This window comes from Cyprinodon tularosa, unplaced genomic scaffold, assembly GCF_016077235.1.
Source record: "Cyprinodon tularosa strain WSP-4 unplaced genomic scaffold, ASM1607723v1 ctg560, whole genome shotgun sequence".
In the NCBI taxonomy this organism is placed as follows: Eukaryota; Metazoa; Chordata; class Actinopteri; order Cyprinodontiformes; family Cyprinodontidae; genus Cyprinodon; species Cyprinodon tularosa.
The window spans coordinates 15631-78794 of record NW_024039297.1 but is presented as its reverse complement, the minus strand read 5'-3'; the positions used below and the strand labels follow the sequence as shown (position 1 = coordinate 78794).

General features: G+C 42.7%; 4 protein-coding genes across 4 annotated transcripts in view; 1 reads left to right on the top strand and 3 right to left on the bottom strand.

Annotated features, from left to right (window-relative positions):
- Positions 1-3789: 3789 nt before the first annotated feature.
- Positions 3790-12166, bottom strand: jmjd6 (jumonji domain containing 6, arginine demethylase and lysine hydroxylase). Its single transcript, XM_038305687.1, has 6 exons — positions 11777-12166; positions 9398-9786; positions 9032-9318; positions 5832-5967; positions 4359-4497; positions 3790-4275 (listed from the first exon to the last, which is right to left on the bottom strand). Exons 1-6 carry the CDS (start codon positions 11903-11905, stop codon positions 4144-4146), a joined length of 1212 nt encoding a protein of 403 aa, XP_038161615.1. The 5' UTR covers positions 11906-12166; the 3' UTR covers positions 3790-4143.
- Positions 12167-12581: 415 nt separating this feature from the next.
- Positions 12582-17367, top strand: mettl23 (methyltransferase like 23). Its single transcript, XM_038305621.1, has 5 exons — positions 12582-12851; positions 13282-13386; positions 15359-15596; positions 15675-15759; positions 16918-17367. The coding sequence occupies exons 1-5, from the start codon at positions 12750-12752 to the stop codon at positions 17132-17134; spliced, it is 747 nt and encodes a 248-aa protein (XP_038161549.1). The 5' UTR covers positions 12582-12749; the 3' UTR covers positions 17135-17367.
- Positions 17368-20945: 3578 nt separating this feature from the next.
- Positions 20946-48254, bottom strand: LOC119796887 (GTPase IMAP family member 8-like). Its single transcript, XM_038305658.1, has 4 exons — positions 48098-48254; positions 43438-44004; positions 23722-24321; positions 20946-23374 (listed from the first exon to the last, which is right to left on the bottom strand). Exons 1-4 carry the CDS (start codon positions 48117-48119, stop codon positions 22551-22553), a joined length of 2013 nt encoding a protein of 670 aa, XP_038161586.1. The 5' UTR covers positions 48120-48254; the 3' UTR covers positions 20946-22550.
- A 12444-nt stretch (positions 48255-60698) lies between these two features.
- The window catches only part of LOC119796866 (GTPase IMAP family member 4-like), a 2946-nt gene continuing 480 nt past the window's right edge, over positions 60699-63164 (bottom strand). Inside the window, exon 2 of the mRNA XM_038305620.1 lies at positions 60699-61706. Within this exon, the coding sequence (XP_038161548.1) occupies positions 60982-61706 (725 nt within the window). The 3' untranslated portion in view covers positions 60699-60981. The remainder of the gene's footprint in view (positions 61707-63164) is intronic.

The following is a 63164-nucleotide window of genomic DNA, read 5'->3' as shown; positions in this document are numbered from 1 at the left end:
TGATCAGGCTGGTAGCGGATGGGAAGAAGGGGAGGTTCTGGTCCTGATGGAGCTCAGCCTCCTGCCAGAGGGAAGAGGATGAAATAGTTTGTGGCTGGGGTCTGAGGGATCAGCCACAACCCTCCCTACAGGCCTCAGAGTCCTGGAGGCGTGCACATCCTGGAGAGATGGAAGCTTGCAGCCAATCACCTTCTCTGCAGACCGGATCAGTTTAATCCCATCAAAATGAAGTGACTGGCTAATCAGCTTTTCAAAGACTATAACTTCTGTTTTGTCTGCATTCAGAAGCAGAAAGTTAAGAGTCATCCAGGTTTTTATGTCTTCAGACATGCCTGTAATCTATGTAATGGGTTAGCTTCATCTGGATTATAGACAGATATAGCTGGGTATCATCAGCATAACAGTGGAAATTAATCCCATGCTGTCTAATAACTCTACCGATTGGGAGCATGTATAAAGTAAAGAGAATTGGTCCTAGCACTGATCCCTGTGGTACTCCACAGGTAACCTTTGAGCATGTTGAAGATCTATCATTAACATGAACAAACTGAATTCTATCAGATATATAAGATTTAAACCAATCTAGAGCTGTTCCTTTAATTCCAACAAAATATTCAAGTCTTTCTAAAAGAATATTATGATCAACTGGATCAAATGCAGCACTGAGATCCAACAGATACAAGTCCATTATCTGAGGCCATGAGAATATCATTAGTGACTTTCACCAGAGCTGTTTCAGTGCTATGATGAGCTCTAAAGCCAGACTGAAACTCTGAATGGTTTGTTGGAATTAAAGGTAAAAGCTGTTTAGGAACCTCTGACCTAAATAAACCCTCCTGTTAACAATCAGTAATTATTAAAGTTTGATTTCAGAAACCGGTTTAACACAAGAGTTCATCTCTAAAGCAGGGGTCACCAACTTTTTTAAGGCTGAGGGCTACTTTATGGGTACTGAGTCATAGGTCGGGCTACCAATACTGACCTATGAACTAGAGGAGTCGGCGTTCACCTGAACTTCATAGATAATAAACATATTTCTGTTGTTTTTTTTCATTTTTTATTTGCTTTTAGATATTCTCACCACATCTCAGTGGAGCTGATTCCTGTCTACAAGCCTCTGGCCTGCAGAACTAAGCCGACCATCAGAAGAGTTCAGGTCTGGACTGAGGAGGCCTCCTCTGCACTTCAGGACTGCTTTGAGCATACAGACTGGAGTGTGTTCAGGGACGGTGCAGATTTGGAGGAATACACATCGTCCGTTCTGTGCTACGTTCAGTTCTGCACCGACACTGTCCTCCCTGTTAAGACCATAAAAGTGTTTCCAAACCAGAAACCATGGCTGGACAGCACAGTACGGGCCCTGCTGAAAGCCCGGGATGCTGCCTACAGGTCTGGAGACAGGTTGGCTTATAACAGCGCCCGGTCGGAACTGAAAAAAGGTATTAAGCAGGCCAAGCTCCAGTATAAACAGAAGATTGAGGAATATTTCATCAACAATAACCCCCGAAGCATGTGGAGAGGCATTAAAACCATGACTGACTACAAACACAGCACTCAGCTGACCAGCTGCGACCCCACCCTGCCTGACACCTTAAATAGTTTCTTTGCCCGCTTTGACACGGCGGGCAGCAGAGAAGCTGTACATCTACCCCAACTGGAAGAGCAGCACCAGCCCCTCGTCTTACAGAAGTATCAGGTGACGTCCACCTTGAGGAGGATCAACACTCACAAAGCTCCAGGACCGGACAAGGTGTCAGGCCAGACGCTGAAAACCTGCGCCGACCAGCTGGCAGGAGTGTTTCTGGACATTTTCAATCTGTCCCTGCAGCTCGCCATGGTTCCTGAGTGCCTCAAGTCTTCCACCATCATCCCTGTACCGAAGAAGAGGTCCATCACCAGCCTGAACGATTACCGGCCCGTCGCTCTGACCCCGGTGATCATGAAGTGCTTTGAGAGGATTCTTCTGAGGTACATCAGAGACTTCATCCCCACAAACCTGGACAGCCTTCAGTTCGCCTACAGAGCGAACCGGTCAACAGAGGATGCTGTCTCCATCACTCTGCACACAGCCCTGACCCATCTGCAGCATCCCAACACCTACGTCAGGATGCTATTTGTAGACTTCAGCTCAGCATTTAACACCGTCATTCCAGACAAGCTGGTGCTGAAGCTACTTGAGGTGGGGCTGCCCGCTTCACTGTGCCAATGGATCAGAGATTTCCTCACCAACAGGCATCAGGTGGTGAGAATAAGTGGCTTAACATCGTCCCCACTGGTCCTCAACACAGGCACGCCGCAGGGCTGTGTGCTCAGTCCAGCTCTCTTCACCCTGTTTACACACGACTGCGTGGCCATCCACCCCACCAACACAGTCGTGAAGTACGCGGACAACACAACAGTAGTGGGTCTCATTTCAGACAACAACGAGACCCACTACAGAGAGGAGATTCTGCAGCTCACTCAGTGGTGTTCAGCCAACAACTTGGTGCTGAACACAGGGAAGACCAAGGAGGTCATTGTGGACTACAGAAGGTCCAGGAAGTCGGCTCACACTCCCCTTCTCATAGATGGAGAAGTGGTGGAACGTGTGGACAACATCAAGTTCCTGGGCCTCCACATCACGTCTGACTTCTCCTGGAATACAAACACCTCCCACCTGGTGAAGAAAACACAACAAAGGCTTTTCTTCCTCAGGAAACTGAGACGGGCTGGACTTTCCTCACGGCTGCTCGTGAACTTTTACAGGGCGATGATCGAGAGCATCCTCTGCCTCAACATGACTGTGTGGTATGGTAGCTGCACAGCACTGGAGAGGAAACAGCTGACACGGGTGGTGAGAACAGCACAAGGCATTGTGGGATGTCCCCTCCCAGACCTGGACTCCATTCACACAGACCGGGTCAAGAAGAGAGCTGGATCCATAGCGATGGATTCCAGCCACCCGGGTCACAGATTGTTTGTGCCGCTGCCATCAGGCAAGCGGTACAGGAATATACGGACTACAACAAACAGACTGAGAAACAGTTTCTTCCCCACAGCCGTCAGAGCCATTACTCCCTGCCGTCTCCCCCTCCCACACATATCATAACCTCCCCCCCCCCCCCCCCACACACACACAGCCATGTTGTTTTGCACCTTGCACTGTCACATTTTCTGTGTTTTGCCATGATTGGACCTGCTGCTGCTTCTTTGGCATGGCTGAGTGCCTTTAGTTGATTTAGTTGTGTATGTTGTTATTATTGTTGTGTGTTTGCTTGTCTGTACTGTATATATTTGACCTTTTGCACGGGAGCTGCAATGGAAATTTCGTTGAATTCTGTTCAGTGACAATAAAATGCTATCTTATCTTATCTTATCTTATAAATCCTCAAATGTTTTAATTTGATATAAAATGCTTCATAAATGCTTCAAAATAAGAGCTTCAGTAAAAAATAACATTTCAGATTTAGTCGACTGGTGAATTGTTCTCTTTTCAAAAGATGCTGAGGGCCTCCCATGTTGTCCCTGAGGGCCCCTTGGTGCCCATGGGGGCACCACGTTGGTGACCCCTGCTCTAAAGCTTATAAATCAAAATCCTTCCTGTCAAAATAAGATGAGTGACAGCGACCGGGATCAATGTGATGATGGGCAGCCGACCATCATCATCATCATCATTAGAACAGGAAGGCCAGAATGTTCATTTAATGACGATTTGACCAAACATTAGATTCAAATGTTTATTCATTTAATTCATCGAGACTTTAAAAGGTGAACAGAACATGAACAGAACCTGTGCAGACACAAACACCAGAACATCTTAAGGCTTTTATTTTGGCGGTTTGTCCAGGAAATAGACCCGACAGTCAGAAAACAGACTCTTTCCAGAAGAAACTGAGCGTCCTGAAAACGTTCCTCCCAGAACCAGAACCAGGGTTCTGGTCATTGTCTGGTTTCTGGCCTCGCCATCCAGATACCACCGCGGTACCAGCAGAACCTCGGAGCAAAGCGGGTCGCCCCCCCACCCCGTCCTCTCAGAGGAACAAACATGATAACAGTTAGAAGCACAGTGGTTGTGGGTCTATAGGCAGCCAGTGGGCCCCTAGGACCCCCCTTATCTCCCCCCCGCCCGTTATCTCCTCAGCCAGCAGGACCCTCCCCCGCAGGTCACCGTGACGAGCAGCGCTCCTTGCTGGCGCAGTCGTCCTGGCTGCTGGTGTCTCCGTTGGCCGTCATGCCGCAGGTCCGCCTCTTCTTCCTGCGGTGGGACGAGGCTTCGCCTTCGGAGCCCGACTCCCCCTGCAGGACAGAAAGGTCACAGACGCTCAGAACCGGAAACTCATTCAGCCAGAGTCCAAAACACGCTGCGGTTCTGGTCTCACATCAGAATCCGAGTCGGATGAGCTGGACGAAGACGAGGATGAGGAGTCACTGGAGCTGTCGGACGCGATGCCCGTCGACTCCTGAAGGTCCACCTTGTCTGCCAGCGCCGCCAGGTCCGGACGCTCCTGCTTTAGAACCCTGCAAAGGTCCAAACGGGTTTCAGGTCTACAACAGAAGAAACTCGAGCAGAATTGCGGTTTTATCGACTGATTGGAAGGAAGATGATCAGAACTGAGATGAAGGAAAACCCAAACGGAGCTCAGAGGATCCGGTTCAAACCGAACCCAAACCAGGAGAAGGATCAGACTTTGGGTTTTAGTTGAAACGTGAGCAGGAAGAGGCTCTACGCTCGTTCAGTTTTAAGAAGGACGTATTCGCCGTTTTACCGACAGGCTGTTTGTTTACACTCGTGCTTCCTACGTCACAGTCAGTGGCTCTCATTGGTCAGAGCGTTGGCCAATAGGAACAGACGTGGTTTGAAAAACAACGGGTTGATCTCATCTACAATCTTCCGATGTCTCATTCATCGAGGCCAGACTAGATTACACATTTAATCTCAGGTTTAATCTGGTTTATCAGGCTAGAAAGTGTCCTCACAATGATGTGAAAACAGCATCACACACCTCTGGCTCCAACAATATTCTACATTTGTCATTTTGATTAGTCTTTATTATTGTATTAGATAAAACGAGAAACAAAAATTAAGCTTTTTAAAATAAACTAAATCTAAGAAAGATTTTAAAAAATAAAATCTGAAATACATAAAAATCTCAATGAAATACTTCAAACTAAAAATATTAATGGAACTAATTTCTGTTTCAATAGAACTCGAGTACGGACTCGTGTTCTCTCCAAGTCTGTTCCTGACATGAACCCAGGAAAGTCTGGAGCACGGGAGCACGCAGCATAGATCTGGGTCAATTAGAACAGAAGTGTACTGATGACATCACCATATTTAAAGCTAGTTTTTATGTTAGCCCTGGCCGCTGTGGATGGGCTAATGTTAGCCCCGGCTGCGGTTAGCCTCGGAGCTACGCTGGTTGAGGCAGTCCTCTGAACACTGTAACTTTTTTTAACTTACTTACTAAATCAGTAAATGTTCCATATAGTGAAGCTTAAAGTCTAATATTCTCGCCTAAAATGATCTTAAAACCAAGTTTTATTGAACAACAGCAGCAGAAAAGAGAACATTTAACTTAATCCTCTGAGCTCTGTGAGCGCTAACCTGGAAGCTGCCGCAGTGCATGCTGGGACAGCTGTCAGTCTGGAGAACGGACAGGTCTGCTCTGATGCATGCTGGGTAAAGAGGGAGGGGCCAGAACAACATCCGGGGACTTTGTCCGTTCTCAGTCTGCTATTCTAGTGAATAGGAACAGTGCTAGGGCTGAGGCTGATGACGTTTCATGAGGACGCACAAGTACAGAGAAACGGCGATTGATTCAGTCCGACATGTTTGCTGCTGCGCCTCTTACCGGTACCACTTCCTGGACAGTTTGGGTCGCCCTCGGACGGTTTTGTGCCAAACGATGGGGAAGTTAGTGGTGCTGGCAAAGTTCTGAGTGACGGCGATCGTCGTGTCCAAGTTGAGGACGACGTGCCACCATCCACCTACAAACAAAACCAAAACACTGAATCAACCCCACAGCGTAGAGATGAAGCTCCTAGATGGGAACCTTCTGGTTCTTCCATGGAGAGAAATGAACATCTGGAGAGAATCCAGTCAGAAACCAGAAGATCTGATCTGGTTAATAGAAATCACGCCAATCAGTCTTTATATTCGGTCCAATAATCTTCTATCAGTTTATTGCTTGTTTTTGTTTTGATCTTTTTAATATAAGAACAAGAGAAAAAGGCCAAATCCATCCGTATAAAAATGTGATCTTTATGTGAGCAGATAATGACATAAAGTCCCTGGTGAGCAAAGCTCCGTCTGATTCTGTCCTGGACAACAAAGCAGGAGGTAAATTTAATCTTTGAGGACTTAATTTCTCTGAAGCCGACGGTGACAGATGACCGCTGATATATGATTGGCCGAATTTAGGTGTTCAGGTTGACGTAGAACTAACTGGCCTGCAGAAGATAACGAAAGAAAAACAGATTTTAGGACAGGATTTTTTAAAAACCGTCTGATAAAGATAACATTTATAAACATGTTTAAGCCAGAATGATTTAACATTTAATTATGATTTCCCTACGACTCTAAAGGCTAATGCAGAGACAGTATATGGCATCATTCATGCACAATGTGCTAATAGGAAAGTACTACAACATTAATATTAACATGTAGGAGTAATTCAGTCTGGATGTGAAATCTTTAAACTACAGGTGCTGGTCATAAAATTAGAATATCATGAAAAAGTAGATTGATTTCAGTAATTCCATTTAAAAAGTGAAACTTGTATATTATATTCATACATTACATTACATACAAACTCATATATTTCAGATGTTTATTTTGTTTAATTTTGATGATTACAAATGACAACAAATGAAAATCTCAAATTCATCATATCAGAAAATTAGAATATTACTGAAGACCAATAAAAACAAAGGATTTATAGAAATGTTGGCCAACTGAAAAGTATGAACATGAAAAGTATGAGCATGTACAGCACTCAGTATTTAGTTGGGCCTCCTTTGGCCTGTATTACTGCAGCAATGCGGCGTGGCATGGAGTCGATCAGTCTGTGGCACTGCTCAGGTGTTATGATAGCCCAGGTTGCTCTAATAGTGGCTTTTAGCTCTTCTGAATTGTTGGGTCTGGTGTATTGCATCTTCTTCTTCACAATACCCCATAGATTTTCTATGGGGTTAAGGTCAGGAGAGTTTGCTGGCCAATTAAGAACAGGGATACCATGGTCCTTCAACCAGGTACTGGCAGCTTTGGCACTGTGTGCAGGTGCCAAGTCCTGTTGGAAAATGAAATCTGCATCTCCAAAAAGTTGGTCAGCTGCAGGAAGCATGAAGTGCTCTAAAACTTCCTGGTATGTGGCTGCGTTGACCCTGGACCTCAGAAAACACAATGGACCAACACCAGCAGATGACATGGCACCCCAAACCATCACTGACTGTGGAAACTTTACACTGGACTTCAAGCAACGTGGATGAAGTGCCTCTCTTCTTTTCCTCCAGACTCTGGGACCTTGATTTCCAAACGAAATGCAAAATTTACTTTCATCAGAGAACATGACTTTGGACCACTCACCAGCAGTCCAGTCCTGTTTCTCTTTAGCCCAGGCAAGACGCTTCTGACGCTGTCTGTGGTTCAAGAGTGGCTTGACACAAGGAATGCGACAGCAGAAACCCATGTCTTTCATACGTCTGTGTGTGGTGGTTCTTGAAGCACTCACTCCAGCTGCAGTCCACTCTTTGTGAATCTCCCCCACATTTTTGAATGGGTTTTGTTTCACAATCCTCTCCAGGGTGCGGTTATCTCTCTTGCTTGTACACTTTTTTCGACCACATCTTTTCCTTCCCTTCGCCTCTCTATTAATGTGCTTGGACACTGAGCTCTGTGAACAGCCAGCCTCTTTAGCGATGACCTTTTGTGTCTTGCCCTCCTTGTGCAAGGTGTCGATGGTCGTCTTTTGGACAACTGTCAAGTCAGCAGTCTTCCCCATGATTGTGTAGCCTATAGAACTAGACTGAAAGACCATTTAAAGGCTTTTGCAGGTGGTTTGAGTTAATTAACTGATTAGAGTGTGGCACCAGGGGCCATCAATTTTGAACCTTTTCACAATATTCTAATTTTCTGATATGATGAATTTGAGATTTTCATTTGTTGTCATTTGTAATCATCAAAATTAAACAAAATAAACATCTGAAATATATGAGTTTGTATGTAATGTATGAATATAATATACAAGTTTCACTTTTTAAATGGAATTACTGAAATCAATCTACTTTTTCATGATATTCTAATTTTATGACCAGCACCTGTATATGTAATTACGATGATGTAATCAATCCATCTTTATTACAGGCAGATCATCAATTTATCACTTTTGGCTCATCTGTATTATTCTGCTCCATCAACACATTAATTTTATTGTGATGGATTTATATAAATGTTATATTAAATGATTTATTGACTTCATAATGACTCTGCATTGTGATGGATCTATTTTTTTTATTTTAAGTTAAAGTTAATCTACTGATGCTGTGAAGCAGCCAGTCTGTGTCAAACTGATGCATTTATCTTTATTTTAAAGTCTTGAGTCTCCCTGAAAATGAGAACATCCTGGTTGTTCGATGCTGCAGCGCACCGATTGTTTACACTGCTACCAGTCAAACTAGGGAGTACCAATATGGCGGCCAGTGGCTTCCTTCCACCCTGTGCCACCAGCAGGCGATCAGCAATCAGTGAATAAATCGAGCGCAGTGGGATCCACCGGCGGCATTTGTTGGAAATGTTGATATTTTTGGAACAAAAAGCTGCGACTCATCATGGCAGAAAGGATTGAGCTGCTTAAAATAAAAAAGATTTAAATTTGAAACCAGAAGTTGGAGTTTATCTGAGCAGGTAAACTAAAGATATGGTAATAAATATTGTGTATCGCGATTATAGCCCAAATATATTGCGATGTTTGGTTTGGTCTTTCTACTGCCGGGTTTTACAGCTACTGAGGTTCTGGACCATGACAGCGGCACCGGACCTGGTTCTGGTACTGACCCGGAACGAACACGGTCTCCCCGGGCCTCTGCAGGATCTCCAGCGGTCTGAACTCCTGAGGCCAGGTGGGCTGCTGGGTCTGGGGGTAGATCACGCTGAACCAGGTGATAGCCTCATCCTGCTGGTTCCCCCCGTCCTCGCGGCTCACTTTGATCAGCTCCCGCGGCGTGTTGGTGGGGAACAGGCACCACCTCTTGTGGCCCTGAACCAGAGCGTTCCAGGCGCTGGTACCGAGCGGGTCGATGTGGATGCCGGTGCCGGAGCGGCCCGGACCCATCACGAACCACCTGCAGAGGGAAGAGCGAGGGGGTGAGTTTAAACCGCGGGCGGCTGGGCGGCGACCGGACGCTCAGAGGAGGTCAGAACCTGTAAGGAGGCCTCCGTTTCTCCCCTGCAAACTGGAACAGGTCGTCCCTGAAGAACAGCGGCACCTCGTAGTCCTCCAGCAGCTTCCGCCTCTTGGCGTGCTCGCCGTAGCTGCTGTCGAATATGTAGAGCGGGCTGTCGTCTTTGGTGGACTCCAGGTATTCCACGTAGTACTTCATCTTCATCTTCACGGAGTAGCCGTCGTTGTCCTCCCCACATTTGAACTTCTGGTTTCGGTATTTGCGTTTGAGGCGCTCCAGAGTCCATTTCTCGCGAGCGGGCCAGCTCTCCTGACAGTTCAGGAGGACGACGGGTTTGTAGGGCCGCTCGAAGCGTGAGATGAACTCCTCTGGGGAAAGACGGAGGGCATCCACCCGCTCCACGTTGTCCTGGAACAGGAAGGCAACAAAAATCTTTTCTAAATTTGACCTATTTTAGGATTTAGTTAATTTAATTATTACATGTAGTATAAAATAATAAGCTTTGAAATAAATTTTATAATAATTTTTTTTATATTGGGAACCCTGATATAAGTTCAGTAGAGATGCTCATCAATTCAGTTTAAATGAATTAATGTAGAATCAGCTGAACTGTGTTTTATTTTGTTTTCTAGAATAGTGAATCCCAACCAGGGGTATTAGCACCCCTAGTGGTCCACCAATGCATTGCAGGGGCTATGTGAAAACATTTAATATTTTATTTCACAGTTTAATAAATGCAATAAAATAGGGCAATTTAGCCTGTAAAGTAGAAAAAAATGGACCAATTATTCAAATCATATCTTGGTGTATTCTTGAGTATCGAAAATAATCGAATCACTGAGTCCGGAAATTGATACTGAATCAAATCGTCATGATGGTGTGATTTACACCATTTGTAACTTGTTTTGATCTTTTATATACTTCTATACTTATTCACTCTCAAGGCAACGTATTTATGTTTTTTTTTTAACTCTAATTGAAAAGAATAAAATGTCTCAGCATTAAATGTTAAAGTTAAGGAGATTCAATATTTTTTTAATTTTTATTTTATAATCAGTTGAAATTTCTAGTTTTGAAAACTAACATGTTTGGGCAAGCAGGCACTGATGGTCTGATAAAATAGCCAAACAAGTCAAAAAAGGTTGGGAAGGACTGATCGAGACGATCTAAAATGAACTCTGGATGTTTAAGGCAAATATAACCAATAGGCTGATGACTTTTTTATTCCATTGATATATTGAAAAGCGGGGAAAAAAATCCCTCTTACTGTCAATGGGACTAAATTCATTAAGGACGTTTTCACTAACAGCACCAAATGCACTGACAACCTGAAACACTTAAACTGTTTCTATGATTGTTTAAAATGATATGAAATGAGAAGCACTGGTTCAGCAGCATATTGGTGAAGATTTATCTGCAGTTCTGAATAAAAACCCAAAAGGTCTCAAATGTTTGACAACCTGCTGAAAAACAGATGAATCAACTTTTCCAGCAGCAGCGATTTCTTCAAACCTGCGATCAAAGTTCTACTAGATTTGCAGGAGTCCTGCTGAAAAAAGGACGACCTCCCACTGAGACGCGTCCTGTCCGATGACATCAGCATTGCTGACTGACCTCCCTCTGCGTTTCTGACCCTATTTAATTTATGTTCAGTTTTCACTATCCTTCCGGTGACTTTAGAAACTGGCAGAAAAAGCTGATCATTAAAAATGTTTATAGCATTTTGTATGTGAGTTTTTTTAAATTAAATCACTTTAAAAGTAAGATTTAATGTAATCTTTAATAAAAGTTCATAAAATTACAACACAGGGATATGAGGTTGTAAAAAAGGTCATCAGCTTAATAACCAATCTGCTATATGCTAACAGCTAATGTTTTGTTTTTAGATAAACCTTCATCTGAAGACATGAACTAACAGATTATTACTGAAAATCCAATCAGTGATTCTATAGCTACAATTTATACTTTAACCCCTTAATTAGTAATTAAGTCATAATCCATTACAAGGAACTAATCCCTATTTAGCCCTGTGAAATATATACGTTTATCACCTTAAATATGAATACTGCCAACTTGTAGACATTTTCAAATGAAGTATTTAACTCAAGTGGAAATCAACGAAATATTAAATTATGAGAAAATTCGTGAAATGTCCACATATAAACAGGTCAAAGCGTGTTAGTCAGAGCTGCAGGTCAATAATGCTGCCATTGAAGCATCATCAGGTATCACTGCTCTACTGAACAGATGCCTTAAAGATCAAAGCTTTGCTGTAAATGATCCACTCCTCCAGCAGAGGGCGCTCTGACAGCAGCTCCTACATTGTCTACGTGACTAAATGCACAGGAAGCTACAGTGGCTAGCTGCTGTTAGCTGAAACGTGGAATATCAACGTTACCTTCACGGTTCCGTGTGACACGTCAAAGTTCTCGTAATAACCGTGTTTTATCCAGTCTAGGGAGTCTTTAAGCTCTGGCCTGGCACTCCGCTTCGCTTCTTTAATTCTCTTCTTACTTTTATGGTTCATTTTCTTCCGGTTAGCTGTTTCTGATTAGCCTCTAGTGGGGCTAACTGGCTGCTATATTCACTCTCCCAGTCACAGCGTCGCTTTAATAACACAAAACAACAACATAAGCGGAAGCTGCTCCTGAACGTCTCTAATATAAAACTATAAATTTGAGCTTTAAAGCCACATAACCGCCTTTAAAGTTTTATGTAAGCTAACAGCGGGACACACAATGCTTGTGAAACAGATTACGCAACTAACTCCCGCCCCTAACTGAGGCAGAAGGTTTCTGATTGGCCGTCAGAGCACCAATAATACAGGGCGCTGATTGGTTAACCTCGCAACCACAGTATTCCCGCCCATGGATATTATTGGCTGCTAGTTTAAGTGTGTGATGCGGAAATCGGAATGTTCAAATACTCCTGAAAGCCATCTTTCTATATATATATATATATATATATATATATATATATATATATATATATATATATATATATATATATATATATATATATATATATATATATATATATATATATATATATATATATACATATATGTTACAGGTGGTAACATCTCAAAGCCATTTTATCATGAGTTCATGATGAGAAAAAAAAACTATTAATTCATGATTCGTCTTTTTTCAAGAGGACTTGTTAGAGTTAGGGGTTCATTCACCGCTTGCCAGCCCCTCCTAGCCCCTCTCAGCCGCACCAATTACCGGCTAACTAATAAGGAGCGGACCCACTAGAGCAACGCGGAAGAAGATCCAAACGCTTCCTGTCACAAAGATCCTCGGAAATGTAATGAAGTTCAGATCAGCTGTGTTTAATCTGACCGGTGCCACTAGAGGAGCTCTGAGATAATGGAGCAACGCGGAGCCGCGAGAGGGGGCGGAGCCTGCAGAGCCTTCACCTTTAAAGACCCGAAGAGTCCACAGGAGAGCCTGAGGGTCTGCATCCCTGAGGTCTGACATCCATCCATCCATCCATCCATCCATCCATCCATCCATCCATCCATCCATCCATCCATCCATCCATCCATCCATCCATCCATCCATCCATCTATTATTTTTTTTTTAAATCTGATCTTTATTGTTAAAATATTTGTGTTTAAATGAATGTTTTGGGGAAATAACTTGTGGCAGAATTATTGGTTCGCCTAAATTTCCTGTAAACTGACTGAAAATGAAACGTTTTTCATTCAGCTTTTAACTTTAAAACCTGATGTGAAATAGAGGCCATATAAATGAGAGTTTTTACTGTATAGATATAGGGTATAGAAGCTACCACAAGATGTCCAGCTGTGTGAATGCTACTGCAGACTGAAGGAGGAGCTGATCCTCCTCAGAAGGAGGCGTCACTCTGTCAGCAGTTCTGACTGTGATCCTCCGGCAGGTTCTGGACCCTCAGTACGGGATGTACGTGTGGCCGTGTGCGGTGGTCCTGGCCCAGTACCTGTGGTTCCACAGAGACCAGCTGAGAGGCAGGGCGGTGTTGGAGGTGAGTATTGCTTTCAAACACATGGCTGAACTTTTCCAACGATCTCATTTTAAGTTGAAAGTTTTGTTAGAATTTCTAGTTTTAGATAAAAACGGAATCTAGAAACAGATTTTTATTGGTTTTCAATTGTTCTAAAAAAAACAACTTTATGGACCATCAGTTTTTTAGACCTTCAGCCTCTGGAACTGAACTGTGCTCACATTCAGTGGTTCAGGACTTCCTGAGTTCCTCAGAGTTTCATGCGGGGCCCCAACATGAGGCTCCTGGTTTGAATCCCTTCTTCTTGTTCCTCTTTTGGCTTTTTCCCTCCGTCTCCATCTAACCCTCTGTACTGACATTGCAGATTCATCAACACTAAACCAAGCTTTACCCTCTCTGGAGCCTCCTTTGGGGCCATGTTGGCCCCTCAGAAGCTGAGTTGGATCCTTTGGGGCCAAGTTGGCCCCTTTGGTGCTGAGTTGGCCCCTTTGGAGCTGAGTTGGCCCCTTTGGTGCAGAGTTGGGTGCCTTGGGGTCCAATTTGGCCCCCTCAGAGCTGAGTTGGATCCTTTGGGGCCAAGTTGGCCCCTTTGGATCTGAGTTGGGTCCTTTGGGGCCAAGGTGGCCCCTTCAGAGCTGAGTTGGATCCTTTGGGGCCAAGTTGGCCCCTTTGGATCTGAGTTGGATCCTTTGGGGCCAAGTTGGCCCCTTTGGAGCTGAGTTGGATCCTTTGGGGCCAAGTTGGCCCCTTTGGATCTGAGTTGGGTGCTTTGGGGCCGCCTTCCAAACAGAATTCAGTTTATTTCTCTTACGTTCACACTGCAGCCTGAAGTGACCCAATTCCGATTTTTTTGCCCATATGTGACCTGTATCAGATCTTTTTATGACAGTCTGAACGACACAGATCGGATTTTTTCAAATGCGACCCAGGCCACTTGGATATGTGGTCCTGAATCCGATACGTAGCTGATCTTTTCAAATGCGACCTGTGTCTGTACGGCCAGGTCGCATTCATCCGACCTACACGTCATTGATACTTGACAAATTTTACTAAACGTTACTAATCTGCGTCCTACTAAGCGGAGGCGGGAAAAACTAACAACCATGGCGAAAGATAACACAGAGAGCAGTCAATGGAGAGAAAGTGAGGTTGCTGATTTAATTCATATTTGGAAAGATAGCTCGATTCAGACCAAACTCGAAGGGTCTTACCGGAACCGGGGGATATTTGAAAACATTTCCCGAGAAATGGCCGATCCTGTTGGAGAAGAACTTAAAGAACGCAATATACGCTGCGGTATTACGAGTCATGTTTACTTCCGCAAACACTGAGGACGCTTGCTACATGTAACGTCATCGCGTCCTCGAGTGCGCATGCGGGACACTCCGGTTGAACGCTTTCAGTTCACACAGTAGATCACATACAAGTCGCATATACTTGGAAGTATGAACGGACACGCAAAAAAAATCCGATTTCACAAAAAAAATCGGAATTGAGCATTAAGGCCTGCAGTGTGAATGTAGCCTTAGTTGTGCCTTAAATCTAATAATTCTGAAAAATTGAAGACTTTTAATTTTTACAGATCATTAAAACATTAAATTAAATCTGCTTCCATGACTTGAGCCTAAAACGCTCCATTGAAGGCTACGTATGCCTTTTAATGTATTGATTTTAATGACTGTCTTTTTACTCTGTTTTTAATGTTATGGTCTTTTAAACTTGTTTTGTAGCACTTTGAGATTTGAAATCAAATGTAAAGTGCATTATAAATAAAATTCATTATTATTATTATTATTAAATGAACATTGATGTTTTTAATTTGCTGCAGTCACATAAACTAAGCTTTTGGTTTTTCTCCATTTTGGTTTTTAAGAACTTTTTCCCAAAATCCTTTAATATTTTTGCTCTATTATCTGAACCTCAGACTGGAAGTTAAAGGTAACATTCAGTGAAACCAGTTGCAGCTCATCCAGCTGCTCTGCTCTGTGTCCAGCTGGGAGCCGGTGTGAGTCTTCCTGGGGTGGTGGCTGCCCGCTGTGGGGCCAAGGTCATCCTTTCGGATGGCTCCAACAAGGCGGCGTGTCTGGAGAACTGCGGTCAGAGCTGTGAGGCTAACGGCCTGCAGGACGTCCCCGTGTTAGGCCTCAGCTGGGGGGAGGTGACCCCAGAACTCCTGCTGCTTCCTAAACAAGACCTGGTCCTCGGCTCGGACGTCTTCTACGACCCCGAGGGTCGGTTTGTGTTTCAGAGCTAAAGCTTCGCCTCCTCGTCTCCTGGTGATTGGCTGAGCAGCTGCTTTCTGATTACAGATTTTGAAGATGTTCTTCTGACGTTTGTTTGTCTGTTGAAGAAAAACCCAGAGGCTCAGTTCTGGACGACGTACCAAGTGAGAAGGTACAGTTTTCAGGCAAGCAGCGGCGACGGCGGCTGGTGAAAAATAACCTTGGTGGAGCTGATATATGTCTGTATTTATACTCCAATGAAAAGCCAGACAATAACCTTCATTTAACAGTCAGGATTTAATCCTTTCAAAATTCTCACACACAGACACATATATAACTTACACAAAAAGACAGTAGGAGGATAGATGGTCACTCTTTAAAACCTAAAACTGAGTCAGTATTGATCAAACTACTGTAAACCAGAGAAAGTTCAATCGTTGGTGAAAAGCAGAAGAATTAAATAATGATTCTTATTAGCCTCTTCATGGTTCCCTCTAACGTAACACGGTGTCCGTCATCCAGCTGTGCCGCTATGCTAATCTTTCCTAGCAACGCTAGCTCGATGCAGTTCTCCATGTGGACTGTTGATGCGTCCAGAGGTGCTTCGATTCGGTTTGTCCTGACTGCGTCCACATCCAGGGCCGTACGCAGCGCCCAAAAATACTGAACTCAGGAGTCAGAGCTTGTAGGCGGGTTCGGTGGCGTGATCCCCATAGATGGTTTTAATTCCCTTATTTACATCTGGCCATTTTCTGAGTCTTAGGCTCCTGTCACGCCTTGATTATTCATCCAGCGTCCGCCTGACGTCCCAGAATCTCCTAAACGCTGGCAGACGCTGAACTTTCTAGGGTTCGGGTCGCGGGGGTAGCAGCTTCAGTAGGGAGGCCCGGACGTCTGTCTCCCTACTGACTCAGCTCCTCCGGGGGGAATCCCAAGGCGCTCCCAGGCCAGCAGAGAAACATAGTCCCTCCATCATGTCCTGGGCCTCCTCCCACTAGGGAAACGTCCAGGAGGCATCCTGATCAGATGCCTGAGCCACCTCAACTGGCTCCTCTGGACGTGGAGGAGAAAAAAAAGAAAGAGTTTAGATTTATAAGTCTGTATTTTCTTCCAAAAACACAATGCAAACACATTGTGCGGTGAGAAAAAAACAACCTTAAAATCTAAATCCACACTTTTTTTACCCGTGTGCTTCTCAGGTCTTCCGTACACTTCTTGTCCAACAGTCCAAAGCATATTTCTGCATCAGTGTGGAAAGCTGTTGGTTTTTATCCTGTTTCTGTTAAAAAACAAAGAAGATTTTATAACGGTCCTCCTTGTCCTTCTGCAGCTCAGACTGGTCCATCGAGCCTCTGCTCCACAGGTGGAAACTGGACTGTGTCTCTGTCCAACTCGCTGACTTTGATGCTGACCAGTCGGATCTGGCTGGTTCCAGTCTGCCGGGCAGCCACAGCATCCAGATGATGATCCTCATCAGGAGGAAGGAGGAGGAAAACCTGCTGCAGGAAAACCACAGAGACTCTAGTATCGCTTCACACTTCCCATAAAAAAGGTTCAGATCTGATCAGTCTTGTATATTTGTATATTGCAGAGAGTAAACGTAATTTCATTTCCCTTGTATGTCTTTTACATATGAAGAAAATGACAATAAAAGCTGACTTGACTTGACTATTTACTAAGAAAATGTTTGGAAGCTGCTTGTTTCATTTGGTTGAAAAATGTCTGCATATTTTGGATAAAAATAAATCTACTTTTTACTGCAAACCTGTTAGCTGCTGTTTTTATTCTTCTCAGCTTTGTTGTCACAAGTTTAAAACCTTTTTAGGTCCAGAAAGAGAAAACATGAAGAAACCCTCATCCTCTGACAGCTGTGTTTCCTCCTGTGAACAGCAGAGGGCAGTATTTCACATACTACACTACCAGCAGCCTGACTTAAACTGCAGTGTGAAGAGATGACTCCTAAATCCATGAAATAAAAACTTCCTCCTTCAGATTTACCATATTTTCATTAAACCTCTTTGAAAAGATCAAAAGTATTCTCAGCCTGTGAACTTTCTACTTTTTAGGGCAAAATAAAAGCAAATCTGATACCGTTAAATAAATTTGCCAGAAGAACAGAAGCAGAGTCCACCTATCACCTTTCTGCTGCTACTTTTAGACACAGCAGGCAAACCTGTGGCAAGCCGGGCGATGGGAAAGAAGGAAAAGACGATGAGAAAAAGAGAGCAGAGAAAGTGTGGACTGCTGGAAGAACTGCGGTGAACTGGTGAAAGAAAAGTGAAATGGCGTGCTCAAAGATGACCCTGCACATTTAGAGGATGTTTGGCTCAACCTGCTGCTGTGAAGCAGGATTCTCCACCATGAACAGAATCAACAATAAATCTGGATCCAGGCTCAAAATGAGCTGCTTGAGAAGGGCTTAGTCTCCATTCAAACCAGGTTTAAAGCCTTGCAGGGCTTTAAACCTACAAAACAATATGATCTAGTAATAATGATAAAAATGGAGGCTTTAAAATTATCTATTCTAAATGAATCCACAGCTCAAATATATCTGGAGTTTAAATTGACTTAAATTTTTTGTTATTGTTTCTTAAAAAGAAAAAAAAAGAAAAAAAAATAATATATATATATATATATACATACATAATATTTTGTTCTGTTGAAGAAAAGGGTGGAAAGAAGGGAAGAAGAGACAAACAGCAAAACTAAACTAATAAGGATCCATATAGATGCTGTTTATTTTTCCATCTGGAACAGTCCATGTGGAATTTGGGTTGGTAATTGAGAGCAGAATAAATAAACAACCTAAATAAAATACTAAATTATGACTAAACCAGTAAAGTGAATAAATAGGGGAATAAAATGGCGTTCTTGGTTGGGGCCATCTCGGCTCGTTGCAGAGGCAGAAGTCGGAGCGACTGCTGGATGAAGTTTGAACACCTCAGCCTGACTGTCTGATGAGCGTTTGGGAAAACCAGCTTTGTTGATGTTTGTTGATGGTTCAGCTTCTTGCACCCCTGATTTGGTGTTTCTTCGCCTCATGAAACTCTTGTTTCTGGTTCTTTGATTCTGCTTCGCCTTGGAAACATCGTTCTTAAAATCAGATGGAAAGCCTATTTTCTTCTTCCACACATCATGTCTGGTGGAAGCAACAGAGAAGGCTGTGCTGCAGCGTCTCCCCTTGTTTACAGCGCTGCAGGTCCTCCCTCCCTCCTCTGCTGAGGAGAAGTTTGTTTGGATTTCTGCAGGTGCAGAAGTGATAAAGGTACCGAACACTAAGGAAGTAAATTTACTGGGTAAGTTTGAAATTATGGAATAATTCAATGATTTGTGACAAAGTTCAAATTTTAATCTAAAGTTCTTTAAGCTACATGAACTTATTTTGATCTACTATTGTTTGTGAAAGGGTAAGATAACATCTGATCTTTCCTTCCCTCAGCTCCTTTAATTCAGCATGATGGTAACTTTGACTCCCAGTTTTCCTCCACATGAGCTCATGACGAGTCGACCCGTTCCTGGACCACAGAACGGGCCTGACCTCTGACCTCTGGCCAGACTGGGACTGACAGGTGACACATTAAAATGACCTACAAGACCTTTTTTCCATTAGAGACGGCTTTACAGAGGGACCAAGGTGCCTGGAGACCCTGATGGAGGACCTTCTCAGCCATCCTTCCATCCTTCAGCAGGAGGAGGTGTGGCTCAAAGTCATCAAAGGAAGTGATCAGAGCTCATCTGGAAGGAACCAGGAAAAGCTTCAACAACTCAGAATAAAGGGGCGGAAAAATCCCCTCTGATTGGTTAATTAACACATCAGTCGTCCACCTGATGCGTTGAGGACCAGCTGTTCTTCAGACCTCGTTCAAAATGTCGCCTGTAGGGACCAACATCAACAGAGAGATGAAGACGCCCACCTGAAGATGTCTGACATCAGCTTTGGCTTTTTGATTATTTAATCATACAACATGAATGAGAAGGGGCGGCGCAGTGGGTAGCACTCCTGCCCTGCAGCAAGAAGGTTCTGGGTTTGATTCCCAGCCCGAGTCTTTCTGCATGGAGTTAGCATGGTCTCCCTGAGCATGCATGGGTTCTCTCCGGGTACCCCGGCTTCTTCCCACAGTCCAAATGACTGTTAGGTTAATTGGCTTCTCTACGGTCCTCTTAGGTGTGAGTGTGTTAATGACTGGTTGTTTGTCCTGTTATATACACTCACCGGCCACTTTATTAGGTACACCTGTCCAACTGCTCATTAACACTTAATTTCTAAGCAGCCAATCACATGGTGGCAACTCAGTGCATTTAGGCATGTAGACATGGTCAAGACAATCTCCTGCAGTTCAAAGCGAGCATCAGTATGGGGAAGAAAGGTGATTTGAGTGACTTTAAACGTGGCATGATTGTTGGTGCCAGAAGGGCTGGTCTGAGTATTTCAGAAACTGCTGATCTTTATTATCTTTTTTTATTATATATTAATTTATCCTATTTACTCACTATAAAAGTTTTCACTCAGTCTGTTTCTCTCTCAAGGCCACACCATTCTCTGCAGGGTGATGTTTGTAGAGCAGACATAGCTTCTTCCCATAACAAACAAGATTCTTTCTCAAGGTTTATTTATAACATGTTACTGTTTAACCAAGGTTTCTGTAATTTGTTTTGACTCTGAATACTTTTCCATTGTTGTAAGGAGGGAGGAACAAACGCTGCTCTAGCAGAACAGAGCAGAATGCTGCAATAAGGGCTGCATGATGAACTGTTCTCTCTTTGCAAGGATATTAATAGATGTGCCGACTAAGTGAAATCCATCGATCTCCGTTTATTTAGCTAGGATGAATGGTTGAATAATTTTTTCCCACGACACATGCCATGTTCTGTTTTATTTGCAATTAGGATTTTGCCATATTAGTTCAGTTTATTTACATTTTGTCATTTGTTTTAGAATTTATTACTCTTGCTTATGTCTCAGTGCTTCGAATTGATTTATGTCTTTACCTTCTCTAGTTCTTTCTTCTCTATTGTTGGATTCTTTCTTAGTTTTATGCATAAATTATGTTTTCCAAGTTTTATCATTCCTCCGTCTACCAGAGCCTTTCTTCTAATTAATCAATTCTTTTCCCCTGTATTTCCTCCTTTATTCTACCGTTTGCACCTGTTGCTGCTCTTTTCTGAAGCTCTCAGTAGCCAGAATTCCTCAGGTCCTTGGTTCTGCTTCATTTTTCCACACCAGCTTTCTTGTTCAAAACTTACAGCATTTTGTTTATTCAGAGGCTAACATACATCTAACCTCCACCATAAAACAACAAAACATTAGAATAATTTTTAATTAATGGTGAATTTTAATGAATAAAACACAAACTGATGTGAAGCTGAAATCATTTATTGTGGTTCAGATGGAACAGAACGATTTACAAAGCAGTCAGAAGCAGGTAAAGAAGCAACCAGAACAAACTGAACATTCCAGAGCAGAGTCCTGCACCGGCTCGCGCACCCGTCGGTATCATCAGGTAATCGTATAATACCTACATCTACAGGTAGAAAAAGACCTCATATTATTTGACGGGTGCAGGCAAGGTTATAAATGAACAAAATATGGACAGATAACATACAGAGAGTTACAGCTTGAATGAAATGTATCATTTGTTATTTATAAACTGTACATCTTAAAAAATTTACTGATTCAGAATATCCAGATAACAATATTTTTTAACCATTAAGGCAAACCTTCTTTATTCAGCCAATACAGCTGTTAATCTGTGAGCGCAGCGCTCTCTGGAGGTGAGCGTGACGCAATTATCTTTTCTGTCTCTGTTATTATAAACAGCTGTGTTTACACTTTGTGATCATGGGTCGGGTTGCACTTCATTATTTACAGTTGTGTTGTTCCCAGCCGGGTTTAAATAGGGATAATCGTGGGTAGGTCGGGTCTCGGTTCTGAACTGTTGGATACAGTTTTTAAAAATCAGACCTGTGCAGGACTCGGTCACAGGGCAAAGTGGTTGGTCCAGTGTTCTGTGGGCCACTGATCCAAACAAACCCAAGAGAAGCATCCAAACAGAGAAAGGTCAGGGGTGCTCAGAGTCCCAAAGGAAACCCAACTTTAGGTCAGGATAATCAAACAGAACCCCTGCTCTCCATTTATCATTAAGTATTTGATTCATTTCCTTTTCTTCAACCAGATGAAAACCCAGTTGGGATGAAGTTCTCATTTTCCAGGGGGATATGTGCAGAACGTCTGCAGAAAACATCAGAAGATTCTATCCTCGTTAAAAATAAATGTTGGAAAAAATTTTTGGTTTAAATATTTCCAACAGAATAACCGCCCAAGCAGAGATCTAAATGTCTTTGTTCGGCTGGAAACAGCTTCTCATTGACTGTATTGGTTGTAAATGTCCAAGTGTTGGCTGTGCTGGGGAGGGTGAGAAGAGGGATCAGCGATGCCTGGTAGGTCAGGGGTTAGTCCCTTAGGTCCAGAGTCTTAGATGAGACGGGTTTTAGGTCTGGATTGGCAAATAGAGCACCTGCTCCAATCTCTCAAACTTGCTTTTGAACCTTCCACCACAAAGATCCCGCCCCCTTGATAATCGACCAATCACATTCTCTTTATTCACTCGTGTAAAATCGCGCACCACTCGGGAGAATTTGGAAATGCAACGGTTGGAACAGCCGCTTCCCTACGACTTTAATTCTCGTTACAAAAATATAGAAGAAAGAAAACTTTCATCTACTGTTTAATCTGCACGCTAAATCTGATTAAATGGTTTTAAAATCAAAGCAAAGGTTAAAGGTTAAAAAAACTTACAGAATAAATGTAAAATGTAAAAATAAAAAAGGACAAATTAACTGGACGATGATGCTGTTAGTGATGTCATGATAATGGTCATGGATCTTCCCGTACCGTTAACTTGGCTTTAGGTCCGAATATTTGGAGTTTCTCTGAAGCTCTGAGCTCATTAAAGCAGCAGATAATTAAATACGATTTTGTATTGCCAACAGCCGGTTTTTTGCAGCAGGACCGACCATCCCCATTATGGCTCCAGATCCACCTCCAAGCACACATCCTGTTTGAAGGAAGTCCTTCCCAAAGAAAATGAGCCCGAGCAAAGCTCCGATCCATAATCCTACCAGTAAACCAATTTTCGCCCTCATTGAAAGCTTCTCAGTTTTCTCCTCTTTCTTTTGAACGGTCTTCAACATCTTGTAGGTGTAACACTCTCCTTCACTTATCGTGATGATCTTGTTAATTTCATCCATGATTTGTTTGACTGCAGATTCATTGTTGGAAGTTTTAACGACATCCACACACCTCCTTTCACATTTCACTGCAAAGTCATAGAGGAACTTCATAAGGTCAAATACCTCCCTCTTAATTATATCTATTTGGGGCTCGTCGCAAGGTTGTGTCAGTTTGAACACAATAATCATGTTCTCTTGTATGTTCTCTCCAAATGTGGATTCTATCTTTTCCAACATTTCTTTATTTTCTTCCGTAAAGTTTACGTCTAGCACCAACAGGAACACGTGGCGAGCGTTTTTGGAGATGCACCTCCTGATCTCTTTCATTTCATCCCCATTACAGTTTGGATCACACAGACCCGGTGGGTCAAATAGAATCATGTCACGGCGTTCATATCTCACAGCGTAACTCTCAGTTTGGGGCTTCGAGCAGCAAATGTTGACCTTGGTTTCATTTGGTTTGTCAGTGATCCTCGGGTGGTTCCGGATCATGTCAATGACTTCTTTCTTCCCTGCATCAATGCTCCCAATCACCACAATCCTCAGCTCCTGTTTCTCTGTTGGAAAATATTAGGATTCATAATCAGTATGCAGTAATACAGCAGAGTCTAAATCACCTGCAAAAGCTCGACATGAGGCCTAAACTGAGCAGACATTATAATAAAGGCTGCTAAAGATCAGACCTTGTTCTTATCTAGAATGCTGCTTCCTATTCTAACATCTCTAACTGCCCTGCTTCCCTTCAGAGGGCTTTAATCGTACATAAAGACCATAACCAGGCAATTTCAGCCTGGAGTCTCTGGGACTGAAGCCCACCCAGGCCCTCTGTGACTGACTCAGACCAAACCTCCAGGCCTTTATCCTGTCAGTAAACATATTTCAATCAGCAGTAGATGATTCTCACCTTTTTCTGCTAACGAACGAGCCTTCATCATTTCATCGTAGGTGTAACAGCATTTACGACCATCAATGATTTCTTCAACTTTATCCATGATGTCAGCTGCGGATTCAGGGTTTTGGCCTTGGACATTAACACACCTGTTTTTCAGTTCCTCCTCAGCGTTAATGGCATCTATTATTGACCCCCCCCCATCCTCTGCAGCATATCCATTGATCACAAGAACCATGTTCTCTGTTACTGTCTGACCAAAGGTGAATTTTATGTCCTCTAGCATTTCTTTAATTTTCTTTTTGGATGGTTCGTTCTCGATCACCAACAGGAACAGATGACCGGCGGTTTTGGAGATGCACCTCTTGATCTCTTTCATTTTATCCCCGTAGCATTTTGAAGCATACAGACCAGGTGGGTTAAAAATAACCATGTCACGTCCTTTATAGCTCACAGGGTAACCCTTAGATTTTAGGCAGCAACTCCTGGTTGCTGATGGGGATCTGGTCTGATGTGGATTGTTACTCTGCTGAAGATATTTCCAGATCATGTCAATCACTTCTTTCTTCTTTGCATTATTGCTCCCAATCACCACGATCCTCAGCTCCTGTTTCTCTGTTGGAAAATGTTGAGATTCATAATCAGTATTCAATATTATAGCAGAGTCTAAAGCACCACTTTCTCTCTCCCTGAGCTAAGAGAGTATAGCATAATTTATACCCTATATATATATATATATATATATATATATATATATATATATATATATATATATATATATATATATATATATATACCGTAAATCCTCTAATATTGGCCTGTATTCCATTAGCAGCCAGGTCTCTAATAATGGCCAGTCTCGCTGTCGGCAGAGGTAAATAATGGCCGGACTCAGGCCAGGGCTACAATTAGAACCAACAATGTTCCCGAGGAGTCCTCAACAACTTGTGATAGTAACATACAAGGACAAATGTTGACTAACGAATCCAAGCCATTAGCATGGGAAGTCCCTTCCTTCGCGCAGACAGTGCTGCAGACAGGAGGCCGGCTTGTTTTGTTTTTATGACCAAATTTGCGGAAAACAACTCGTGAAGTTTGACCTGCTAGAAGAGCGAGGTGAGAACGCTGGGACCCTGTTTCCACCTGGATCTCCACTCTTTTTCGGCATCATGTCCTTCCGTTGTCGGACTACTCGCCCCTATTTCCTTACCCGCCTCTGCCGTATCTTGACCCACAACGTGTAGCGCAGACCACGCTTTAATATTGAGCATAAATCTAAAATGTCTGCGTCTAGCTCACTGCAACACACTGCTGCAGGAGGATAACAGCCACACAATCGTTCTGATCTGAAACACACATGTGATCACCGGTAGGTCTGGTGGTAACCAGGCAGCGTTAAAATGACAGAATTTCGTTGGCCTTCGTTGTTCTGAATTTCCTGTGAAATGTATGATACTGCGAGCCTACTTCCGCTCAGCCTGCCTCAGATAAAATTTCGCTGTGATGGCAGAACAGTTTCCTTTTTTTTTTTTATTTTGCTTCGCAAGTCATTTTGGCCAAGATTCCATTCTGCAGAAAAATAGCAGCTACTGGAAGATGTCTTAATAATGTTCTGTATACCAATGGCAACTGTACTTTTTCAATAAATGAACCTAGTATTTCATAGGTTCAAAGAGAAACAAAATTTGTTTTTTATTAATTCCACTGGTAGTCTGTTTTGATCAAATAGAATTAGAGGCCTGCCTCTAATTCTGGCCTTCTTCCAATAATGGCCTGGACCAAGATATGCACGAGTGAAATAAAGGCCCATCCTATATTAGAGGATGTTATCTGATCGATACGAAATACATTGAGATCTTTAGAAGTCACCATCACAAATGTATTTAATTGCATTAAAGGAATAGTACACCCAAAACATGATTAGCCTTCATTTTCTACTCACCCCCATGCTGAACAACACCCTGGAGTACTTTTTTGATATCTCAAATGCATCTGGAGATCTGGGAGGCTTCTTGCTGTCTGCTGACATTCAAATAATGGAGGTCTATGGCGCCCGAGACAGAAAGGTCCATAAAAGTCCATAAAAACGTGTCAATATTCCTCCATACTGCTCGTCCAATGTATTCCAAGTGTCCTGAGTGGGTAGCGTCCATAATTTACTCGAAACGAAGTCATTTAGAATGTTTTTAGAGCCTAAACAGTAGTGTATAGGATTTCCTAATAGCGCCCCCATGCGCGCTCACGACGCTACGGAAGCCGGCAGACCAAACCAGCGCATTCAGCTCGGCAAAGAACTCATGCTCTTCCTCAACACTGAAGTCCTCAGACATTTTTCTTTCGTTGTTTCTTTCTTTGCACAGGTAAACAGCACATTTCTTCTTCTACGCTTGCATTATCGGCAGAGCAGACGCTGAATGCGCACTTCCTTCCGGTTTGGTCTGCCGGCTTCCGTAGAATCGTGAGCGCGCATGGGGGCGCTATTAGGAAATCCTATACACTACTGTTTAGGCTCTAAAACGTTCTAAATGACTTCGTTTCGAGTAAATTCTGGATGCTACCCACTCAGGACACTTGGAATACATTGGACGAGCAGTATGGAGGAATATTGACACGTTTTTGTGGACTTTTGTGGACCTTTCTGTCTCGGGCGCCATAGACCTCCATTATTTGAATGTCAGCAGACAGCAAGAAGCCTCCCAGATCTCCAGATGCATTTGAGATATCAAAAAAGTACTCCAGAGTTTTGTTCAGCATGGGGGTGAGTAGAAAATGAAGGCTAATCATGTTTTGGGTGTACTATTCCTTTAAGAAAGCATATACAGGGGTTGGACAATGAAACTGAAACAGCTCTCATTTTAGTGTGGGAGTTTTCATGGCTAAATTGGCTCAGCCTGGTGACCAATCTTCATTAATTGCACATTGAACCAATAAGAGCAGAGAGTGAAGGTCCAATTAGCAGGGTAAGAGCACAGTTTTGCTCAAAATATTGCAATGCACACAACATTATGGGTGACACACCAGAGTTCAAAAGAGGACAAATTATTGGATCACGTCTTGCTGGCGCATCTGTGACCAACACAGCAAGTCTTTGTGATGTATGAAGAGCCACGGTATCCAGGGTAATGTCAGCATACCACCAAGAAGGACGAACCACATCCAACAGGATTAACTGTGGACGCAAGAGGAAGCTGTCTGAAAGGGATGTTCGGGTGCTAACCTGGATTGTATCCAAAAAAAAAATGGCTGCCCAAATCACAGCAGAATTAAATGTGCACCTCAACTCTCCTGTTTCCACCAAAACTGTCCGTCTGTCATGATTTTATTAAAGTCTGACCCCAAGATGCAGAAGACCAAACAGTGAGACCAGGGAAAAGTTTAAACAGGTTTATTTGAGAATGGTGAATCCTGTGCTGCTCTGAGCACTGCTCAACAGGGACTGAAAGGTGAGGGGAAGACACTGCGGTTAGTTCAGGCTCAGTGGGAAATTTGAATTTTTTGTTTTGCATAGGAGGAAAAAGTTGCAGACTTACTTCTCCTGCAAAGGGTGTCCTGCATGGAATCCAGACTGTGAGGATAGAAGGATTTCCTGAAAGCGCGCACCTGCGCGATCACGACGCTACGGAAGCCGGCAGACCAAACCAGATGAAAGTGCGCATTCAGCGTCTGCTCTGCCAATAATGCAAGCGTAGAAGAAGAAATGTGCCGTTTACCTGTGCAAAGAAAGAAACAACGAAAGAAAAATGTCTGAGGACTTCAGTGTTGAGGAAGAGCATGAGTTCTTTGCCGAGCTGAATGCGCTGGTTTGGTCTGCCGGCTTCCGTAGCGTTGGGATCGCGCATGTGCGCGCTTTCAGGAAATCCTATACACTACTGTTTATGCTCTAAAAACATTCTAAATGACTTCGTTTCGAGTAAATTCTGGATGCTACCCACTCAGGACACTTGGAATACATTGGACGAGCAGTATGGAGGAATATTGACATGTTTTTTGTGGACTTTTATGGACCTTTCTGCCTCGGGCGCCACAGACCTCCATTATTTGAATGTCAGCAGACAGCAAGAAGCCTCCCAGATCTCCAGATGCATTTGAGATATCAAAAAAGTACTCCAGAGTGTTGTTCAGCATGGGGGTGAGTAGAAAATGAAGGCTAATCATGTTTTGGGTGTACTATTCCTTTAAGAGTGTGTGTTTTGGTCACAGTACTACTATGCTGAAGTACATTTCCAGTGAGAACATCAGATTTAAAAAGTATCTAAGCTCTGAGTCAAATCCAGCTGACCATGCATCCAGAGGGATGAATGCACATGCATTCCTAAAAGGTCACAAGTGCATTACTGGACTGGATTTTCTGGTAAAGAACAAAGAACACTGGTCAGTTTCACCAGATATGAAAGAAATAATAAAAGACGATGCGGAAATTAAAAATAAAGTAGAGTTGTGCGAAAATGCTCTTACCAAGTTCACCCGTTATTACTCAGACTGGCACAGATTAAAAAGCAGTGTCATGGATGTTAAAGTTTTTTTTCATTCCTAACCACTGTGATTATCAAAGTCTGTCAAAGTCAAGGTTTCAGTGATGAGTTTAAAAGTCTTCAGAAGGGTGACAAGCTGAAAAGATCAAGTCAAATCATAAGCTTGACCCTTTTCTTCAAGATGGGATTTTAAGAGTTGGAGGAGGGTTGCATCAATCTGCTTTGCCTGCAGATGTTAGGCATCCTGTTCTTCTTCCTAAAAATCACCATATTTTGATGTTGATTCTCAGACACATTCATCAAGAAACAGGACACAGTGGAAGAAGTTACATAATGTCAGAATTGAGGGAAAGGTTTCGGATTCCACAAGCAGATTCAGCTGTCATAAAAATACTGTCATTATGTGTGACGTGCAAAAGAATCTCAGCAAAAACTGGAGAACAAAGAATGGCTAATTTACCACCTGGTTGATTGATGTCTCATAAGCCCCCATTTACAAATGTGGGAATCGATTATTTTGGACCCTTCGATGTAAAATGTGGAAGTACAGTCAAGCAATATGGTGTGTTGTTCACGTCTCACCATTAGAACAATACACATAGAAGTCGCCCAGTCACTTGAGACTGATTCATGCATTTAGGAGATTTGTTGCATGCAGAGGCCAGGTGTTTGTCATGAGGTCAGATAATGGAGCAAATTTACACTGCATGAAAAGTGGGATTTTCGTCAATATGCGGCACTGTAGATTGTCGTGGAAGTTCAGGTTAACGGCAGTTTACGGTAATTTGTAGGCATCGCCGAAAACTCCCATAAATTGTCAGAAATTGACGTGGACTTTCATAGGCAGTGTTCCCCCCATGCCTCCCCCCCATGGAATAGGGGGTTTTCAGTGACGTCACTGGCCAGCTTCTGGTCCGCCATCTTGGGTGGCATATTATCGTATATTAAATATATCATGTCGCGAATGGATAAGTACGCCAGCACGCTAGAGCCACCAGATCATAGAACATATCTGAGGAAATGTTCCGTGATCGACCATATGGACCCCTATGCCCTCCACGGTGCCTTGTTTAGCACTAATCCAGATGATTGGCCAAATGTAGAGCATGGTGACATAGTTCATTACCCGGTGTTCAGTGAAAACCCTCTGCACACTCTTGAGGAAATGAGAGCGTACAAGGGTCTAGAGGCTCACAACCAGTTCACATCTGGTTGGGTACGAGATGTCGAAGTGATGTACATGAAGGAAATCGCCATCATACGTGGACGGGTGAGTTTAATAAGATGGTAAAAATGTAAACAATCCGACGCAGGGCTCGCTATGCTAGGTGGCTAACGGCCGGCGGTGCGCGAACAGTTCCAAAGCTACAAGTCCTTGGAGTCTCATGTGCAGTTTACGAATGGATGGGTTCAGGAGCTGCAGCTCATAAAGCCAGCAAACAGTGCTAACCGTTAGTGCTAACAACCACTCAGGCATGTAATGTACTTTTAACTAGCTGCTATGTGTTTCAAAGGTTTGGTTAGTAACGTTAACTGCCAAACCTCCCTAAACCCTCCGGGTTTTTCAAATATTTGAGCCTTTTCCCACTGGTTGAAATCAAGTTAAGGTGAAATTAATCAAATTAAAACACGGCTGAGAGAGGGAGTCCAGTACGCGGTAGTCATAGGCAGTAGTCTGAGTAGCGGCGGCGGAGACGGTCAACATTGCGGCCACGGAAAGTAATACGTCATGACGCCCAAGCCCTATTATTAATATATTCTTACATGTTTTAAATGCTTGACAGTTAATTACCTGTGACAAAGTGAGCACTGCAGACTCTGGCGTATTCCAGCTTAACACCGTCCAAATCGGACCTGGATATCCGTGTCAGCCATAGGTGACGGCGTTGTTCAGATAGCTGTTTTGTTTTTTCACATTGATTCACGATTACGTCTGGTATGCGATAGAAAGAGCGTTGATCTCCACCTCCACGGGCCGTGCAACCAACAATTACACACGATTTCACCATTTTTCACTGTCAATACTGCCTAAGGCTGCCACCCAATATGGCGGACGCGCTGAGTAGTCACGTGAGCGTGACGTCACCTGAAAACCCCCTATTCTAGGGGAGGCTTTAACATGTAAATGAACATGCTGTGAGCTATACAAATGCAAATCAGGGTTGCAGGGGGAGTTTTACCCCAAGTGACATTTTTCTAAAAGGTAAGAAAATCTCTGATACAAAGAGATCAGGCTCAGTATAGACTCTTACATTTTAGCTTGAATTGATTTATTTAATTAAAGTATAACAGATCACCACGAAACAGATCTTTAGCTGACAGAGCAATACATTTAGAGCAGTAATTATAAAAAAAAAAAATTGCATTTAAGATAAACATAAAATGTTGTCTGTCAATATGCTCAATTCACAATTACTTAAGTGGAAAAGTTTCAAGAAATGAGTCTGAGATGATTCACTTTATAACATGGCGCATTATCCTGTTGGAAGTAGCCATCAGAAGATTGGTACACTGTGGTCATAAGGACATAAGGTCATCAACAATGCTGAGGTAGGCTGCCTCATTTATTTGATGCTAAATTGGTTATAAGTGGCCCAAAGTGTGGCAATAAATATCCCCCAAATAGATGGTACAAATAGATCAGGCTCAGTATGACCTAATTATAGACTCTTACATTTTAACTTGAATTAAAGTACGCTAGATTACTGTGTATGCCATTAGCAATGGCAAATGTTATGTAAAAAAATACACAAAATAATTTATTTCAAAAATTAGTTTTAATCAGAATCAGTTGGTAAAATGTGAATCAGAATCAGCAAGGTAAAATGTGCATTCCTTGCACAGTGCTCCTTGGGATTTTTAAAGCTTGGGAAATCTTTTTGTTTCCAAATCCAGCTTTAAACTTCTCCACAACAGTGTCTCGGACCTGTCTGATGTGTTCCTTGTTCTTCATGATGCTCTCTGCACTTTAAACAGACCTCTGAGGCGATCACAGAGCAGGTGCATTTATCGGGAGACTTGATTACACACAGGTGGATTCTATTTAGTATCATTTAGGTCGACATTGGATCATTTAGAGATCCTCACTGAACTTCTGGGGAGAGTTTGCTGCACTGAAAGTAAAAGGGGCCGATTCATTTTGCACACCCCACTCTTCAGTTTTTTATTTGTTAAAAAAGTTAAAAATATCCAATATATTTAATTACACTTCATGATTGGGTAAAACTAGTTGTTGATTCTTCACTAAAAAATGTTTATGTTCGATGCCTGAAATGTGGCAAGAGTTTGAGATTTTCAAGAGAGCAGATTATTTTTGCAGGGCAAACTGTAACTGGGCTGATATCTAAGGAGAGCTCTTACAGGGTTTCACTTGCCAATAACGTACATTTATAACATAAGTTTTAGTGGTTGTAGAAGTAATAGAAAACACAGATCTGGGAACTGGAATTCTAGCAGCACTCCTACATTATTCTCTACATTTTCTCTCCGTTGTCCTTTCTTTCACAGTAAATGGTATCGGCATCTCAGATATGTTAGATTTGTTTACCAAGCTTTCCTGTCTGACCCTTCAAAACAATCTACCATCAACAGCATTGTGTTGTAGAAGCTTTTATGCAAGAGCCTTTTTTTGGGAGTTTTTACAGCACATTTTGGAGTTTTTACGGCACCAGTGTCTCGTTTTTTTGGAAGTAGGCTGGCAGGAAAGGGGGTATAAGAGAGGGAGAGACATGCGGCCAAGGATTCGAACCCGGGTCATCCATGTCGAGGACTAAGGAATCTTTCTGTACATGGGTTTTGTGCGCTAAACACTGGGCAACCAAAGCACGCCCTTATGCAACAAACTTTTAAACAATTTTCCCAATATTTCTGGAGAACAGCAAAGTTGCTCTTTTGTAGTTTTTATTATTTTCACCTATAAACAAAGAAAAAGTCAGCAGCCTTTTGAAATGTTCTGTAGTATGGTATAAATCAAGATTCTCCAGAACATATCTCCAAAGCCTGCTATTTTCTGTAACACAAGTTGTGCTACCCACAGTAATTGTTGATAAAAAGTCTAAATACTGTTTTAGAGTTTTCATATTTCTTTATGCTATTACTAGTTTTAAATCTGTGGTAAACCATTGTTTTACAGCAACTCCTCTCTCACATATATAATATTGCATCTTCTAATATGTTTCCTTAAAGACTGTTTAGGACAGGAAGCTACAAAAAGTTAAATGACCATAAACTCAATGTAAACCCTGTTGGGAGCTGGAGAAATTCCACCTTTCTCCAGCAGAGTCCGCCGTGGATCCTCTGAGGGAGCCTCCTGCACAGCTGCAGCTCATCAAGATCATCAGAGGATCCACTACTTAAGCTGTCTTCAGACCTTGCCTCAACGCCGCAGTGTTGTTCCAGTTGGTCAGCGCTTAAGCCTAGATCCTCAGAGTAACTCGATGACTTTTGAATCCAGCTTGGATTCTAACCCTTGTCTCTGTTTTCCAGGAAACTCGTGCCTCCTCTGTGAAAGCTCAGGAAGAGCTAACCTGCCGAGCCGACCCTCAGAGCCAAACCTGAAGAATCACAGAGAACCTCCAAGCAGCTCTGGACTAGAGCTGGGAAACCCTAAACCAAGGTCTGTTCATACTAGACGTGAGACGCTGAAGCAGCAAACGGACTCTGCTGATGAACTCTTCTCCAGAACCAACAGAGACTCTCCCAAAGCAAACCTCAAGAACCCTCAAGGTACAATCAGTAAACTTCAGGAAATCAAACCTCTGTTGGCAACGCTAACTGAACTGTCTCTCACGCAGACTCCGGTGAACCAGTATCCAGGCCGCGAACCTGAACCAGTATATTCTGTGTGCTTGTGCATCAATAAACTGTTAAACTTTCATCCCTGTGTCCGTCAGTGGTGTTCTGCATTCTTGGGTCGCTTTTAGTGAACCCATCATGACAGAACACTGCGGCCAAACTCAAGGCCCAGCAGATCACCTCACCCGTCGACTGGAGGAGCAGGATGCCCAAATACAAGGACAAACCAAACGCTCCGTGAGTTATACCGCCTGGTTGACACTCATAACCACATGCTACAGAGCTGTGCTAATTATCTGAACAGCGCTAATGCTGCACAACAACCATTTCCGGGTCCAGTTCCTCCTCCGAGGTCACCAGCAGTGACGTCATCAGAATTCCGTCCTAGTCTTCCAGAAAGATTTTCTGGTAACATGAAAGATTGCAAAGGATTTTTATTTCAATGTCGATTGATTTTTCAGAACTCCCCCGGCAGCTTTTCCACGGATTACAAGAAAATAACTTTTATTCTCTCACAGTTAACAGGAAGAGCCTTGGAATGGGCTCAGGCTAGATTTGCCGCTGACGATAGCTTAAACTGCTACTACTCTGATTTCATCTCTGAATTTACCCAGGTATTCAACCAAGAAACTGACCAAACTATTGATTCCAGAGCTCTTTTCAACCTAAAACAGGGGATCGCTTCGGTGGCTGAATTTTCCATTAACTTCCGGCTTAAAGCGGCAGCTTCCGGATGGTACCAAAGCGCTCTAAAGAGAGCCTTTTTCATGGCATTAAATGAGCACATAAAGGATGAGCTCGCAACCCTCGACGAACCAGCTACCCTCGAAGATCTAATTCGCCTCTCCATTAGATTGGATAATAGAATTCGTGCCAGAAACAGCTCAAAGAAGCAGGGTACACTTTCTTCTGCCTCACATAACGTGACTGTTTGTTCTTCCTCTACAGAGCAGCTGCCCATTCAGAGGCCTAAGTCCCAGTCTCTACCGTTGCCTATTCAGGCCTCTCATTCGAGCGAACGGGATGTCGAACCCATGCAGGTGGGACACACTAGGCTCACTCCAGAGGAGAGGCAAAGGCGTTTTCTAAGCAAACTATGTATCTACTGTGGTGAGAGTGGACACTTCATCGCTTCTTGCCCGGCTAAATCAAAAGCCTGGGCCCGCCAGAAGATCTGAGGAGTCTGGCGGGCCAGATAAACACTAAGAAATCTCCTCGACTGTTACTTCCTGCCACGTTGTTCTGTGCTAATCAAAGTCTCTCTTTTTCTGCATTCATCGACTCAGGCTGTGAACGTAACCTAATCGATTCTAACCTCGTCCAGCAACTCCAAATTGAGACCATTCCTCTGACTCAGCCTCTCAGTGTATCCGCTATTGACGGAAAAAGACTCCATCGAGTTACCCATCGAACTCAGCCCCTCGAGCTACTTCTGTCAGGTAACCACCGAGAGACTATAACATTTTTTGTTTTTCCCTCTGCATGTTCCCCGCTGGTGCTCGGTTTCGAATGGTTGGAGAAGCATAATCCTCACATTAACTGGACTGAACGTCACCTGGAATCATGGTCCATCTCATGCCATGAAACATGCCTTCGTTCTGCCGCCCCCTTGGTGGGGTCTCCTAGAGGTGGGGGGGAGATGGACTCTCCTGACCTTTCTTCAGTTCCTTCTGAGTACCATGACCTAGCCCCTGTCTTCAGTAAGGTCAGTGCGACGTCCCTACCTCCACACAGACCATACGATTGCGCCATTGACCTTTTACCTGGTGCTCCTCTACCTAGCAGCAGATTGTATAATATTTCCAAGCCCGAAAGAGAAACCATGGAAAAATACATCAACGAATCATTAGCTGCTGGAATAATCCGCCCATCATCCTCTCCATTGGGCGCCGGGTTCTTCTTCGTGGGGAAGAAAGATGGTTCCCTGAGACCTTGTATTGACTATCGAGGTTTGAACCAGATTACTATTAAGAACAAATACCCACTGCCTCTCCTTGCCTCTGCTTTTGAACCCGTACAGGGAGCTACTCTGTTTTCTAAACTGGATTTAAGAAACGCTTATCATCTCCTTAGGATCCGTGAAGGCGACGAATGGAAAACTGCCTTCAAAACACCCTTGGGCCAATTCGAATATCTAGTAATGCCCTTTGGTCTAACTAACGCTCCAGCCTGCTTCCAGGCCCTCGTAAATGATGTTCTCAGAGACTTTCTCAATGTATTTGTTTTCGTGTACATTGACGACATACTCATTTACTCCAAGAACCTCGATGAACACAAGAAACATGTCCGCCTTGTTTTACAGAGACTGCTGGAGAACAAGCTGTTCGTGAAAGCCGAGAAGTGCGAATTTCATCAACCTTCAGTCACCTTTTTGGGGTTTGTGCTCGAGGGCGGCCAGGTAAAACTATCTGAGGACAAGATTAAGGCAGTTTTGGACTGGCCAGTTCCAGAGAACCGCAAACAGCTACAAAGGTTTTTAGGTTTTGCTAACTTCTATCGTCGGTTTATCAGAAACTACAGCCAGACCGCCCTTCCATTAACTTCTCTGACCTCTGTCAAAGGCATTTTTCAGTGGACTCCTGAGGCTCAAGCAGCGTTTGATAAATTAAAGTCTTTATTTTCCAGAGCACCTGTTCTTATTCAACCTGACCCAGCCAAGCAGTTTATTCTTGAGGTGGATGCTTCAGATTCTGGTGTTGGAGCAGTCCTATCCCAGAGACTGGATTCAGATCAAAGGATACACCCTTGTGCTTTCTTCTCCCGTAGACTTTCTTCTGCTGAGCAAAATTATGATGTGGGTGACCGAGAGCTTCTGGCCATTAAACTGGCGTTGGAGGAATGGAGACATTTGCTGGAAGGAGCTGAGCATCCGGTTCTTGTATGGACTGACCACAAGAACCTGGCTTACATCCAGTCAACCAAGCAAGCTAATCCCCGCCAATCCAGGTGGTCAATTTTCTTCTCTCGGTTAAATCTCATCATCTCCTACAGACCCGGATCCAAGAATGTCAAACCCGATTCTCTCTCTCGTCTCTACTCCGTCGATCATCCCGAGACACCTGAACCTGTTCTTCCGGCCTCCTGCACAGTGGGAGTGGTCAACAGGGAGATAACTGACCTCATCAACTCAGCCCTGGCCTCTGAACCCGATCCAGGTAACGGTCCCACTAACCGAACCTATGTTCCATCTTCCGTCAGGTCCCGTCTCATCCAATGGATGCACGCCTCCAAATTCTCTGCTCATCCAGGAGTCAGTAGAACTGTAGCTCTCATCTCAAGACGCTTCTGGTGGCCCACTCTCCACAGGGACGTTAAGGAGTATGTGTTGGCTTGCCCCACATGTGCCCGTAACAAAGCCTCACACCAACCTCCTTCTGGCCTGCTTCAGCCGCTTCCTGTTCCCTCGCGTCCTTGGTCCCATATCGCCATTGATTTTGTCACCGGTCTCCCCGTCTCTCGAGGTATGTCCACCATATTCACCATTGTTAACCGTTTCTCGAAGTCCTGCCATCTTATTCCCCTCAGAAAACTTCCCACGGCCTTCCAGACAGCCCAGCTTCTCATCAAGCATGTTTTCCGGTTACACGGCATTCCCCAAGAGATCCTCTCGGACAGAGGTCCTCAGTTCATTTCCCAGGTCTGGAAGGCTTTCTGTTCTGCTCTCGGCTGCAAACCCTCTCTCACCTCTGGTTACCACCCCCAATCGAATGGTCAGACTGAGAGAATGAATCAGCAGTTGGAATCAACCCTTCGCTGCCTCACTTCAAACAACCCCGTGGACTGGAGCCAATTTCTCCCTTGGATAGAATACGCACATAACTCCCTTCGATCTGCATCCACCGGACAATCCCCGTTTCAGGTTAGTCTCGGCTATCAACCACCTCTTTTTCCCGCAGACGAGAGAGAGATTTCGGTCCAGTCCGTAAATCAACACATCCGCCGTTGTCAAAGAATCTGGAGGGAAACCATCTCCACCCTCAATCAGTCATCTGAGTCCATAAAACGCTTCGCCGACGCCAGGAGACGTCCCGCCCCCGAGTACACTGAGGGCCAGGAGGTATGGCTGTCCACTCGAGACATTCCCCTCAAGGGGATGTCTCGAAAGCTCTCTCCTAGGTTCATCGGACCCTACAAGATCACTCGAGTCATCAACCCCTCAGCCGTCCGTCTCCAACTACCTCAGTCACTCCGGATCCACCCTACCTTCCACGTATCCCAGATCAAGCCTGTCTCCTCGAGCCCTCTGTGCCCACCGTCCGACTCCCCACCACCCGCCCTGGAGGTCGATGGTCATCCAGCATTCACAGTTCGACGCATCGTGGACTCCCGGCGACGAGGTCGCGGATGGCAGTACCTCGTGGACTGGGAGGGCTACGGACCGGAGGATCGCCAGTGGGTTCCGGGCTCGTACATCCTCGATCCTGCCCTTATCGAGGAGTACGAGCGTTCCTGCCCTTCGACCTCTTCCGCACCGCCAAGGGGCGGTCGTTGAGGGGGGGTACTGTTGGGAGCTGGAGAAATTCCACCTTTCTCCAGTAGAGTCCGCCGTGGATCCTCTGAGGGATCCTCCTGCACAGCTGCAGCTCATCAAGATCATCAGAGGATCCACTACTTAAGCTGTCTTCAGACCTTGCCTCAACGCCGCAGTGTTGTTCCAGTTGGTCAGCGCTTAAGCCTAGATCCTCAGAGTAACTCGATGACTTTTGAATCCAGCTTGGATTCTAACCCTTGTCTCTGTTTTCCAGGAAACTCGTGCCTCCTCTGTGAAAGCTCAGGAAGAGCTAACCTGCCGAGCCGACCCTCAGAGCCAAACCTGAAGAATCAGAGAACCTCCAAGCAGCTCTGGACTAGAGCTGGGAAACCCTAAACCAAGGTCTGTTCATACTAGACGTGAGACGCTGAAGCAGCAAACGGACTCTGCTGATGAACTCTTCTCCAGAACCAACAGAGACTCTCCCAAAGCTAACCTCAAGAACCCTCAAGGTACAATCAGTAAACTTCAGGAAATCAAACCTCTGTTGGCAACGCTAACTGAACTGTCTCTCACGCAGACTCCGGTGAACCAGTATCCAGGCCCCGAACCTGAACCAGTATATTCTGTGTGCTTGTGCATCAATAAACTGTTAAACTTTCATCCCTGTGTCTGTCAGTGGTGTTCTGCATTCTTGGGTCGCTTTTAGTGAACCCATCATGACAAACCCCTAGCTATTATTATTTTATGTTTATTTTATTTATTTGTTCATTTATTTATATGTTTGTTTCCCTTGTTTTATTTTTATTTATTTTTTACATTGTATGTCTCTTTTTTTTTAAGTTATAATGTCACCAACTGCTGTGTATCTTTGTTTGATGTTTGAATTACTCTGTATTGTTACAGGGAATTGCCAATAAAGCAAAAAAAAAAAAAACATGATGACGCAGCTGTTCTCGCGAGTCCTTCCGTATAACAATGACCTCATATGTGATTGGAGGAGCTATACTCAGAAGAACTTTATCTCCAGTTCCTTTGTTTGGATTTTGCTGGTACGTGATCCATGGCTGGACGACGTCCCCCGTTCTACTCACCTTCAACTCCTCTTGGATGCAATGGCGACTCTGCAGTCGAACAACTGTGTGGGAGAGACGAACTCAAAGAAGAGAAGCTAGCGGTAAATATATGTTCGTTTACTGCCTGCTAAGCTAAAAGCTAAAGCTACGGCTAATAGCAGCCTAGCCTAAAGCTATGGCTAATAACAGCCTAGGCTAAAGCTACGGCTAATAGTAGCCTTGCAAGAACAAGCTTTACTAAAGTGTATTGTTTGTGATTCACAGGAAGCAGTATGCCGTTTTCACAACTCGGAGACAAATTGCAGGCGCGATGAACCGGAGCAAGGGTAAGATTTAAAGAATATGCTTTCATTCTGTGGTAAAAGGAAATAGATACGGATGGATACCGATCACAACTGTACATTTTGTTTTCACAGACTAATCTCGCCTCACAATGAGGCGGTGACCTATTCATACCACTCTCATTTAATTGTTTTCCAGCTGCCTGTAAGACGTATTATGAGACGTTACGCAGGAGCTTCAGATATACGCAGCCAGAGAACACGTTGCACGCGGAATCTGCCAAGCATTCAGAAAAGAAAGAGAGTAAGACTTTATTTGGTGACTATTTTTCAGGTGCATTGATAGATGTGTTGTGTCCATACGCAGTGCATCCCATCGCATAGTGCTGATTCATTGTTTTTTTTTTCAGCTGCTGAAAGCGAGGCAGAGTGTGCTAGCAGATGAGGAAGTGGAACTCTGGAAGTCCGCCACCGTCGGCCTCATGTCCGACGAAGAAGATGGCGTCGTTGGCGGTGTCTCTGGATGGATTGTACGGTCGCCGCCATTTCGTAGGCCGGATCTCACTGAACTCTGTGTTAAGCTGCAGTCCCGGTTAGAAGCGATGCCGAAGTACAGAGCCACGCACAGTAGGCGTCTGCACATCGGACCTGCCTCGGAGGAAATGCTGCCAGTTACCTCCAACCCTGAGGAAGCAAACGGACAGTTCACAGAGTTGTAATTTTTGGATACGCATGTGTGAGCAGATCCTCGCGTTGTATATAGTTGTGTTTGTTTTAATAAAGCTCTTTCTTTGCATAAACAGCTTCCTGGCAAATGTTCATTTCCTGTATAAATTAATTCATGTCCTTGATGGTAGCCTAATAATTGTGTAGTAGTGTAGAATAACATAAATACACAGCATATGAATAAATAAATATATGAATATATGAATATATATATATATATATATATATATATATATATATATATATATATATATATATATATATATATATATATATATTTATGTAAATTTATATGTAAATATATATATATGCCAACTAATCAAGAGCGACTTTACTTGTTTAAAAAGAAGTGGTTCCGTCCAATACTCAGTAAGAAAATTAAAGCCTGGCGTGGCCACGTGTGGTTTTGCTGCCAATCACGAGCGATTTTCCTTGTTTGAGAATAGTGGTTTCAGCCAATACTGAGTAGGTTATTCAGGTTATTCAGACCTGGCCAGCCGCGCGGGTTTGCTGCATTCATATGCTAATTAGGGCCATTAGTACAGCTGATCGCTCTCCACATACGTCAGAGTCCGTTTCCGACAATTTGTGGCACTGACAAACGGCGACAAGCGCGGGTTGCAAATTGTCGGAAACTGACGAAAATCAGGGAGATCTGCGGGAGTTTACGGGGACGAAAATCTCACTTTTCATGCAGTGTTAGTAGGAGCAGAAAACGAGATGTGCGAAGCAATCAAGATCTGGAATCAATCAAAGATCTCAGATGTTCTTTTTGCAGAAAAACATATCCTGGATATTAAACCCGCCAGCAGGTTCTCATTTTGGGGGCGTCTGGCAAAGATGGATCCATTTGTGAGAAGAATTCTTTACCAGATGTTGAAACAGCCATCCCTCGATGATGAATGCCTTCAGACATTATTTTGTGAAGTGGAAGCCATCATTAATGGCAGGCCAATAACAAGAGTGTCAGATGAGCAAAATGATGTAGAGGCACTCACTCCTAACCATTTGCTTCTCCTCAAAAGCCAGCCACTATTTCCTCTTGGATTGTCTCAGAAGGAGGATTTGTATGCAAAGCGGAGGTGGAAACAAGTTCGGTACCTTTCTGACATTTTCTGGAAGCAGTGGACAACAGAGTACTTACCTCTTCTACAGGAGAGACACAAATGGACAGTTACGAGACAAAATCTGAAACCAGGAGATGTTGTTCTCCTAGTTGATGAGACATCACCAAGAAACTCCTGGCTGATGGGAAAAGTTGAAAAATTTGTTCCAGATTCAAATGGGCTTGGTTTACGTGTATTTCTTAAAACTAAAAGTAGTATCTTGGAACGACCTGTGGATAAGTTATGTTTGTTGTTGGAAATGTATGTTGAACAGTGAATATTCAAATATGCTGTAAACTTTACAGAGCTTCGGATTCATAAAATGTGATATGAGTAAACTTGTGTTTAGTTAACCAGTAACTTGAGATAATGTTACATAAGGATGTTAGATTACCTTATTCAGAACTAAGTTATAAATTAGGCTTTCGTATTTAGTAATTGTTAGATCCCTTGAAAGTAACAATTAAGGGCCGGAATGTAAGCCTAATTTATAGAAGATATTAGTGAAATTGAATTTAAAATACTTTACCTTCTATTTTAGGAGCATCATGTACAGGATGGTGACAAAGTGGAGCAGTGGTGCAGCTCTGCAGCAATGACTGAAGCTCTCTTTAGCTTTCTTTCAATTTAGGAAAACCATCTGTGAATATTTATTTATTAATATAACTTTTTTCTGATGGACCTAATCAAAGGTGGGACTTTGTCTTACCATTAGTTCCCCTCTCAGTCAAAAGTATCAATGACTGCCCAAAATTGGAATGTACAATAATTAATTATAAAATAAAGAATATTTTATTTAATCTCTTAAACTTGTGCATTCAGTTCTTTGGCATGTTATTTATTCCATCTCATATATAAAAAACATAAAATGTAAAGCTAGTAGTTCAAAATAAATACAACATAAAATTGTACAATAGATCTGCCTTTTAAAAAACCACAGCTCCTCTTAGGAACTTCCCTTACAGTCACAAATTAAGTTGATGAATTAGGAACAAAATATTGAACATAAATTAATTAGACTTATTTCGTCGTCGTCGTCGTCTCCCGCTTTATCCGGAACCGGGTCGCGGGGGCAGCAGACTAAGCAGAGACTCCCAGACTTCCTTCTCCGCAGACACCTCCTCCAGCTCTGCTGGGGGAAGCCCTAGGCGCTCCCAGGCCAGCCGAGAGACGTAGTCTCTCCAGCATGTCCTGGGCCGTCCCCCGGGCCTCCTCCCAGTGGGACGTGCCTGGAACACCTCCCGAGGGAGGTGTCCAGGGGGCATCCGAAGAAGATGTCCGAGCCACCTCAACTGACTCCTCTCGATGTGGAGGAGAACCGGCTCTACACTGAGCCTCTCCCGAATGACCGAGCTCCTCACCCTATCTCTAAGGGAGAGCCCAGCCACCCTGCGGAGGAAGCTAATTTCAGCCGCTTGTATCCGGGATCTCGTTCTTTCGGTCATGATCCAAATTTCATGACCATAGGTGAGGATAGGAACGTAGACCGAACGGTAAATTGAGAGCTTTGCCTTTTCGCTCAGCTCTCTCTTCACCACGACAGACCGGTGCAGCGTCTGCATTATTGCAGCAGCCGCACCGATCCGTCTATCGATCTCCCGCTCCATTCTTCCCTCACTCGTGAACAGGACCCCAAGATACTTGAACTCCTCGAATTGAGACAGGGACTCTCCTCCAACCTGAAGGGGACAAGCCACCTTTTTCCGGTCGAGAACCATGGCCTCGGACTTGGAGGAGCTGATTCCCATCCTGGCCGCTTCACACTCGGCTGCGAACCGCCCCAGCGCACGCTGTAGGTCTTGGCAGGAGGGAGCCAGCAGAACTACATTATCCGCAAAAAGCAGGGACGAGATCCGCTGGTCCCCGAACCAGACCCCCTCCGGTCCTTGGCTGCGCTTAGAAATCCTGTCCATAAAAGTTATGAACAGGACCGGTGACAGAGGGCAGCCCTGTCGGAGTCCAACATGCACCGGGAACAGGTCCGACTTAATGCCGGCAATGCGAACCAGACTCCTGCTCCGATTGTACAGAGAACGGATGGCCCCTAATAAAGGGCCCCCGACTCCATACTCCTGGAGCACCCCCCACAGGGCAGCACGAGGGACACGATCGAATGCCTTCTCCAAGTCCACAAAACTTGGACTTATTTCATTTGTTTTAATTTTTTTCAACATTAATGAGTTTCACATGTGGGAAAACAACTGATACTAATCTGTTCTGTACATCCATTCTGTTTTGCTGCTTGGTTTTGGATGTTTGTCAAAGCTGAAGGTGAACTCAAACTTATAAGAAAAACTTACTTTTTTATTGAAAAAGGCTTATTTATTTTTTCAGTTGGGTTCACACAAAGAAAAACAGACCCCAGCCCTGTTTAATTTCACTACTTAAGAAAGAGTACCCTCTGTTGGGATTTACTAATTTAAGATACGCGACAAATTCCTTACAAAAACTGCTGGGTTTCAAGGTGAAGGCATAGAGAGTGAGCCGTCTGTAAGGGATAGCCAGCTGAAAGTTAGCTCTTCTGCCCATTTCAGGCATGCTGCTCAGGGAAGAGTCGCAACTTCCCTAAAATAAGAACTAATTTAATGTCACTTAAATACCAAACCTGTGCATATTACACTTTCCATGAAAACAAAACTGTTTCTGACTGGCAATCCAACCACCCGCCCCCACCCCCTTCCCATTCAAGCAGGTATTGTCAACTAACACAATACCTTCTTGAAGAGTCTTTCCCATAATTAGTCCGACCAATGCTTTGAGTCACAATCCTATCACTATCTTCAATCAGCAGAGAAAACTTCTTACCTTTTTCTGCTGAACTTGGAGCCTTTTGGGTGTAACGTTTTCCTTCTTTGATATCTTGAATATTTGCCATGATGTCACCGGCTGCAGACTGACCCTCTTGAGGGCTGCAGAATTTAACACACCTGATGAATTTCAGTTTCTCCTCATCATCAATGTCTTTTATTATGGACGTCCCCTCATTTCCCGGAGCCTCTCCCTTGACCACAAGAATCATGCTCTTTGTTACTTTCTCACCAAATTCAGCCTTTATATTCTCCACCATTTTTTTTATTTCTTCTTTGGATTGACCGTTCTTAATGAGCAACAGGAACACATGGTGAGCGGTTTTGGAGATGTACCTCTTGATCTTTTCCATTTCCTTACTATCATCTGGGACTGAATGAGACAGCGGTTTACAAAGAGCCATATCATTATCTTCACAGCTCCCAGGGTAAACCTCTTCTGCGGGCATAAAGGAAAGGTTGAGGCTGGTCTCACTGGACTGCGGGTGGTTCTGGATCAAGTTAATGATTTCATTCCTTTCTTCCTCATTGCTCCCAATCACCAGGATTTTTAGCTCCAGATTCTCTGTTGGAAAATGTCAGAAATCATTAAGATGTGAGCTTTTCAAAGCAGCAGATCACAATGTTCTATGAGTTTTTTATAACAGCAAAACAGACTATTTTTATCTTTATTACAGTGGCGCAGAAAGGGGGGGCATGCAGTGTACAAGGTGCATAGTGGCACTGCTATACTAGGGGAACGCCAAAGCATTGATAAAAATCTTAAGTATGCATTTTTTAGTGCATGTGTAAATGATATGGACTCACTAAAAAGAGAGCCATCAGGAGCTCAAAAAAGGCAACAAAAGAGGGAGAAGGAGAAAGATGTTGCTACAGTTAAAGGCCACTTCTCCAGTGGCTAAAAGACGGCATGTAGGGAAAGTTTAGAAGCTGGAGCCTCTGTATGGAGGCTGGTATAGATTAACGTTAGCTTAATTACTCCAAGTAAAACAGCAGGTTACTGTAGCCTTGCAACTGTGTACGTATCAGTATTTATAAAATGACAGATAATGCCAAAAAATATCAATAAAATTTTATGTGGTTACTTTATTGTTCAGGCAATTATTAAATTAACTAGTCAGTGAATCATTGAATAGAATTAAAACCTGCAAATAGATTTTCTGATTCAGAAATAGCATCACTGTGACAGACTGGGAACCTGTCCAAGGTGGACCTCTTGGCCATAGACTGCCGGGAATATTCAAATTTAATTCAATTCTATTCAGTTTATTTCTAAAGCGCCAATTCACATCATGTCATTTCAGGTCACTTTCCAGTTCACCAGATCATCCAGTCAAACTGATTCAAGGTTTTCTATCTAAGGAAAACCAGCTGATTGCATCGACTCATTGACTCTTCAGCAATCCCTCACACTAAGCATGCTTGTAGCGACAGTGGAGAGGAAAAACTCCCTTTGAACAGAAGGAAACCTCCAGCAGAACCAGGCTCAGTGTGAGCGGCCATCTGCTGAGGCCCACTGGGGTTCAAGGAGACAGAAGCAGACATAGAAAAAGAAGCATAGATACAAAAGGCAACTGTCAACCAGCTCCACAGGCGGCCCCGTCCAGGAAACACACAGCCAGGCAGACGAGCTCCGAGCCAGCTCCCATGTCGGAGGATGAAGAGAGCACATCCAGTTAGTCACAGTCAGAGAAACAGGACTACACTGGAAAACAGGCCAAGCTCCAACATCTAGAAACAAAGGTGTTGATGGCAGCAGCACAGCTGATATTTCTCTCCAGGATGGAGTAACAGCCAAACAGGAACAGACCAGATGAAGCTACTATGAGAAAAAGCAGAGAGAGCAGAACGTTAGAGATTGAACTAACAGATTCTGCAGAGTGGGAGAATAGAGATAGAATGAAGCAGAATGATGAAAAAGGGGTCCCTATGTCCTCCAGCAGTCTAAGCCTATAGCAGCAGAACTATAGAGATAGCTCAGGATAACCTGAGCCACTCTAACTATAAGCTTTATCAAAAAGGAAAGTTTTAAGCCTAGCCTTAAAAGTAGACAGGGTGTCTGCCTCACGGACTAAAACTGGTAGTTGGTTCCACAGGAGAGGAGCCTGAGAACTAAAAGATCTGCCTCCCATTCTACTTTTAGAAATTCTAGGAACCACTAGTAAACCTGCAGATTGAGAGCGAAGTGCTCTGTTAGGAACATAAGGAACAATCAGATCTCTGATATCAGATGGAGCTTGGCCATTTAAGGCTTTATATGTGAGAAGGAGGATTTTAAATTCTATTCTGGATTTAACAGGAAGCCAATGAAGAGAAGCCAGGATAGGAGAGATATGATCTCTCTTTTTCATTTTCATCAGAACTCTGGCTGCAGCATTTTGGATCAGCTGAAGGCTTTTAACTACAGTTTGTGGACTTCCTGATAGTAAAGAATTACAATAGTCCAGCCTTGAAGTAACAAATGCATGGACTAGTTTCTCAGCATCACCCCTGGACAGGAGATTTCTCATTTTTGCAATATTCCTCAGATGAAAGAAGGAAATTCTAGAAACCTCTTTGATCTGGGATTTAAATGACAGGTCCTGATAAAAAACAACACCAAGATTTTTTACTTTATTATCTGAAATCAGTTTAATCCCATCCAAATGAAGTGACTGACTAATCAGTTTCTTTTTCAGAGACTCTGGTCCAAAGACTATAACTTCTGTTTTGTCTGCATTCAGAAGCAGAAAGTTAAGAGTCATCGGGTTTTTATGTCTTCAGACATGCCTGTAATTTATGTAATGGATTAGCTTGATCCGGATTATAGACAGATATAGCTGGGTATCATCAGCATAACAGTGGAAATTAATCCCATGTTGTCTAATTTTTCATTCCAGATTCTCATTTTGTTTCTTATATTTTGGATATGATGTCATATCATGTCAATGATATGTCTGCATATCCCTCAGAAAGTATGTACTTCTGCCCCTGACCTATCATTTCATAAGACAGCTGCAGGTCTTAACCTAAGCTTAAAAAAAAAAAAAAAAAAAAAAAAAAAAAAAAAAAAAAAATTAATTGCTAAACACTGGAGCACAAATGTACTACACTTAGATTGGAAAATGCTTTTGTTATTTGGCACGGTTATTGCTGTAAATTTCAAAAATAAAAGTTTAGTTAATTTTTTGTAAAGTCATGCCAGGATGGCAATATGGTTGGCTAGAAACATTATGCATTTTGAGAAAAGAAAGGTCAATATTATTAAGTTGTTTAAAAGTTTAGTTAATCGAGATTTGTTTATGTTATATAAGTTTCTTTCTGCCACTGAGTTTGAAAATGTTTTTGTTTCAGGAAGTTCTTTCATTAACACAATTGACAATAAATTGATCATTAATTTTGAGTGATTTAATTTCTTTTTGCCAAACTTTCAACCACTAATTTGGTTGGAAGTTTATTTTGGAAGTCTTCGGTTTTGACTGACCTCTGTGATATGATTTGTTCCTTTATTGCAATTCTTAAAAATCCAAATTTGTATTTTTTTTTTTGGAAATTCTGTTCATTGTGTCTTTAATTAATACTGTTCCTTGGTTTTCTGTATATATTAAATTTCTTAAATTTATGAGTAATTTTTCTGTGTTTAATTTCATGTTTTGTCAATATTTTGTACTTTTTATATTAATAAAAAAAAAAAAAAAAAACCTAAGGGGACATTCGTCATTAATGGGCACAAATCAATTACTTCCTGAATTTAAGGCAGATTCTTTGTTTTCTCTTTCCCTGATGGCCAGACATACCTGCATTAATCAGATTATCCAGGAATGAAAGAGGAAACAAAGGAGATGCCTTAGGTTAAGAAAATAGTGGAGCTGTGAAGAGAGCCCATTAAAAAGAAAAATAAAAAAAGAGAAAACATTTGTAAAGAGGAATGAGATTGTAATGGTGTTTCTAAACCAACTACTTTACTTTGGACTTTTGCAAGATCCAAAGTATCCCTTTAACTGATTCATTAGGAGACATGAAGCAGCCACTAGGTTCAGAAGTTGATCTAGGTTGTTTTCTAAAAACAACTCAACTTTACACACAATAAAATCCTATTTTATATCTAAATAAAAAAATCCCCACCCCAAAAAAGGAAAAAAGCAGGTGTCGGGTAGCTTCGTTTTTTTCTTGTTTATTGAGCAAAACACACACAAAAGAAATGCACAATATATTTCCTTTCTATGCACAATATATTTCTTTTTTTAAAGTTTTCTGACTCATCCTTTCAGAATAATCCAAACAGTCGGAAAACCGTGGACACCTCTGCCAATCTTCCTGCTTCCAACCTTAAAAAAACAGCTAAGTAAACACAGTAACAAACTCTGCCTTAAAGGTGCAAGATCCTATATCTACTTTGACCCAATTAAAAAAAAAAAAACATGACTGTGCTTCAACACCATTGCTGACCAAATTATAATAGTGCAACATCAATATTTTAGACGCTATGAAGTTATTAAACTGTTTCCCAATTATCAATCATAATTGCCATAATTGCTATTCTACTGCCCCTACAAAGAGCCTAATAATGTTCTTCATACTAACGGGATATATATCAAATACTGAGAGCAGCTTGTTGAACATTAGCACCAAACAGTTTGAAAAAATAAGCAAGGGTGGAAGAATTGTAGGCTACTCACCTGACCCACAACAGCAGCTCATCTTGGATGTCTGTTAGTGCAGAAGATCCTGATGTGACTGTATTAACCACAGATCCTCCTTTAAATAAACAGAAGCTGTTAACTCCCCCAACCACATCCTCGTCCTCAGAAAAATTCTATAGCCTAAAAAGGAAATATTCACCTACAACTACTCACACCCTCTAATTATATGGAGGATCAGAGAAAATTCAAAGTTACACAAGTAATCCAAAGAGGGAGCAGTTTTGCCTCAAGGGGTAAACTTTGATGACAGTTGATGGAGACACGTTATAAGGGTGGTGCTGATGCAACTGCAGTTAAAGGACCTGATGGCTAAAATGTATTGAATTCCTGAGAACACAACAGTAACATAATACATTAATATCCATAATTACAGATAGTTGGACATATACAGTTACTGCCTGAGTTATAAAGTGATCTAAATAAGCAGCAACATTAATAAAAAAATAATATACTGTATTAAAAAATAGTTACCCTCATGGTTCTGCCCTTTGTTTGGCTTTCTTTTCCAGTTTCTAGTTTCACTGTGAGTTTGTGTTATGTAGTGGTTTTCTGGCCGTGTCCACCAACTCTGACAGAAGAAACCAGCCATAATGGATTTCACAGAGCCCTGCCTGGAGGACACCAAAGCAAACCTTTTGATAAATATGGGAAATGCACTGGACATGATCTCCTCTCTCAGCCCACCTTGGAAGAGGGTGAGTACGCTGGACCAAATAAAAGACTTTCTTCTCCCTAACCCCACTCTCACTTCCACCTTAGAAATGTCAGGACTATTTGTAGAGTTTGATTGGAACTTCACCACCCAAACCATCACACCTTCTCCTTCCTGCTGAACTGCTATGGCCTCAGCCCCTGCTCCATTGCCGCTGACCCGCATGTGCAGGCACAACCACCGGCGGAAGAACACCATTTCCTCCCCTGCGGGTCGGAATTATGCTGACACTTTCTCCCCGGTGGGTTTGGCCTGCTGCCAGCCTTACTCCACTGCTAAGCCAGGTGTGTTTCCCCAGTGGTCTCAGCCGTCACCTGCTTGATTCCCTGCTGTGACCACCCTTAAGGATTGTTAAACGAGTTACAGCCCTGAGCAGAAGCAGCACAGAATGCGGGCCAAGCTCTGTTTATATTGTGGTGAGGCGGGCCATTTTGTTGCCTCTTGTCCTCTGTTGGGAAAAGCCAGGGTCCACCAGTAGAGAGAGGGCTACTGGTGGACCAGAAGATTTCTCCCTCCTCACCTTGTCTTGTAGAGAATTAATACTACACCAATGATTTAGAATATAGTGGATAAATGTTTCACCATAAGTACATTTGTGTTATAAAGGCCAAAGAGTCCAAAGAGTGTGCAGCAGCATGGATAAAAATAAAACACTGTGCAAGGCCAGGTGCAGCTTTGAAGTTTGAGAGATAAGAGCAGGAGGGAAAAAGACAGGTTATGGACGGGAGACAGAAGTATTGGACTGAGTCCAAGGCTTTTGATACTACAAGGTTGCAGAAATGAGGCCTGTTTGTAAGACATACGCATTGAGAATGGAATATTCAAGGTTGCACAGCCCAGCTGTACTAAATTGTGATATATTGAGTTGTCATATCAAAATAAAACAAAGCGATACGGCACGGTACTGGACGACACAAAAGTGATGTGTTACTGAAATTTTGAGCATCAAGGTTATGCTGACTTTTTTAATGAGTTGTTATGAAAACATAAGTCACACTGGATGAAAGTGTAAAGAAAAGGCTTTGATAGATCAAAGAAAGGCTTTAAAAAAAATGCTCCTCGAGTGAATATAAGTGGGACTGTTTCGGCATGTAAGTCAGATGTTTACCGGTATGCATCTCGGGTGGTTCATCTGTATTTTGCAATAAACCACTCTGGACCTGGACCCAGCTGCCTCTGCCTGATTTTTGATCATTGTTTGAAGACTTTTCAACTGTTTTTTAAAAACTTAGAATTTTTATAAGACTTAGCACCAATTTTGAAGTCGTTGGGAGGACATTTCCACGACAGTCTACTCCTTCCTCCATCTCTGCTGCTAAATAATAGATCCGTCTCCTTATCGGCTCTGATATATTCTGGCTGTGAACGGAATCTAATTGACTCTATTTTTGCTCAACAGATGGGAATAGAGCTTATTCCCCTACATAACCCTCTTCGTGTTTTTGCCTTGGATGGCAGAGATCTGCCCCAAATAACCGATCAGAATACTCCTCTACAGCTAACAGTTTCTGGTAACCACATTGAAAACATCTCTTTTTTTGTTTTCCCTACAACTAACTCAGCTTTAACTTTGGGTTTCGAATGGCTCCAGGCTCATAATCTCTCAGTTAATTGGACCAGCAGACATGTGGACTCATGGTCCGTTTATTGTCACTCAGACTGTCTCAGATCTGCTGTTCCCCCAGGTTTCCAGGTTCAGGACCAGTGAGTCAGACACCATCGATCTCTCCTCCGTCCCTGCCGACTACCACAACCTCTCCCAGGTATTTTGTAAATCCAAAGCCTGTTCTCTGCCTCCCCACAGACCATACGACTGTGCCATAGACCTGCTTCCTGGACCTCCTCCGCCCGGCAGTCGCCTTTTCAACATTTTCAAGCCTGAGAGGGAGGCTATGGAGAAGCACATAAAGAAGTCTCTAGAAACCGGCATAATCCGTCCCTCATCTTCTCCCCTTGGAGCGGGCTTCTTCTTCGTGGCAAAGAAGGACGGATCCCTTTGGCCCTGTATAGACTACAGAGGTTTGAACCAAATTACTGTTAAAAACAAATATCCGTAGCCTCTCTTGTCTTCAGCTTTTGAACCCGTCCAAGGAGCCACAGTTTTCACTAAACTGGACCTCAGAAACGCATACCACCTTCTCCGCATCAGGGAGGGAGACGAATGGAAAACCGCCTTCAGAACTCCCATTGGACACTTTGAGTACCTGGTAATGCCTTTTGGCTTAACTAATGCTCCCACATGCTTCCAGGCTTTGGTCAACGATGTTCTCCGAGATTTTTTGAATATTTTTGTTTTTGTTTATATTGATGACATCCTCATTTTTTTCAAGAACCTTTCTGAGCATAAGATCCATGTCTGCCAGGTCCTCCAACGCCTGCTCGAAAACAAACTATTCGTGAAGGCTGAGAAATGTGAATTTCACAGACCATCTGTTTCCTTCCTTGGTTTTATCTTGAGGGCGGACAGGTAAGACCCACTGAGGAAAAAATTAAGGCTGTTTTGGACTGATTCGCAAGCAGCTCCAACGCTTCCAGGGATTTGCCAAATTCTACAGGTTTATCAGCAACTACAGTCAAACTGCTCTTCCTCTGACAGCCCTGACCTCTTCCAAGGTCGCCTTTGTTTGGTCCCCTGAGGCCGTCTTAAGAAACTTTTTACTAATGCTCATGTTCTCACTCAGCCAGATCTCTCCAGACAGTTTGTAGTGGAGGTGGACGCCTCGGATTCTGGAGTTGGAGCTGTTCTCTCCCAAGTTGCCGGTACTGATAACAAGTTACACCCCTGTGCCTTTTTCTCTCACAGACTCAATCCTGCTGAGAGAAATTATGACGTCGAGATTGACAACCATCCTCACCATCATTGATCGTTTTTTCAAGGCCTGTCATTTAGTCCCTCTGAGAAAACTCCCTACAACTGTGCAGACAGCCCAGCTTCTCGTCAAGCATGTCTTCCGCCTTCATGGTATTCCCCTGGACATTCTGTCTGACCGTGGCCTACAGTTCATAACCCAGGTATGGAGAGGTTTTTGCTCGGCACGTGGGGCCAGGGTCTCTCTCACTTCCTGTTACCACCCCCAATCCAATGGTCAAGTTGAACGAATGAACCAGGAATTGAAAACCAGCCTCAGATGCCTCACTGAAACTGATCCGACTAACTGGAGTAAACTCCTGTCCTGGGCAGAGTATGCTCATAACTCTAGTGTCTCCGCAGCTACTGATCTGTCACTGTTTGAGATCTCCCTAGGATACCAGCCACCACTTTTTCTTCTGAAGAGGCAGACATCGCCGTACCCTCCTTCCAGCAATACATCCGCCACTGCCGGACCTTCTAGAAGCGGACCAGGATGGCCCTGGGAAGGACCTCCCAGCAGAATCAAAGGTGGGCTAATCGCAGGAGGAGGGCTGCCCCTTCCTGTCGCCCGGGCCAGAGAGTCTGGCTCTCCACACATGACATCCCCTTCAAGTCCATGTCTAAGAAGTTGTACTATCAGGGCTCCAGTCTTTGTGTTTGTTTTTTGTGTGTATCTCCCTTCAGGTGGCGCCTGGTTCTGGTCTGCCTCCTCACACACTTGCTGATGGTTACCTCGTTAACGGAGTGCTCTTAAGCTGCTGACTGCCACTACCTCGACGCCAGAGTGTTTGCAAGTTTTTGGTACTCTTGCCAAGCTGAGTTTTCGCTGACTAAGACTGAGTTCTTGTCTACCTGAGTTTTAACTTTGTTTTTAGTCTTTGCCTCTCGGCAGGAAGTCATCCTGCAAACTGGACCTTTTCGGACCTCCACTCCCAGGAGGGATCAACTGAGCCTTAAACTGAGCCAGGGATTCAAACAGGAGGTTTGGATCCAGTCTCCTTGAGAGGATGTTGAAATTACTCTCTGAGCAAGGGAATCATCTTCACTATGACCCGTTCAAGTACAGCAGGAAATCTGAGTGGCAATCAGCGTCTCCGTTCACCTACACCGAGTTCTGGGTAAACCCTGTCCGCCCTCCACCGAATCAGACAAACCCTGGAAAAACAACTCACAGATTGGAGTCAAAGATCCTTCACTTCTCTGGAAACGTGAGTCAACAACCAGATCCTTTTCTTCAAATCAACGAATGAAATTTCCCACTGAGCCTGAACTAATAGTCTGTCTTCCCTTCACCTTCCAGTTCCGGCTGAGCAGAGTTCAGAGCAACACTGCACCGTGCTTAAACTCTTCAATAAAACCTGTTAAACTTTTCAACTGTGTCCCTCTGAATTGGTTTCACTGCATGTGGGTCCGAGCTTTAGATAAAAACATGACAAGGGGAAAGGAGACTGGCACATGGGGTCAACAGAGAGCAACACAAAAAACACAACACTGCCAGCAAACAAATACAATGACACAAAATCATAGTGAAACAAAAAACTTAAAAATAAACCCAAACAAAGGGGAGCACTATGATGGGTTAGGGTTATCAGTGGATGAATACCAGTGATGGGACTAACGGCGTTGAAAGTAACGGCGGTACTAACGCCGTTACCTTTTTTTAGTAACGAGTAATCTAACTAATTACTTTGACTGTAACTATAATGCAGTTACCATTGCAGACACCCCGTTACTGCACGTTACTCAGGTCGCACAATGAACCTTTTTCATGATAGGACTTGTGCGTGCCTTGTCATGAGAGAGGGGAGGATGAGAATGGCTGATGTATAGTGAGATTCCGTCTGTAAGTTGGGTAGGTGGGTGTTTCCGCTGGCGGGTGTTAACGTACAGCACACACCATGGGCGTAGGTTTGCATAGGGACCATAGGGACATGTCCCTACCAAAATTTTGGACGGACCCATTTGTCCCTACCAATAATTGGATGTAAACAACATGTTTATAATTTACTATACAGCAGCCGCTTCTTTTCCTCTCGCAGCTTCTCTGCCTGGTAGCTGCAGCTGCCAGCTCTTTCCTGTCCCTTTCACATAGCAGCGCATCAACTGTGCTGCGCGGTTTAACTCTCTGATTATTCTGCCTTAAGTTCCGCCTTCTCTCTTTCTGATTGCGTGTTTTCTAGTCTGTATGTGCGCGCGGGTGCTTGGAGCACGAAAAAAAAAGACGCTAAAATAAATTAATATTGGGCTACGAAACTAGTCCAAATTAAAAAAAATATTATCTATGCTAAAACAGGCCAAAGCTTCTGATTGGAGTTCTGTAAAGAAGCAGGAGAGAGTTTTTTGATTTGTGGAACTTGAGAAATGTAAGTTAACAACGTTAGGATTTCTTTTATTTTATCTTTTAATCAGATAGCCAAAGGCTCCTTAAAGAAGATCTTTTATGAAATGAAACCAGGTGAAACAGAAACGTTTAAACGTTTCCTTTGGAGGAGTTCTGGATGGAGAATATTGACAGACAAAAACTTTTTTTTTTTTTACTTCTTAAATGCTAAATGTTTACATATTTTTTTACAATCTTGGTATAATTCCTGCTCTAAGTGAGTCGCTCTGTCGGCTAAAGGCACATTTTAGTGGCCCTATACTCCAGTTAACGATTAATCAATTACTAAATTAGTTCACAATTATTTGAATAATTTGTTAATATGATTGTTTCAGCCATAGATAAAATACATGAAATTAGCTACACAGAGTAACTACAGCCCAGATGTACAACTTCTAATATTAATATTTTAAATGCTCAGTGTCAGTTCCTCTTATAGTTCCAGTTCACATGTAAATACAATACATTTATTTTCCGTCCCTTGAATGTATTATTTTGCATGATCCAGAGAGAGCATATTAGATAAAAAAAAATAAGAGTGGGTTTTACCTCTGCACAATTCTCTATCTTCAGAAGAAAACACAGGATAAATCCACATATTATAGACTATATTTGGTTAAATAGACACTGTCTTAGTCGCAGGTAAATTTAAATGCAATCCTTTTCAAAGTGGAAAAAGTCCTAATTCCACATTCATCAGAGCCAGTGATGCTTTAAATATTGATAAACAGCATCTAGTGCATGTAGTGCTTATAAGATTTGTATTAATGTAGCAAGAAATGCTGCTGTTCTCTTTAAACAAAATGAGCCCTGAAGCTCACATTAAGCATAAAAAAGAGCATGCATATTTTTTGCAAAGGACCAATGAAACTGAAAAATAGTGTCCCTACCAAAGTTAAAATCAAACCTACGCCCTTTGCACACACAGAGAGGACTCTAAGAACCTTCACTTCAAACTCAGTGAGGTTGTGGAAACCACCCTTGAGGCCAATGACAAGGTACTTGCAGATTTCTCCATCAAATGTGGCATATACCAAGGATGTCCCTACTACTGTTCTGCATAAGTCTGAACCCCCTCAGCCAAATAATCAACAAGATTGGTTACAGGTACCGACTCAGGAATGGGGTCACCTCCTCTACATGAAGGATATCAGGCTGTATGCTAAGAGTGAGAGAGACATTGACTCTCTGATCCATACCACCCGGATCTTCAGCACAGACATCAGGATGTCATTCGTACTACAGAAGGGCGGTCGGATGGTGACTAAGAGAGGGAAGGTAGTCCACACAGAGGGGGTCTCACTCCCAGAAGGAACAATAGCAGACATTAGCTACGTTTACATGCGCAAAATTTCCCCGATCCGATCCAAACCTTGGTTGATCAGAAATTCAAAATCTCCGTTTACATGGACACTAAATGAAATGATCCGATCATGACGTGTGTATACATGTACCAAGCGTTGGGTCAGATTAAATCTTTTAAGCATGCGCAGAACTTCCTGCCAAACTTGGCAGTTCTGTCTGCGTCTGGTTTTTGGGAGGCCTGACAAACGATGCGCTCGGAGCGAGCGGAAAGAAAAAAGGAGAGAGGAGGAAAAAAGAGCTTGGCAGCGAAATGTCCGAGAGAAAATGTAGAGAATGAGCGATTGAACCGGCGTGGGAGAGCAAGTGGGCTGTAGAGAGAGAAAAGAGGAAGAGGAGGAGGATAAATTCCTGCATCCTGCAGCTTTAAATGAACTTGAGTGTATAAGTCGGCGTTCCTAGACTCCTCCCGCCATGTTGTTCACAGCGAGAGCGAGAGCGACCGGTGGTTTCCTGTTGTTGACAAGGCGGAAAAACGTCACGCTGACGTCGCACACATGCGCAGTGAAGATTATTTTACTCTTTAGATCCGAATGGGTGTTTACATGGACGCCAATCAGAATGGCGATCGGCAAAAACCACCTCTCTCTTTCGGAATTAAATTTATTTCCGATCGGACCGAATCGGATTAGAATCTTCAGTCTGACATGTTTACATGAAACATTTTTGATCTGATCAGGCCTTCAATCCGATTATTTGTGTCCATGTAAACGTAGCTATTGAGCACAGTTACAAGTACCTTGGAATCCCACAAGCAAATTGCAACATCAAAGCGGTAAAAAGGAAAGCTGCTACGGACAAATACCTCCAACGATTAAGGCATGTCCAAAGGAGCCAGCTCAATGGCAAAAATAAGTTTTGGGCAATAAATAGGTACGCTCTACCAGAAATCAGATACCCTGCGGGAATAACAAGCTGGCCAAAGGAGGAGGTACAGGCCACAGATGTTAAGACGCGAAGGCTCCTAACCATCCACAGAGGTTACCACCCTGAATCCAGCACCCTGAGACTGGACCCCAGTCATAAGGAAGGAGGCTGAGGACTAATGAGCGTAAGAGCCACTATCCAGGATGAAACATCCAAGATCCATAAGTACATCAGGGACAAGGCTCCAACAGATGACATCCTCACTGAATGTCACAGACAATGGAGAACAGAAGATGAGGGGCCAGAGACTCAGTCATGGGAGGATCAGCCCCTACATGGGCTGAAGAAGCAAAACATAATCGAAGTGGCAGATATCAGGAAATCCTACCAATGGCTAGACAAAGCCGGACTGAAGGACAGCACAGAGGCACTCATCATGGCTGCACAGGAGCAGGCCCTGAGCACCAGAGCAATCAAGGCCCAGATCTACTACACCAGACAAGACCCCAGGTGCAGACTGTGCAAAGAGGCCCCTGAGACCCTTCGCCAACAGTATCTAAAGCTTTTGAAAAACTGGTTGCTAAACAAATCATTAATCATCTTAATTGCAGCTCTTTAACTTTACACTCAATGCAGTTTGGATTTATGGTTAATCATTCTACAGAGACAGAAACAAGTTATTTTCTGGAAAAGGTTAAATTCAATATGGACAATAAGGATAGTGGGAGCAATCTTTTTAGACCTTCGTAAAGCTTTTGATACAGTTAATCATTCAGTTTTACTGTACAAACTCAGTGCATTTAATTTTTCCTCCAAATTCATTAGCCTCATTAGTTCATACCTTTCATCTCGTTCACAAAGTGTAAGAATTGACCAATATAATTCCACCCCCTTACTATGATCAACTGTTGTTCCACAGGGATCAATTGTAGGTCCAATTATTTTCAGTCTATACATTAATGATTTACCATCTGCGTGTAAGAACTGTGACACTTTAATGTAAGCAGACGACACAGCTTTCTTGGCTTATGGAAAATCCAAGGGCGTAGGTTTGATTTGAACTTTGGTAGGGACACTATCAGTCGGTTGTCATTGGTGCTATGCAATATGCATGTCCTTTTTTATGCACGGTGTGAGGATCCGTACTGATAAGAGGAATTCATTGTTAAAAGAGAAAAGCATCATTTTGCTACATTAATAAAAATTGTATAAGCACTACACTCATAAGATGCTGTTTATGAATGTTTGAAGTATCACCGGCTCCGATGAATATGGAATTAGGACTGTTTTCCACTTTGAAAATGGTTTCATTTGAACGACTAAGAGAGAAGGTAAATACAGTATTTTCTTTTGAAGATATAGAATTGTGCAGAGGTAAACCCCACTCTTATATTTTTACCTACTATTCTCTCTCTGTATCAAGCAAAATAATACATTCATTAAAATATTAACTTCACTATAAAAGCGGAACATCTGGGCTGTAGTTACTCTGTGTCGCCAATTACATGTATTTTATCTGGGACTGAAAAAATGAATCATATTAATTGATTATTTCAATAATCGTCAACTAATTTAGTGATTGATTCATCATTAACCGGAGAATAGAGACTCTAAAACATAATAAAAATGTAAAATATGCCTTTCTCCGACAGAGCAACCCACTTAGATCAGTAATTATACCAAAATTTTAAAAATACAACATATATATAATATATAAGATAAAAAAAATGTTTTTGTCTGTCAATATTCTTCATCCAGAACTCATCAAGAGGAAATATTTTAGTATCACCTGGTTTATTTAGACATCACCTGAAGCACTGAAGGGCAGCTGCTTCACCTACAAGCTGCCCTGCATCATTATTACTGGATATCTGTGTTTCCTATAATCATATAATGTATAAGTGCATTTGTAATAGTAAAGGATTAAATGTAACACAACCTTTTATCATTGTCCTATATTGCTACTGTCTGACTGTTTAAATAGCTCCTTATGTCTATTTTCTTTTTAGTGGCATCATCTACAAACACAACACTGAGAATGAGCCTAAGTGTATTCAAATATAAAATCACTTTTAACAATTATAAAAGTCAATATAACACTATCTTATCTGTAATTTAATAATATCCAAAATAAACAGCCAGATTCAAGCATTTTTACCAGACATTAATGTTTGTACTAAATTACTTATAGACTGTGTGGAAATCTATGTAAGATAAAATCAATGTTAATATTCTTCCTCTGTTTGTTCTTGTCTTTATCCTATTTCTAGAAGTATAAATAGTCAATTAAATTATTATTATTATGTGGAACCCTAATTATGCCTTTAAACGAAAAATAGCAGATCTTTAGACGCCATTTCTTGTTGTTATACTCTATAGAAGAAATAACACCTGCTAATAATTATACCTGAAAGAGTAATCAAAAAATGAAAACAGTAATAGCAACTAAATATCGGTAAAAAGGAAACCCTCACATTTTCTTTCTTAATTGGCTGTGGCTAAGAATCAGAAATGTTGATGGCTTACAGCCTTTATTTGCCCATTTTTCCAGCAGTCTTCAGAACTCCTGGCTGACTCAGAATATTTCGTTTTATAAAAGAAAAAAAAAAGGTTTTTGTTTTTTAGTGCACATGATATTCCTTTTTTTTTTAAATTGGGACTAGTTTTGCAGCCTAATATTAATTGCAGTAACCGCGGCATTTTAGTGTGAATAAATGTTCAATTTTGTGCTCCAAGCATGGACGGACTAGAAAACAGCCTATCAAGGAGAGAGAAGGCGGGACCTAAGGCAGAACAACCAATGAGAGTGGAGTTAAACAGCGCAGCACAGTTCCATGCGCTGCTACGTGAAAGGGACAGGAGAGACCAGGCAGAGGAGCTGCGAGAGGAAAAGAAGCCACTGCTGCAACAACTACTGCTGTAAATTATAAACATGTTGCTCACATCCAATTATTGGTAGGGACAATTAGGTCGGTTCAAAATTTTGGTAGGGACATGTCCCTATGGTCCCTATGCAAACCTACGCCCATGGGAAAATCCACAGAGGAAGTTGCCACAAAACTAACTGAGTGTTGGGATCTGGAGGTCTGTCCACTTTCTCCACCAGAGGGCGTACGAGATCTCCTAGAGCCGGAGCTGATTGCACCACCTGTCGCTCATCTGCTCATCAGGAGATCCGTATTTAAGGAGGCGGAGGACTTCTCTCCAGTGCCAGAGTGTTTGCCAGTAACGGTTAGCAAGCCTGAGCCAACCAGCCTGTCTGAACCTCTGACTCCCTGAGAATCTGAACCTGAACCTGATCTGTTTTCTCCTCTCTGCTTCCTAGATTGAATCTGCTTGAAACCTGAAACCCTGAAGAGTTTCTCTGCCGGTGATCTACCTGTCCGTTCTCAGAAGAACTCTGGAGAACAATTCCTGTCAAAGATCTGCCTGCCTGCTTTCAGAAGATACTGGAAGGAAACTCTAATCTGTGATCTGCCTGCACTCAAATTAAGCTCTGCCTCCGCCCTCAGCCCTCTGCCAGCCGACTAGCCTCTGGACCCTCAAGGTTCCCCCCCTCTGCAGCTCCGCTCAACCACAGAACAGGTATAACCTAGAACATCTGAAAACCTGCAGTAAACTGAGATCATACTTACCTCTCTGTCCTCCTCAGTGGAGAACCCCCTCGTGAGCAGTCAACCTACCAAGGACCGGTTCATATTATTGTACTTCATTGTAAAATAAACCTTTGAACTTTTTCTCTGCCTCTCGAGTGATATCTGCATGTGGGTTAGACGCCTAGATCCCATCATGACACTCTCCTAATTTATTTGAGGCATTTATATGCCAAAGTTCCTAACAAGTAGACTAGTATTTGTAACAGGTGGTACTATGCATCAATACATCAGGAGGTTTCTGAAAACTACAGGTTTTTTAAAAGCACTCAGAAAACGTACTGGTATTATAAACATTTTATTATATTTTATTGTATCTTTGAATACTTCAGTACTTTCAAAAGTGAGTTCTTCAATACTTTTACCTGAGAAGACGTTCGACTGAGTAACTTTTACTTGTAGTTGGGTAAGATTTGACTGTGAGCATCATACTGTTAAGCACTTTTTCTACCACTGTGTTTTTGGGCATTATTATCTGCGGGTGTTACTAGCCCTCTTTGTTAATATTTAGTTTTCAAACATAGCATAAAATTGGATCTTTAATTATTTACTTTTGTATATCGTCAGTGGTATGTTCAAATAGTTCCTTGTGCTTTTCCAGATACATCAGTTTTTTAAGCCTATCTGTTGTAGTGCAGAGTGGATGGACCAAAATAGAGGCTCAAAGGAGTTGTTACAATTAACTGACTTTGAACTAAATAATAAGTTAGACTGAAAGAGCGTCGCTACTCCTGAATGAGGGAACCAAGGAAAACACATGGCAGACTGAGCTTTATTCATGTTAATATGTAGAATAAAGGCAAAGAGAATAAACAGTGAGACATTTTTCACCGTAAGACCACCACCATTTAACACCTGATTAAAATATACAAACATTCTGATTGCAAATAAATAATTCTAGTTAAAAAAGAAAAAGTCATATAAAGAATCTCCAGCTTAGAAAACAAATGTTCTGAAACAGGAACTGGATCTCAGACACCCAAACATCTCACTAACATGTTGGATGAAGGTCAAAGCTTCAACATTCAGATCATTTTAAACGGCTTCCAGTTCACCCTGTTCATCATTCCCACCACCACACGTTGTTAGGAAATCTATGGTTTTGTTGAGTAACAAATCTACCACCTTTTCTCCCAGAGACGGCTTTTTTTTGGCATCAGGTTTTGACAGCTCTTCAAAGGTGGTCTTTAAAGCTTTCGTGAGCAAATCATTGTGATAGTGTCCTTCCTTCACCATCTCAGCGACATCTTTCAGCAGCGCTTCACCCTCTCCAGGGACAGGCTCCTTACTGAATAAATGGATCCTTTTAATTCCAGAAAGCTTCGGGTTCTTTACATCTCCATCATTCTTAGTGACGACAACTATGATGTGAGAACGAGCGTTTTTAAAGCCCTCCTCTAAAGCTTTTAGCACTTTATGATCTTCTATTGTTGCTATTTTTGACTCAAACACCAGGATGATTGCATGAGGACCGGTAGCGCTACCCTTGTCCTCAGGAGAAAGCTTCTTGATGTCCTCCAGAAGCTTTTTTTCCAAACAGTTGTCACCGTTCTTGAAACCAGGAGTATCCAGAACCTTCACCTGCAGCTTTTTACCATCAACTGTGAGACTTTTTGTCTTCAGCTCACACTCTATTGTCCCAGAAGCAATAGTAGATTCTGTCCTGAAACACTTCTCTCCCAGGATGGTGTTACCAGCAGAACTTTTCCCACTTTTTTTCTTACCCAGCAGCAAAATGCGGAGCTCGGATTCTTCTGAGCCTGATGGAGTCAAACACACATTGATGAACAAACGATTAGATGAGACCAAATAAGTGAGCAACATATTTCGCATTTTCACACCAGGAAATAATTTCACTGGCAGCTAACTTATAAAAATGCAGGGAGGCATCTTTCATTTAATACACCTGACTGCAGCTTCAATAAAGAGCAACATTTTACTTTTTGACAGCAAAACAATTTTAAATATATATATGTAATATATATATTATATATAATATATATATTATATGTAATATTGTAATAATATTTGAACATGAAAACCCAAGGGCATTTAAAACTGCCCTTTGAGGCGCTTCCTCTGTCGAAGTATGTTAGAAATACAACAGTGTACAGGAAGGCCTCTTTCCTTTGTGATATAACAAACATCTAAAGTCTGACCTTTTCATTTTAAGGTTTTTAAACAAAACATGGAGTCTAAATGTGGACAAAGATGCTCTAATGATTTTCTCTGTTCTGACTGTTGCAGGAAGCGGTGGCATTTTCCTGCTGCTCTGCTACCCCCCCCCCCCCCCCCCCCCTGCTCTGTCCCTGCTTTGCTGAGTCTTTGTCTTTTCTGAGCTCTCTCTTCTCTTCCCAGCTGGTCCCTCAATGCAATGGATCAAATTTTCTCAACTGGAGGACAGGGTAAAGGGGACCCTTCCTGTCCTTCCAGGACATACTTGATGGGATACACCATGGACTCCTGGAAGGCCTGGAGGATGGTGTGTTTTCCAATGCTGTCAGTGGAGGATGTAGAAAATGTCTAGATGTTTGGATTTGGAGGATACCTGATGTGTCTCCAATTACAGATTGGAAAATGATCAGGCTGCCGCGGCACTCATGGCTTCAGTAAACTGTTCCCCCTCTCAATCTAATGTTTGTTAAAAAGTTGGTTTTTAATTGGAAATACAACAGAACTGAAAACATGTTAGTACATTTTTTAAACATTGTAATGATTGAATAAGAATAAAAGTTTAAAAAAAATACGTCTAAAAGTGTTTTGATCTATTTTGTAGAAATAATTGCCTGTTAGTTTTGAAATGGGGCCCTTGGATAGAAGCCAATGCTGCTTGGGGGACACTTTGGGAACTCCTCTTTTAATGAGTTATAGAAGCTCATTACAGATGACAAGAACAGTTAGAATAGACCTATTATACATTCATAAATAAACACAAACCGATGGATCTTTCTTGGGTTTTGTATAGAAGCCCATTTTACAGTGAGATGTTCATAAAGGAGCTTTCAATTTAAACCTTAACGTTGTGGTCCACGGTTGTGGTCACCGCTCCACAGTGAGGCTATGGGAGCTGACCTATATATGATGTCACCACAGCCAAATATCGGCATGGCACCATTTGGAACGAGGGTTTTACTAACACTGTTCTCCTCTCCACAGTGATTCCATTTCCATTTTCCATTTTCAAATGAATTCTTTGAACGCCTTCTTATTGTTTCGGC

Excerpts from the sequence above, each read along its gene's own strand:
- jmjd6 (XM_038305687.1), bottom strand. The coding sequence starts at position 11,905 with ATGAACCATAAAAGTAAGAAGAGAATTAAAGAAGCGAAGCGGAGTGCC. Across the intron at positions 9,319-9,397 it reads AAACGGAGGCCTCCTTACAG|GTGGTTCGTGATGGGTCCGG; the intron begins GTTCTGACCTCC and ends TTCCCTCTGCAG. Across the intron at positions 4,276-4,358 it reads CATCCGACTCGGATTCTGAT|GGGGAGTCGGGCTCCGAAGG; the intron begins GTGAGACCAGAA and ends TCTGTCCTGCAG.
- mettl23 (XM_038305621.1), top strand. The coding sequence starts at position 12,750 with ATGGAGCAACGCGGAGCCGCGAGAGGGGGCGGAGCCTGCAGAGCCTTC. Across the intron at positions 12,852-13,281 it reads TGAGGGTCTGCATCCCTGAG|GTTCTGGACCCTCAGTACGG; the intron begins GTCTGACATCCA and ends ATCCTCCGGCAG. Across the intron at positions 15,760-16,917 it reads ACGACGTACCAAGTGAGAAG|CTCAGACTGGTCCATCGAGC; the intron begins GTACAGTTTTCA and ends GTCCTTCTGCAG.
- LOC119796887 (XM_038305658.1), bottom strand. The coding sequence starts at position 48,119 with ATGAGCTGCTGTTGTGGGTCAG. Across the intron at positions 24,322-43,437 it reads TCCAAGTTCAGCAGAAAAAG|AGAAACAGGAGCTGAGGATC; the intron begins GTAAGAAGTTTT and ends ATTTTCCAACAG. Across the intron at positions 23,375-23,721 it reads TCGTTCGTTAGCAGAAAAAG|AGAAACAGGAGCTGAGGATT; the intron begins GTGAGAATCATC and ends ATTTTCCAACAG.